Source organism: Prenolepis imparis, unplaced genomic scaffold (genome assembly GCF_030444845.1).
Source record: "Prenolepis imparis isolate NDT839.2.m4 unplaced genomic scaffold, iyPreImpa1.0 SCAF_192, whole genome shotgun sequence".
In the NCBI taxonomy this organism is placed as follows: Eukaryota; Metazoa; Arthropoda; class Insecta; order Hymenoptera; family Formicidae; genus Prenolepis; species Prenolepis imparis.
Window position 1 is genome coordinate 1 of NW_028141350.1, and position 71,906 is coordinate 71,906.

General features: G+C 37.0%; 1 protein-coding gene and 2 pseudogenes across 1 annotated transcript; 2 read left to right on the plus strand and 1 right to left on the minus strand.

Moving 5' to 3' along the window:
- Window positions 1-10,257: 10,257 nt before the first annotated feature.
- LOC145947931 (uncharacterized) lies at window positions 10,258-12,531 on the minus strand (annotated as a pseudogene).
- A 10,636-nt stretch (window positions 12,532-23,167) lies between these two features.
- Window positions 23,168-29,122, plus strand: LOC145947932 (uncharacterized; annotated as a pseudogene).
- Window positions 29,123-38,531: 9,409 nt separating this feature from the next.
- On the plus strand, window positions 38,532-40,863 carry LOC145947934 (uncharacterized). Its single transcript, XM_083057695.1, has 3 exons — window positions 38,532-39,107; window positions 39,406-40,263; window positions 40,735-40,863. Exons 1-3 carry the CDS (start codon window positions 38,532-38,534, stop codon window positions 40,861-40,863), a joined length of 1,563 nt encoding a protein of 520 aa, XP_082913821.1.
- The last annotated feature ends 31,043 nt before the right edge of the window (window positions 40,864-71,906 follow it).

Sequence of the window (71,906 nt, forward strand, 5' to 3'; positions counted from 1 at the left end):
AAGCAGTGGTATCAACGCAGAGTACTGAACCACTTTCGAACCACGTTCGTACCTCGATCAACCACCTTCGAACCACTTTCGAACCTCGATCAACCACCTTCGAACCACTTTCGAACCACGTTCGTACCTCGATCAACCACCTTCGAACCACGTTCGTACCTCGATCAACCACCTTCGAACCACTTTCGAACCACGTTCGTACATCGATCAACCACCTTCGAACCACTTTCGAACCACGTTCGTACCTCGATCAAGGCGATGATGTTTATGTGAAATGGTTGGGACTGGATAAATCACACAACTCATGGATACATAAAAATAATGTATTATAAACATTTATTTAAAATATCTGTACACTGTTTATTTTACAAATAATATATTGTAAAAACATCTAACGCATAATCTTTATAAATAATACAATTTTATATTTTACATGGTATACATACTAATATACATATAATATACATACATACAATATACAGTTTTTACATATTTTACAAAATATACATATTTACAACAAATATATATCTATTATTTACAATAGTATTTTATAATGTCCACGGTAATGTATCAGTGGTTTCAGGTATGATATACCGCTTGTCGTCGTACGGACTTAGAGCAATTTTTGTCTCGCGAATGGTGTATACTTCGTGCAATTTCGATCTTATACAAGACTGACTACGTGTCATTTCAATATCATCATTCAAACACCGTGTATAATCGTCAAACGTTATCGTTCTCGCGACGACGTTACTCTTGACACCTTTTACTTTTTTTTGGTATCTTTCTTGCCATCCACTCGCAAGGCATACATTTTTGCTCTAAGCCCTACAAATTCGGTCATTATCGCGCCGTTGTTTTCATCTTTCATTAGACCGGGTACCTTTTTATTCACGAGCAGTATACCGTACGCATTGTCCACAGCGTAATCGCTCGTATCAAATTTGCTCACGTCGCGCTTCATATTCTCATATACATCTTCGCATTCAATGTGATATATTAGGCTGTCTGTGTCGGTGTACATTACCCGGCATCTGTCACGATACAGCGGTGACATGTACTCGTGATGAAATTCGTATAAACACGTTTTGGAGATGTCGAGTACGCACATGCCGACATAGATTGGTTTATAAAATTTTACCTCGAGTTTGCGTAATTCGACAGCGATTAGATTTTCAGAAAAAATGCTTCTACTGTGAAAATTTGGTTTCGCAATCATTGCCTCTGCACCGTATCGTCCATCCCAATGTATGATGAGTTTTACATCGACATGATTATGCACATTTTCCATCGTCTTGCCAAATACCGCATTATTCATTAATTTGTATAAATTTTTTTTCAAAATCATTTTTCGCGTGTGTTCGAAATTTTGTATTAAGTTCGATATAATTTCGGACCCATGGAGATTGAGTGAATTGTAATACGCGATGTATTTTTGTAACGTGAAGGCCGTGTCGCATACATTGCTGCAGGTTGCGGTAGTGTATGACATAACGCTTCTTATCATATAGCGTTGCGAGAAGCTTATCTTCCCGCTTGCCGGGCGGTTTGTCATGTGTCGGGCAAAACGGTAGGTCAGTGTGCGTGTCGTGAAGATGGTGTGGATACTTTAAATCTACTTCGAGGATATAGCCTGTATGCGAATCGAGCGCTATTGACGAGATGTTGAAATTAGATACGTCGTCGACCCATCGAAAATCTGCATATGACAATGGTTGGCACATTGCCCATCTGTATAAATTATTTACATCAAAATACATGAGATATGATGATGGTTTCGATGGATCGTACGACTGCATGTACTTGTTATTAGCATGAGCGTATCTGTTGGAACATTGACTTAGACCGCCGCGTATACCACGTTCGATAAACATAACCATGTCGATATCGGTTAGCAATTCGAACGTAATATTTGTATGTTTTAACATGGCGTCCCATGTATACCCGGGAAGAGTATGATAATACGCGGGGTCGAGTCCATAGCTTTTGATACAACTATCGCGAAAATTTTCAAAAATATCTGCTAATAACAAGACATCAATTTTTAAATATGTTATAGCCCTAAAAACTATAACTATAATTATTAAAATCACTTAATATTATTATTTTGTATATATTACACAAAAATAAGTAAGACGCATGCTTGCAAAAGCGCTGAGGCAATAAGAATTTCGACAAGCATACGAAATCCGAAAAACGAGACTAACGCTGAGTAAGCACTGCGCTAATTAAGAAATTACCAAAATCGCAAGCAAAGCGTTCCATTAACCTCCTTCGCTTGCGACTAGTAACCCAATTATTAGATATAAAAAGGACCCTAAGACAACTCTCGAGGTCCCAGTCAAGCTGCAGTAAAGCGCAAGTACGTTAATAACAAACCACGACACGATTGTGAACAAGTGATCTACGCAACAACTGTGTAAGCATACTTTATTTTGCGTCATCCCAAGACGCTCATATACTTTGTACAACTGACTATTTATTTTAAATATATTGTGAAACCACAACCGGAAGTGAAATTCCCCCTGACGTTCCCGAGCTTCCTAGTTCTAATTCGGTAACGATCCCTTATCTATCCTGTGCCTCACAAGGGCATAACATAATTTGGTGGCAGCGGTGGGATCTACCGAAGGATCGTCTTGTGACAAGGAGTGACAAATACTTCCGGAAATCAGTTGACAAAATCAATCACGAGAACTGACACCGTTAGTGATAAAACAGTGAACGTACGAAACGCCGAGAGCCATCGCCGTAAAAACGACGACCAACACCGTGGGACCACCATTGACGAGACAGCACCGCCAAGCTGCAGACCGCCACAGCATCCACGGAACCTGGGACCACCACACTAGCCGCTGATACGAAATACATCGAAAATGCGAGCTGCACTACTGCTGTAAGTGCGAAACTAACTATTATAAAAATACTCTTGTAAGGGAGAAACCCCTCTAGCGTCGAGAAATAAGCCCGAAGTTACTCAATGTCGGAACGACCTAAAAAACGCGTCTCATTTAAGCCACGATTCTGGAGCGGACCAGCTCAACTTAATCGTAGATTCGGTTCCGTAACACCCGTACAAGTAGCCGAGGAAGCGGTACGCGACATTCGCGATAACGTACGCACAAATTTAGATCGACGTTACTCGGACGATAGCTCACCAGAAGTAGGTGCCGAACCTATAGAGGAAAACGTACGTCCTTCTAATTTAGACGAAGGAAGACGCCCCTCGGATCGCGCGTCTTCCGAGCGAATTTCGGTTAGGAGAAACTATTCCCCCGTATCAGTCGACGATAGCGTTTTAGGCACGCAAAGCGAGGACGACATGAGACGAAACCCTCCGACGCGGAATGCCCCCCCTGAAGATGTCGACAGGGAAATCGAACGCTTACGATCAATAATCGACGGTAATGCCGCCGCGTGTTATGCCGATGCCGGACGTCCAGTTTTCAGTCCAAAAAACGACCTACTTGTTGAACTCATACAAGGGCAACGCGAAATGCGGAACGAAATAGACCGATTACGCACCCAAATACGGGACCAGCCCACGAATAACCGAGAGACACAACAAACGTCGAACCGACACCAATTAGAAAATGCGCGAAATACAGACCGTGACCTCGACACGACCTATACGTACGGAAGATCAGGAAACGACGTGAGGAACCGACGAAGTCTCCCTTCAAGGTATCTGGCCCTAAAGGAAGCACGCGCCATGATCCCCGAATTCAATGGGACGCCTCATAAACTCAAAAAATTTTTAAATGCATGTACTTACGCCATGAAAAAAATTCACCCCGAGGACGAAGAATCCTTAATTCAAGAGGTCTTATTCACAAAACTAGACGGAAAAGCCATGCAAGACTTTGAAACGCACGATATTCAAACATTCGAAGAATTAAAGGAACAATTAGAGTCATGCTATAAATCCAAACGCAGCACGACGAGCCTACAATTAGAGTTCAATTCACTAAAACAACAACCAAACGAAAGCACACAAGAATTCGGTCAACGCGTCGACCTATTAGCAATGAAACTATACGACTCAATAACTGAGGGAAAGGGCTACACCCCGGAAAATAAATGTGGAATACAGCAAACCATAAAGGAACAAGCACTAATAAATTTCCAAATAGGGTTACGCCATGACCTTAAAATCCTCGCACGGGCGCAACGCTTTAAAACTCTACAAGAGGCAATAACCGGCGCCGGCGAAGACGAAAAACTCCTCGAGACCCCTAGGGCCGCGGATAAGCAAACGCACGAATCAAAGTATTCGCAGCATCCGCATGCAACGCGGATTCAATGTCACAAATGCGGAAAAAACGGACACTACGGACGCGACTGCCGCAGTAGCTTCAAGTTCGCGCTCCCAAAACCGGAGAAACGATCGCAAGTAAACGCGATCATTAAGTACTGTAATTATTGCAAGAAATCCGGGCACAACCGCAACGAATGTTGGAAATTAAACGAACGACCAAAAAATTGCGGATACAAAAAACAAGACGAAGACCTAAAATCACACTCCAAATATACACGCGAGCAACGCGAATCGCTTCGTCAACGAAAACAGAGCACCGACTCTAATAGCGGCAGCGAAGACGAAAGCAAAGACAAGAAAAACCCGCCAAAAAGGGCGCTAGAATACCGCGTCGCACACATAAAAGGCGAACCAGGATTACCTACAGTAACACTACCCATACGCGAAGCAAAACAAGGGAGGGTAAAAATGATGTGCGACTCAGGAGCAACCACTTCATTAATAAAATTAAAGGAATTAAAAGATGATACTTTAATCCATGAAGACGATATTTCACTCACCGGAATAACGGGACACAAGGTACACACCATAGGAAAGATAAACGCTACAATCAAGATAGGTGACCATAAAATAAAACACGCGTTCTACGTGGTAAAAGACGATATGCCCATCGAAAACGACGGAATCTTAGGATTCGACTTCCTACAAAAACATTCCACCGTCTGCGATTTCGAGAAAGCACAGTTAAGGCTAGGGAAAGGTATCTTAAACCTACACTCCACTAGCAAGATTATCTTAAAACCTCGCTGCGAAACCATAATTAGAGCCACGACAAATATAAACAAAATAGGCATAGTTCAAGCAGCAGAAACCGCCCCCGGTATATACATCGGAAATGCGCTAGTAGAACCGATCGACTTCACTTGCCCGATCAGTATGATAAACACGACAGACGAGGAGGTCGAAATAGAAACACCAACAGTGACCATCGAAGAAATCGAACGAGACACTACAACCGGGATAAACGCAATAATTAGCGACAAATTAACCAAGCTAGAGGAACCACGGAAGAACCGCGTTTGCAAATTATTACGAACCGACCATCTAAACAATGAAGAACACAGGGCACTTTTAAATATCTGTGAAGAATACCAAGACATATTTCATGTAGAAGGGGAACCCTTAACGTGCACCACCACAATAGAGCACGAAATAAATACGCGTTGTAATACTTCACCCGTAAATATAAGACCATATCGCTTACCCGAAAAACATAAAACCGAAGTAAGCCAACAAATAACCGAGATGCTAAAAGCAAAAATAATAAGGCCGAGTATGAGTCAGTGGAATGCACCCTTACTAGTTGTGCCTAAGAAGATGGACGCATCCGGACAACCTAAACTTCGAGTAGTAATAGACTTCCGAAGACTGAACGATCTAACCATAGGCGATTCATATCCTCTCCCGAATATTACTGACATATTAGATCAGTTAGGCAACGCCAAATATTTTACCACGCTGGATTTGGCCTCAGGATATCACCAAATTCCAATGGCCGAAAAAGACAAAAATAAAACCGCATTTTCAACACCCCACGGACACTACGAATTTAATCGAATGCCGTTCGGACTAAGAAATGCGCCAGCAACTTTCCAGCGGTTGATGAACTCCATACTCAGCGGAATGCAAGGGCTCAAATGCTTAGTTTATTTAGATGACATCGTCATATACGGAGCCAGCCTAGAAGAACATAATAAACGACTCAAGGAAGTACTGCAACGACTCCGAAAGAATAACTTAAAACTCCAACCCAATAAATGTGAGTTCCTACGAAAGGAAGTTATATATCTAGGCCACATAATAACAGAAAATGGAATATCGCCAGATCCCTCGAAATTAACGGCAATAAAAGAATTCCCAAGGCCCGAAAAAGTAAAGGACATACAGTCATTCATAGGCCTTGCCGGATATTACCGAAAATTTATAGAGGACTTCTCCAAAATCGCCAAGCCATTAACAAAGCTGACAAGAAAGTCAGAAAAATTCGAGTGGACCACAGACCAACAAAACGCCTTTGAAACATTAAAAGAAAAACTGATGACTGCGCCAGTGTTGCAATATCCCGACTTCGCACAAGAATTTATAGTGACTACCGATGCTTCCAATTACGCTATCGGAGCAGTGCTATCGCAAGGTAAAATAGGTAATGATCGCCCCATTGCTTACGCAAGCAGAATTTTGTCACGAGCAGAAAAAAACTATAACACAACTGAAAAAGAGCTACTCGCAATAATATGGGCCGCCAAACATTTTAGACCATACATATACGGCACGAAATTCAAAATCGTGACCGATCATAAACCACTAATATGGCTATTCAATGTCAACGACCCCGGATCGAGACTGATTCGATGGAGGCTCAAGTTAGAAGAATACGATTACGAAATAATACACAAGGCGGGTCGAGCGAACGCAAACGCTGACGCATTAAGCCGTAATGTAATCCGAGATACAAGCGAATCGGAAAAGGAGCAAAAAATACATGCAATAGAAGTAAACAACACAAGCACTGAAAATACTGAAAATTATACGGAAGAAGAAAGGAAACAAATATTACATGAACATCACGACGCCCCCATAGGAGGACATCAAGGTGTCGAGCGAACTTTAAAAAGAATTCGCCTAAAACACGATTGGCACGGAATAACAAAAGACGTCGAGAAATATATAGCTAAATGCGAATCGTGTCAAAAAAACAAATTGTCACGAAAAACTAAAATGCCTTTAATAATAACAGATACACCCACTGCACCATTCGAGAAATGTGCATTAGATATAGTCGGACCACTAACAGTAACCACGAAGGGAAACAAATATTTGCTAACATTCCAAGATAGTTTAACAAAATATAGCGAAGCAGTACCAATCCCAAACCAAGAAGCGAACACGGTCAGCAAGGAATTTATTACAAAAATCGTTCTCAAACACGGGACGCCCGAAAAAATCCTTACAGATCAAGGAACAAATTTCCTCAGTGAAATATTCAAAAATACATGCAAGCTGTTAAAAATAAACAAAATACAGACAACTGCATATCACCCTGAAAGCAACGGCGCACTAGAACGATCACATCGCACGCTGGCAGAATATCTACGACATTACATTAACGAAGACCAAACCGATTGGGATGAATGGATACCGTTCGCAATTTTTTCTTATAACACCACACCACACACAGCAACAGGATACACGCCCTTCGAACTAATATATGGACGACAAGCAGAATTACCGACTGCACTAACGAAACCCCCAAGGCTAACATATAATTACGACGATTACGCACAAGAGATGCGAGAAAGAATACGAGCTACCAATCAACAGGCAAGGGAACATCTAAAGGATAAGAAAATTAAAGCCAAACAACAATACGATAAAGAAACAAAAATAACAAAATTTAGAATAGGCGACAAGGTACTGGTCTACGACGAGACGTTACGACGAGGACGATCAAAGAAACTCGAATCATTATGGACCGGACCATACGTCATACTCGAAAGGAACTCAGACGTAAATTATACAATAAAAAAAGGAAGAAAGACTATACGTATACACGCAAATAAACTCAAACAATTTATAGAAGCATAAACGAACTGTATTATTACAGGATGCTCACTTGCTGGAACAGCAAGGTACTCGCAAGGCCCCACGACGACAAGGATCGCCCATATAAAATACACGAATTTATTCACAACCCAGGCCTACATTTTGAAAAAATCGGAAAATTACATTATACCGAAGGAACATGGAAACTTGTAATTAAATTAAACTTAGAAGAACTAATGCAAAGGTACGAACAAATAGAAGAATACGTACAACAGCACCAACTGAAATGCGACACACTGAAGTTCCACGTTCAGTATCAAAAGGACGCATGTACTAGCTTCGAGACCATCACAAATAAAGAAGCTAAATATCTGAAGAACCTCATGACACAAATCCAAACGGTTTACAGACCGCCGACTAACAAACGTCGAGGATTAATAAACGGAATAGGAACAATAGCGAAAACATTATTTGGAACGATGGACGCAGAAGATGAGGAACATATCAACCAACAACTCGAGAGTACTCTGCGTTGATACCACTGCTTGCAGCATGCAATAAAAACCCAATTAAAGGTAATAAACGCAACAATAGCACACATAGAAACGTTAGAAAATATAGTTCAACGAAACGAAAATCTATTACGCAAACAAGTACAGGCATTTTTCGAACGCGAAGACATTTCTGAACATTTTGCGATAACCACTGCGGTCATTACAGAACTAATACGCGACGCAGAAAATGTACTAGATTACCTGACACACATACAAAAAGAAACAATACAACTAAAATTAATGCCGGTAGATATAATAACCGCGCATTTAAAGGAAGCGGTACACCAAATACCGCAAGGTTCATATTTCCCGTTCTCAATACATGCCGAGAATTGGTTACAAATAGAAAAATACATGACAGTAAGCGCATATTGCGATAAAACAAAAATTTTCACCATCCTTCATTTTCCGCTAATAACAAAACCTACGTACGATATCATAAGAGTAGTAGCGCTCCCTATTCCGGACCATAACGCGATAATGTCAAGCACAGAAATAACAAACGAACTACTCGCGTTAAATAAGGAAACGCTAACATACGTACTAATAACAGAAAACGTGTTAGAAAAGTGTAAAAGGAACAACTACGATTATATATGTCTAAAGACACATCCAATATACCGTATAAACGCGAACGCCCCGTGCGAAATACAAATGTACGAACAGCGACAACAGTATCATAATAATTGTAAAATAAAGCGAACTATTGAAAGAAAAGCAGTCTGGATCGCATTACACCAGCCAGGCACTTGGTTATATTCAACCACCACTGACCTGCAAGTAATTATACAATGCAACGGACAACATGAGTACAGAGAAACAATAAGAAATACGGGACAAATAACACTACAAGGAAAATGCAAATTGACAACCACAGAAATGACGATACAAACAAGAAACACAGTTTTCGAAACAGAAACGGAAACGTACCTACCAGAATTAAACATAACACTATTACGCGATCTCAAAACTAACAACAATATAACGTTAACAGACGTCACAGAACACGAAACTGAATTAACAGAATTAAGAGCCAAATTACACACGATAAATAATAACTTGGAAAACAATGAGCAAAGGTTTTTCACCAAAAAATACTTTCTATACCCAATGGCAACCAACGGAATAATCCTTACCGTAGTAATAGCAATAATAATTTATATAACAAAAAAAACCAGGAAAACCGTATACAAACCTACAACAATACCAAGACCAAAACCAATATTAAAACGTAGTCTAAGCACGCGATATTAGAAGTAAGAACAAAAATTGTAAAGCATTGTAAATATCGCTATAGAACTAAGAAAACTACGTGCCTCGTTTTCTTTTCTAACGGGGGAGGGATGTTATAGCCCTAAAAACTATAACTATAATTATTAAAATCACTTAATATTATTATTTTGTATATATTACACAAAAATAAGTAAGACGCATGCTTGCAAAAGCGCTGAGGCAATAAGAATTTCGACAAGCATACGAAATCCGAAAAACGAGACTAACGCTGAGTAAGCACTGCGCTAATTAAGAAATTACCAAAATCGCAAGCAAAGCGTTCCATTAACCTCCTTCGCTTGCGACTAGTAACCCAATTATTAGATATAAAAAGGACCCTAAGACAACTCTCGAGGTCCCAGTCAAGCTGCAGTAAAGCGCAAGTACGTTAATAACAAACCACGACACGATTGTGAACAAGTGATCTACGCAACAACTGTGTAAGCATACTTTATTTTGCGTCATCCCAAGACGCTCATATACTTTGTACAACTGACTATTTATTTTAAATATATTGTGAAACCACAACCGGAAGTGAAATTCCCCCTGACGTTCCCGAGCTTCCTAGTTCTAATTCGGTAACGATCCCTTATCTATCCTGTGCCTCACAAGGGCATAACAAATATAAGTCGCTATATTCACCTAGCGTTCGAAGGGAGAATCGGTTCCAGACGTTCTCGGCGTGCGCGTAATCGTTCTCGGATACTGTGTCACCGGTCAAGGAACTGTAGAATGATTCGCGCGGCGGTAAACACGTATCTTGCAACTTGTCGACACAGTCTATATATTCGTACGGAAAGACGCCCTTCCGTGTTAATAGATTGAAATTTTCAATCGGTAAATTTTGAAATTCCGAATGTACAATTTTGAGTTTGTCTTTATCAAAAAAAAAGATATCAATTTATCGAGACTTGTCGTGAGAGATTTATATGAATCGATCAATCGTAATTTTATGCAAGGTTTCCAATCTTTGTCATCGTTGGTACTATTGACAGTTTTCGTGAATGATATATATTTTTCTTTAGTTATCGGAAGTAATTCAATGCTCCCTTCAAACGCTGTAGCTATATCCTCGATAATGAAATGTGTGTCATAACTTGATAAATTGTGAAAAACTATCGGAATACAAAAAGATTCTTTATAATTTAGATTACAATTTGAGTGCGCGGGACCTCTGTACCGCCCGGTCAGATGGTAATGATCGCGTACGCGTGTATCGTCATCTTGCATGAATGGTTTCTCACATATATGACAATGCGTCGCGCTATGAAATTTTTTCCACACGTCAGATGTTAAATTTACCATGGGGACGTTAGTTGCTAAAATATTCTTTACGCGTATCGCTAAATTTTTAAGTTGTTCGGAAAACCACGAAATGCAATCTACACTACGGCGAGAATAATACTCGGATAACGAATCGTCATATAAGCAATGTACATAATATGCTATACTAAATACTTGGTGATGTTGGTATAAATTCTTTTCTTCTTCCTTCTTATTCGTCTTTGTCAGCACACATTCGAGGTCTGCGTATACGACAAAAGGAAGTCGTTCTTTGCGATTAAAGTTGTTGAACGCGAGCCACTTGTCCTTATCGCTCGGTAACCGGATAGCGCAGTCATTCATCTCTATGCAGTCTACCATATGTGTCTGCAACTTGTCCTCAGACCCGAAATAATGCAAGCATCTGTAAAAGATAATAGCAATTATAAACACTTTATAATTATTTTATGATTATTTAATATATAATTTGCAATAAATATACATACCGATCACAGATATATGTCTTGTGACCATGTTTGCTTAATTGCGAGCTGACAAGCTGGGATAGATTCTTTATCCAGGCGAAATGTTCAACGCTATTGCTGTCTTGCATGTACAACAAGTTGATGTGTCTTTCTTTTCCTCCGAGAGACGTATCGGGACAATGTTCTTTTCTTCGATACTGTACACATTTATCGAAATGTCATTATGATATTCAAATTTTTTAATTTGGTTCAACGTCATCGGAAACTCAATGTCCTGGAGATTCAGCACTGTTGTGTAATGTGGATACATAGATTTGCGATCCGCGTCTCTTTCAGCGGGATACAGTGCAGCGACCACAGCCCACGCAAAACATGCAGTGTCTTTTGATTTCACGTTAATCACTGCTCTCTTCATCATTATTTCTCGCGGTAATTTAATGTGACATCCCGCACGCATTGGATTATACTTGTTTATATTTACAATTAAATTGATTATTCGCGACACTGCCCAACCACTATCATGTTCTTGAAACTCTTCGAGAGATGCTAGCGTGGTCTCCATAGCGCGTTGATCGTACCATTCGCGCAAATCAGACGTGCGAAAGATTTCACAGTTTTTCGTATTGATAGTTTTATTAGCGCGTTTATCACCCGACACAAACTCGCCATTAAACATAATGTTCACTTTCACACTAGTGTGTTTTTGCAACACTTTTTGCACGTGTCCGATCACAATGTCTTTGGCCTCCTCTAGAAATTGACGAGGTTCGATGTGATTGCTGTTTATCACCGCACCAGTCAAGATGCGGCTCTCGAACGCCGTATCAATCTCTCGCCATATGAGTCCGACGTCTCGCGAACTGCTTCCAGCACCTGCGTGTATAAAACGTCTGCGTACCGAATTCTTCAACCCTTCGAGACGCGCGATTTGGGAGACAAGCGATTGTCGAACTCCGATCGGTAATCGTGGACGTTTTATTCGACTTTGTTCTTTCAGTGATTCGATGTATTCGTCACATTGCTGCTCCCACACAATATATTCTTCCGAATTCACCCTTGCGGATTGCTCCAACAAACTTGCTTCCAATTGTGCCATATTTCTTTACTTGAGATGTACTTCTTGAACCTCTGACAAAGATATTGACATAGTATGCCTCTTTACCATCATTTTTATTTAATCGTAGAGATCATTGGCACTCGAGTATGTTGCACTTTGTGATTTTGTTACGTACGAATGATGTATCGACCTTGAAATTGATACATTTTTGCACATTTCGCGAGATTCATCTCAAGATGAGAGCGGCCGTACATTGGCGCTCGAAAATTTTAATTATGTTGCATTTTCTTGTGATTTTGTTACATATGTTTTGAACACCTGGGGATGATATCATAGCAGCCGTACATTGACGCTTGAAATTTTGAATATGTTGCATTATTTTACATTTAATATTTCATTGAGGATGATGTCATAGCAGTCGTACATTGACGCTTGAAATTTTGGATATGTTGCATTATTTTACATTTAATATTTCATTGAGGATGATGTCATAGCAGCCGTACATTGACGCTTGAAATTTTGAATATGTTGCATTATTTTACATTTAATATTTCATTGAGGATGATGTCATAGCAGTCGTACATTGACGCTTGAAATTTTGGATATGTTGCATTATTTTACATTTAATATTTCATTGAGGATGATGTCATAGCAGCCATGCATCGGCGCTTGAAATTTTGAATATGTTGCATTATTTTACATTTAATATTTCATTGAGGATGATGTCATAGCACTCGTACATTGACGCTTGAAATTTTGGATATGTTGCATTATTTTACATTTAATATTTCATTGAGGATGATGTCATAGCAGTCATGCATCGGCGCTTTGATGATTGGTTAAAAATAATTTTGTGTCAGCAATAATCCCCACCCCATTGCTTTGTATCAATAAAAACTTGTAATAATGATTTAGTATTGTATCAATCACTTATGTGAAAGGTTCTTTTAAAAATGTACTCCGCCAGCATGAATTATTACGTTCCAAAACAAGAAATGTCTAAGAATACAAGTGACAAGTAAGTTTCGATTCTTTTTTTTGTCAAAATAAAGATTTTTAAATAATGATTTTTAAATAATTTTTGAAATATTGTTCTAATTATTTTTATAGCATTCAGCGTGCGACTCGTATACTTGGGCGAAGATATGCTCTAACCGCAACATCCTATAAATATTTGGAAATAGGAATCAGCGTCGGAATAATATCCTATGTGGAATTGGCTCTCGGTGATAATCGAGGCAATCAAATAATATTACCCATTGAAACATGGAAATCTCTAATGCGGAAACGAGCAGACATTGAGCAGCTAACTGAAACTCCGCTATGGATTAGTGATCTAACACTCAAAGCGGTTAACATGTATACTTCAAAAATTATAAAAATTACTTCATCTGATAATTCTTTGTACATGAAACCATCAACGTTACTACATTTATTCGATTTCGACAAATGTATTGATCATATGTATTCCTGGCTGTGTGAGAATACTCATAGTGTTAATGAAAAATTTAAACAATTTGTAAATATTTTACAGTGTGATAATATCCGCGATGTGAGCAATGCCGCAAAGGTGATACGTGATAGTAATATGTTTAATAGCGAATCACTTATAGATTGTGAATTGATAACTTGTGCTATAAATGAAATTATTTATAATGCTTGCAACAAATAAATTATTTTATTGTTAAACTGTGTGTTTAATTATTTCTTTCCCGCCCCTGTTCTATATGTATATGAATAGTATGTATATAAATAGTATGATGTGCACATGCATTATCAGCAAAACTCTTCAAAAAATGATGAGTTAGATGATACTCCAGTTAGAACAGAGAGATGAAGAGAGATGTAGAATTAAAATCAAGAGGGGAGCAACATTATAATATGTGTCCCATCATAAAGTTTCTGATAGTCTTGAATGTAAAATGGTTAGAGAAGTTGTGATGGATAGAGAAGATGTGGTGGATGATGATGATGTGGTGAATGATGGTGAGATGATAGTGATTGATGATATATCAAACGTTGATGATATATCAGACATTGAAATGGAGCGTGAAAAGGCATTAAGATATAAAGTTGAGCCAGTAACTTCGGTAGTGAAGTTGTTAAAAAATCGTGAAATTGGTCAACGAAGTCCTAATGCAAAATCGTTGCATCAGTTTTTACGAGATCATGAAAAGAAAACATTGAATGCCTGTTCTTGCAAGCATTCGTGTTTTATGACATATCCCCTATATTGTTCTCCAAAAAAGCGCAAGCTTCATCATGGCGTTTTTTGGAAGAGGTTCCATTGGGTGGACTAATATTTACGCGTCCAATAAATCTGACGTCAAAAGGCTGAGATTATCATGTAAGTTATAAATTAAATTAAATTAAATTAAATTAAATTAAATTAAATATAAATCAAATTATCTATTAATTATAAATTCTTAATAACATTTTCTGTTATGCAGGAGTCCCCGCCCAGCAGTCCCCGCCGCTTCCCGCAGCCACCATCGCGCTGCAGTAAATTTTATGATTATATTATATTTTATATTATATTTTATATTTTATATTATATTTTATATTATATTTTATATTTTATATATTATTATATTTTAAATTTTAATTCACACACACACATACACACACAAACATTTTGTAAAATATACACACACACACACACATAGTTATATAATAAAAATTATTTTAAATATTAAAAATATATAGTTTATTTTAGATTAGATCTTCTCCCCTTCCTCATCCTAAAAATATTAATTTAAAAAATATAAAAAAATATTTAAAAAATTCTCTCTTACGAACGCCTCTCTCTTTGCGTTCTCCTTCGCTGCATCAGCTCTCGCGCTCTCCATCGCCGCATCGTCTCGCAACATCTCTCTCTCGCTCTTGTGTTATCTCTCTCGCGTGCACCTCGCGCTCTCCTTCGTTGCATCAGCTCTCGCGCTCTCCTTCGCGTCATCTCGCTATCTTCGTCATCTCGCGCTATCTCTCTCGCTCTTGCGTCATCTCTCTCGCGTGCGCCTCGCGCTCTCCTTCGCGTCATCTCGCTACCTAACCATCTCGCACTATCTCTCTCGCTCTTGCATATACGCCTCGCTTGCGTCATCTCTCTCTCATGTTCACCTCGCGCTCTCCTTCGCGTTCCTCTCTCCGCGCGGACCTCTTAACCAAAAAGCTTCATGCGGTCTTTCGCGGATTCCTCTCTCCCCGCGGACCCCTTACCCAAAAAGTTTCATGCGGTCTTTCGCGAATTCCCCTCTCCCCGCAGACCCCTCACCAACAAAGCTTCATGCGGTCTATCGCGGACGCCTCCCCCTCCCCGCGAACCCCTCGCGGACCAGCCCCAAAATCGCGGACGCTTCCTCCTCCCCGCGGACGCCTCCCTCTCCCCGCGTGACGTCATCCCCCCTCCCCGCGTGACGTCATCTCCCCTCCCCGCGTGACGTCATTCCCCCGCGCCCTGGGTTCCCCTCGCCCCTCACCCCCCCCTCATTGCCCCATGGGTTAGAACTCTCATAGTATTACTACTAATTTCATATATAAAAATATATATAATCACATACAGAACATGCTTTCATAATTATATATTTCTCAAATCTCATAATTATCTCTCTCTCTCTCTCTCTCTCTCTCTCTCTCTCTCTCTCTCTCTCTCTCTCTCTCTCTCTCTCTCTCTCTCTCTCTCTCTCTCTCCCCCCTCTCTCTCTCTCCCCTAGTAATTATTATATTCTTTCGGTTATATGGCTTTTATTCTTTTTGTTCTTGTCTATATAAAAAAAAATAATTTATATATTTTCATATTATAATATACATAAAAAATAAGTTACTTTCTCTTTCTATTTTGCTATTTTATTCTCTAAATATATACACCTATATAATATAATCTATATATATTTTTACATTTGCTATAAAAATAATCTTTATGACGATTGAATATTATTTACAACTTTTAATTTATGAATGGAGAAAAGAAAGCTGAAGAAAGATTAGGTTGGTATTAATTCGTCAAATTATTCTTATTAGTAATAATATGCAAATATGTAAACGTTTACAAGAAAAAAATACTTTATTTCTTTGTCCTTTTATATACATGTTTGAATAAAATATGTCAGCTTTCTTTTTTTCCATTTATTTTATAAAGAGCTGTAAATAATATTCAATCGTCATAAAGATTATTTTTATAGCAAATGTAAAAATATATATAGATTATATTATTTAGGTGTACATATTTAGAGAATAAAATGGCAAAATAGAAAGAGAAAGTAACTTATTTTCTATGTATATTATAATATGAAAATAAATAAATTATTTTTTTTTATATAGACAAGAACAAAACGAATAAAAGTCATAAAAACGAAAGAATATAATAATTATGAGAGATATGACAAATACATATATAATTATGAAAGCATGTTCTGTATGTGATTATATATATTTTTATATATAAAATTTATTTCTTTCCGAAAAGAGAATATAATTGACAATATCAATGTTCACACACACACAATAATTTTACAATAATAATATCAGTATAAGTAATCGTTCTTATTATTAATTACATATATACGAGGGCAGTTCGATAAGTCAGTGACTTTTACAAGATATGGCACTCAAATCGCAATCTAATTTTATTTCTGATATTTATCATCTTATTTAAGTATACACACCAAGTTTCAAGTAGATCTGTCAAATAGAAATTTTTTGACAGCGTTCTAAAGCGGATAAGTTTGTGTTTTTTGCTAAAATGGAAAAACGTGAATTTCGTGTGCTAATAAAACATTACTTTTTGCGTGGAAAAACCATTAAGGAAACTGAAGAAAAGCTAAAAAAGTATTATGGGGACTCTGCTCCGTCGCATGAAATGGTTCACAAGTGGTTCACTGAATTTCGTTGTGGTCGTACAAGCACGAATGATGCTGAGCGCCCGGGACGTCCGAATGAGGTCACAACTGAAGAAACAGTCAATAAAATCCATGATATTGTATTGGACGACCGTCGAGTGAAGATACGCGAGATAGCCGAGAAGATGGTAAACATCTCAAACGAACGTGTTTTTAATATCTTGCATAAACATTTGGGCATGAAGAAGCTGTCGGCCAGATGGGTGCCGCGCTTGCTCACAATCGACCAAAAACCACATATACATTACACGCATGTACGGTGATATATACAGATGCGCTGTCGTGCGGTACATATCGCTTGTACAGCTGATACGCGAAAGTAGTGGATAAGTCGACCGTTATTCCAAAACGTGCGAATAAGTGAATAGTGTGATACTGTGATAGTGTGATATAGTGATAGTGTGATAGTACTTTTATAAAGTTATCTACATAAAAGGGGAAGAAAGCATGATGCCAAACATTTGCCGCTCACTCGCCGCAGAGTTTCCTTTAAAAAAGGCTGGATGAAAAGGTATGTTTATTTTTAGGAATTATTATTACATGTCCAAATATGCATACACATCAGATTATATATGATGCATATACAACGCATATAATAAACAAATAGACAGACAAAATGGGCAAAGAAAATGAAAAAGAATGTTTGAGTGAGTGAACGAACAACTGGCTGTGCCATAAAGCGATATATTGATTGATTGCATTGATCACATAAAATACTCAATAATCAATTATATATCGCTTTGTGACACAGCTTGTGTACAGATTTTACGCTGACTTATATTTTCCTGTTTCATTTTCTTTTCCCATTCTTGTCTGTCTTTACATGCTTATTGTTATTGTGCTATATATGTATCATGTATAATTTGCATGTATATGTATGTCTGCGTGTCTAGCAATCATTTACTTCTAAATTTTTGTTACATTTTTTACATTAAATTGTTTATACAGCCATACACATAAATAATATATGAATAAATACTTTCTCAAAATTGATTTGAAATACTAAATAGAGAAATAAATAAATGAAACATTAGTCTAATTATTACATTATTGAGAAAATATTCGCATAAAAAATGTTTTGGCAATTTACATATTTATTTGATTTTAAAGTTGAATTCAAAAAAATTAATTGTAGAAATAATAAATTAGAAAAAGTAAAATTTATAATTTAAAAACATGAAAACGTTTATAATGAGAATACAAAAATAATTGTTAATTTTTAAATTGAAGATTATTTGGATTACAAGCATAATTAAAAAAATAGTTTGATATAGGAGAGGAGTTGTGTGTGTGTGTGTGTGTGTGTGTGTGTGTGTATAAGATTGGAATAAATTAAATGTTATTACTTCATGTTTCTGTATTATAAATGTAGCTTTTTTTAAATTAATTAATTCTAAAATATAATTTTTATGAAAATCAATTTAAAAATAAAACAAAATATTAATTTTCTAAATAATTTATACAAATATTTTCTTAATATAATTAATATTTTATATTATAAATTTAACATAATTAATTAATTCTAAAATACAAAGTCTTTATCAAACTCAAAAAAATCAAACAAAATATATAAATTTCCCAAATATTTTAAACTTATACGTGATTTAGATTAATATTTTATGCATTATTTTCTCTAGATTTATTTTTCAATAACAAAATTAATTTATTGATTTATTGAACAAATAATAAATAATAAATAAAGAAAATATAACGCATAAAATATTAATCTAAATCACGTATAAGTTTAAAATATTTGGGAAATTGATATATATGTTGTTTGATTTTTTTGAGTTTGATAAAGACTATTTTAGAATTAATTAATTACAAAAGCTAAATTTGTAATAAAAAAACATGAAGTAATAAAATCTTTCCAATCTTATCCACACACATACAACTTCTTTCCTCCATCAAAATATTTAAAAAAAATATCAAAACATTTTTTATCAAAAAATTTATGCGAATTTGATCAATAATGTAACAATTAGACTAATATTCTATTTATTTATTCTCTATTTATTAATTAATAAAATCAATATTGAGAAAATATTTATATATTATTTATGTACGTATGTATAAAGAATTTTGTGTAAAAAATGAAACAAAAATATAAATTTAAATTGAATAATTGCTACACAAAATTCAAATCTTATCCACACACACACACACACATACACACACACACACACACACAAAACTTTTATCCTCTATTATTTTTTTAATTATACTTGTATTCTTCAAATAATAATCTTCAAATAAAAAATTAATAATTATTTTTGTATTCTCATTATGAACTACATGTTTTTCAAATTAAAAATTTTACTTTTTCTAATTTATTAATTCTAAAATTATAAATTAAATAAATATATAAATTTCAAGAACATTTTTAATTTATGCAAATTGCTAACATTGTATTTATTTATTTCTCTATTTATTATTTTAATCAAATCAATTTTGAGAAAGTATTTATTTATGCACATTTATGTACATCTGTATAAAGAATATAGTGTTTGAAAAATGTTACATAAATATTTCAAAATTGAAAAATTTTAAATTTGCTATACAAAATTCCAATCTAATCCACACACACACACACACACACACACACACACTTCTCTCATAAAAAATATTTAAAATATATGAATTATATATTTTTTATATATATATTTTCTGTAACATATAAATTTTATATATACAGGGTGTAACAAAAAGGTCGGGACACTGGATTATCTAAAAAAATATAAGTTTTACAAAAATATGTTTCAGATAAAAGTTGTAGGGCTAATAATCTATTGATCATATCAGTTTGACCTTGGATGGCGTCGTCAAGGTCAGAACAAGATCATCTTGCATTTTTTAAATGGAACCCCCTATTTTTTATTACATATTCTTGTAGCTTATTTCGAGAGCTTTCCAAAACACTATAATAAAACATTTTTCTTTCAAGTACTTTTAAAGTTATAAAGTTTTGAAGTTTACACTTTTTTGATATAAAATGTAAAATATCTTGTAAAATATTCAGTTTTCGGTAATCTTACTTTAATACTTTTATGCACGGAATAATCAGACCAATCAATTGGTGTAAAGAAAACACAGATGCTTTAAAAAAAATATGTGGTAAATTACACTTTTTTTTTTAAAGCAACTATGTGCTTTTTTTACACCAATTGATTGGTCTGATTATTCCATGCATAAAAGTAAAAGTAAGATTACCGGAAACTGAATATTTTACAAGATATTTTACATTTTATGTCACAAAATTGTAAACTTCAAAACTTTATAACTCTAAAAGTACTTGAAAGAAAAATGTTTTATTATAGTGTTTTGGAAAGCTCTCGAGATAAGCTACAAGAATATGTAATAAAAAATAGGGAGTTCCATTTAAAAAATGCAAGATGATCTTGTTCTGACCTTGACGACGCCATCCAAGGTCAAACTGATATGATCAATAGATTATTAGCCCTACAACTTTTATCTGAAACATTTTTTTGTAAAACTTATATTTTTTTAGATAATCCAGTGTCCCGACCTTTTTGTTACACCCTGTATATATTATATAAATATATATATGTATATATACCATTTATATGCTACAGAATATATATATATATATGTATATATACATACATATATATGTATATACTTGGCAAAAAAAGCAGTATACTTGAAAAGTAGTAAAAAATTGTGAAAGTTTTTTTTCGGCCAAGTGTATATATACTTATATACAGGGTGACCATTTCAATTCATTTCAATCTATAAGTCAATATATCTTATAAATAATTTTGAATTTAGAAAAGTGAACACCAATGTTGAACGAGATTGAAGGGGTCATTAGAGTATCGTAAAAAAATTCGATAGGTGGAGGAATCTTTAAAATTTCGAGATCATGTTTGTTTTTTTAAATGGAATCACAATAATTTTTTAATATAAATCCATTTCTTGCAATATTTTATATAAAAAGTTATAAGGTACAATGACCAAAGTGAATAGTTTACGAGATATTTTATACAAATATTTTGAAAAATATAAATTTTTCGATGATGTTACTAATACTTTTATGCACAAAATAAGAGGAATAATTGGTATAAAGAAAACACATAGTTGTTTAAAAAAAAATGTAGCTGTTAGTTTGCAAACTACATACTTTTTAAAAAACAAATTTTTTGCGATATTCTAATGACTCCTTCAATCTCGTTCAACATCTCTCTATGTCTACAATCTTTTTAATTCAAAATTATTTAGAAGATATATTGACTTATAGATTAAAATGACACAGGGTCACCCTGTGTGTGTCTATATACATATACAATATAATCTTGAGAAAACAATAATGTCTGAAGGATAACAACGCAGTCTTTTGTTTATATTTATATCTAAAAATTTACTGTATTTTATAGTAGTTAGTGCCAGAGGCGATCTATTCGTGAGCTGGCTGTATCAGATGCATGTGTGCTCTAGTTATTATTTCATATCAGAGGCGATCTATTCGTATGCTGATTATTTAAAAAATCCAGAGGCGATCAATTCGTGTGCTGGTCATAAAATCCAGAAGCGATCCATTCGTGTGCTGGTTATTTAAAAAATCCAGAAGCGATCAATTCGTGTGCTGGTTATTTTAAAAAATCCAGAGGCGATCAATTCGTGTGCTGATTATTTAAAAAATCCAGAGGCGCTCAATTCGTGTGCTGATTATTTTTAAAAAATCCAGAGGCGATCAATTCGTGTGCTGGTTATTTTAAAAAATCCAGAGGCGATCAATTCGTGTGCTGGTTATTTAAAAAATCCAGAGGCGATCAATTCATGTGCTGGTTATTTTAAAAAATCCAGAGGCGATCAATTCGTGTGCTGGTTATTTAAAAAATCCAGAGACGATCAATTCGTGTGCTAATTATTTTTAAAAAATCCAGAGGCGATCAATTCGTGTGCTGGTTATTTTAAAAAATCCAGAGGCGATCAATTCGTGTGCTGGTTATATTTGATATCAGAAGCAGTTTGCATGTGTGCTCTGTTTACTATAAAATATAGTGACATTTATTTTCAAAACATTATTTATTGTAGTATATAATAGTTAATTTTTTTTATTGGATAAAAATTTATAAACAAAAGACTGCAGTTATTTTTCAGATAATTGACTTTTTTCAAGACTATAAAATATATAATTAAATTAAATCTTATTTTCTTGTAGCAATATTTTATAAAATATTAATCCATTTATTTTTCTTTACAGGCGGCAGTTATTGAAGCACAGCAGTACGCAACAGTCAAATGACTCCAGGAGCATTAGCATTACTATGGGTACTAGTAACGAATCCATCGATTATCAGAAATCGGTGGAATTAAATCCCGATTCAATGGATTCGATAACTTGTATCCAAACAATGCAATGCCTGGAGTCAACTCTAAATACAGGTATGTGTTACACAAGTGTTGATAAATGTGAAGATAACAATTCTTTTGTTATCGATAATGGCCCCCTGGATCCAAATCGTATCCAGGAATGCATGCTTGAAGGCCGTTGCATTGTCGACAGTACGCAACAATCAAATGACTCCAGGAGCACTAGCACTACTATGGGTACTAGTAACGAATCCATCGATTATCAGAAATCGGTGGAATTAAATCCCGATTCGATGGATTCGATAACTTGTATCCAAACAATGCAATGCCTGGAGTCAACTCCAAATACAGATATGTGTTATAAAAGTGTTGATAAATGTGAAGATAACAATTCTTTTGTTATCGATAATGGCCCCCTGGATCCAAATCGTATCCAGGAATGCATGCTTGAAGGCCGTCGCATTGTCGACATTTCTTATATGTGGAATGAGATCCACAAAGTATTTGATAATCATATGAAAGGAATAGAGTGCCAATTTAAAGATTGGAAACTCGTAAAGTGTTGTAGCTGTGGATTATTGACACAGTTGTGCTTCAAGTGTCAAATGTGCAACACTAAAGCCAACATATGGTCAGAACCCATAGAAGATCCTACAAAGTTGGATGGCAATAAAGCTGCTGTACTTACAACTGTAACAGTTGGAATTGGTTACGCCCAACTGGAAGAGTTCTGTGCGGGTTTAAATATCCCCTGCATGACTGAAAAGAGGTATATAGAAAATCGAGAAAATATAGTCGATGATTTTCAAAAAACCGCCATGGAAAGTATGAAAATGGCGGGCGAGCTTGAAAAGCAACTCGCTCTCGGGAGGAATGAAATTATAAATGGCATTCCATATATTACCGTTGTAGCGGATGGTAGTTGGATGAAGAGGTCGTACGGTAACGCCTACGATTCACTTTCCGGTGTTGGTGCCATAATTGGTTACCGTACAAAAAAGTCCTCTTTATTGGTATCCGCAACAAATTTTGTACGGTATGTGACAGGGCGGAGCAAAATGGTCTGGAGCCAAATAATCATAAATGTTATAAAAATTTTGATCGCAACGCTAGTTCTACAAAAATGGAAAGCCATAGTAGAAGGTTTTAAAAACAGCCTTGAAATGCATGGACTGATATATAAAACAGTTATTGCTGATGGCGACAGCAATGTATATCAGTCTATAAAAAATAATGCACCGTATCGCGAACAAATGATAACTGTAAAAAAAATAGAATGCACTAATCATTTGCTTCGCAATTTATGCAAAAAGCTGAAAACTGTTGCAGAGACAGTTCAGCCAAAACAGAAAAGAAAACGTGGCTTTGTAGAGCTACGAAATGTTGTAAAAAACAACATTTTAAAAATACGAAAAGAAGTGCTAGAGAAGCTGCTCTACGGCAGAAAGAAAATCTACCTCAGCATAGCAAAGCTATGGAATTACAAAAAGATATTTTGAACATTCCTAGCCATATTTTTGGTGAGCATAAAAGATGCAAAGAACGCGGCCGTATATGCAAAGAAAACTGTGAGAAAAATTATGTGCCATATTTGAAATTGCACGGTTTATATCAAAAAATTGAGAGTGTTATCATGTACTTGAGTGCTTCTTCCGACAGTTTGTTATTAAATTTAACAAATAATCCTGCAGAAGCGTTTAATTCGATAATCTGCAAAGAAATAGGTGGAAAGCGCATAAATTTCGGCCTACGAGGTTCTTACAATGCTAGAATTGCGGGAGCTGTTGCGCAACATAATAGTCAAGAAGTTCTTTCGCAAGTATATAAAAACATGGACAAGGATGTTCCTCAGATTATCGAGAATTTGGAAAACCGATGAAAAAAAAAGGTTTTGAGAACTAAAGAATCTCGAGAAATGCATGGCAGGCCTAAAAAATTCAAAAGAGAGATCGGAACAGATCTTCATTATGGCCCACAATCACAAAAGCCTGATCTTCCATTAGATGCATATAAACAACTTGAAATAAATCACTTAGAAAAGTTGGCGGAAAATGCAATAAACAGGCAAAAAATTGAACACGAGACAAGAGGCCAAAGTGAATGTGAGTTGTGGCATTCACTGAGAAGAGAAATGCTAACGGCATCCCATTTTGGAACCGTATGTCGCATGAGACCAACAACGTCTTGTGCAGCGACTGTGAAAAGCATTTTGTATCCTTCACACATTGACACTGCAGCCACTAAATATGGTTGCGATAAGGAGGAAGTTGCCAGGATAGAATTGGCTGCAAAAATTAATAAAATAATTAAACCATGTGGATTGTTTATTGATAATGACAATTCATGCTTGGGTGCTTCTCCCGATGGGCTTATTGATGAAGATAGTCTAGTGGAGATAAAATGTCCTCTATCAGCTGAGAATTTTACGGCTGATGAGGCAGTACAAAAATTTCCTTTACTAAAAGGTATATTTGACAAAAAAAAATAATGATAAAATGAATCGAAATCATCTATTCTTTTATCAAATTCAAGGACAGTTGAATATAACGCAGCGAAATTATTGCATATTTGCTATATGGACCCCCAAAAGCTTAAAAACTATCAATAGATATAATAATCAATATACATATAATAATCAATAGAGACAAAACCTTTTAGAAGAATCAAATGCTGCCTTTTCTAATACGTTTCTATCATGACTGTATGCTTCCAGAAATCTTGGATAGCCGTCATAATAGGCATATGCCGATTAGAAACCTAGAATATATAATAGATGCTCAAGAAAAAGCGTCTAGAAAGAAAATTAGCATGCTGCAAACTATAGAAAAAAATGGTATAGAAAAAAAAGATATTGAACAAGAAAGCAAACAATTTAAAAATAACGTTTTGCTAACAGATGTGACAAATACTGCTGTTTTGATTGATACAGAGCAAGATAGCGATTGCGTCTTAGTCAGTTATTCAAAGAATAAACGAAGACTGACTAAAGATGAAATAGCGAAACGTCGAAAAGTTTTGGATGATACAATTGCTCCTCTTTATTTGGTGGAAGCGAATGTTTTGCCTGCACAGAACAAACTCAACGATGAATCGTTAGATAGATTCTTACGCATCGTTAGAGAAACTTCTTGTTTCGAAACGCAAAGCGTTCAGTACATAGAATTTCCAGAACTGATTAAAGCCAATTATACTGGCAAAAGCTTACAAATCATTGGAGGGAATTATACTGATCACTGGCGATGCATTTTTTTCGACGGCACAAAACTTCGCGTGTATGACAGCATACCCAACTGTACATACGAAAAATTGGCAGCGAAGGAAAAAAATTATATTCACAAATGTTTTCTTAAAATAAATGTAAATGATATAATTTTTGAAAAAGTGCAAACACAACCGGATAATTTGTGTTGTGGAATTTACGCTGCGGCCTTTGCCGCAGATATAGTTTTGGGAAAAAATCCTTGTGAGAAAACATATTCTCGTGACGTAGAGCGCATGAGACGTCATTTTCTTACCATTATAGAAAATGATAAATTGTCGCTTTTCCCAAGAAAATAAATTATTGTTATCGTATCATAAACAAATCAATTATAAGATTTTTCAACTCATAATTGATATTATGTAATGTGATAAATTTGAGAGATAAAACACAGTGCATTTGTTACTGCATGTATACAAAAAATAGCATTTTTTCTAAAGAAAAAGATGCATTTACATGTGCATAAACTAGAATCTCTACGAAGAGACGAAAACTAAATTTGTTGGTTGCGTCTCACGAGAATGGGCGGCGGACGGGGCTCATTCTATCCTTCTCTCTCTTTATAAAATATTAATAAAACCAGAGTGAGAGAGAGAGAGAGAGAGAGAGAGAGAGAGAGAGAGAGAGAGAGAGAGAGAGAGAGAGAAGAAAAAATAAGTGCGAGTCGTTTCTTTACATGCGACGACGCAGCTATCGACAGACCACGCGTCTGTTAGGCACACAATAGAGAAATAATTAGGAATAAATACTAAATATTATAAATAGGAATTATTTTAAAATAATAAAATCGAAAAAACACTAATATACAAATATAAATTCGAGTGTAAAAAGCTTACTAGCTTATTAGCTTTTAATAATCCTTTATACCCGAATTTGTATTTTTATTAGTCTTTTCGATTTTATTTTAAAATAATTCTTATTCCTAATAATATTTATATTCCTAATATTTTTTTTATTATTTTTGCTATTTATTGTGCACAAGGTACAATGATGTAGTTTTGTAAATGTAAATTTAATAATAAAAATTACTGTCGATAAGAGCGGAATTAGAATTGTCGGTAATTACCGACAATTTTAATTGCGCTAAGATGAGGGCGCTATCCCGTTTGAGTTCGGCTGTGACTTCAGCATCCCCTTAAGGAGAATATTTTATTATAGAATTAAGTCAAACGAGAACAAGAAATTCTCGATATTACGTTATGGAATCATAATTCTATAATTTAGAAATAACTTAATCTTATCCTATTGCATTAAACCCAAGTTTTACTATAAATTATCAATCATTAAGAATCCTAATTAAATAACATAAAATAAATTATATAAGAAATGATTCCATAAACGTACAAATAAATATTTGGCGAACTGTAAGAAACTTTAACATGTATCTATGCGCGGACCCCTCTAAAATCAGCTCACAAATCAGCAAGTAATTAAGAGTCGACCGTAGGTGACAAGCCGCTTTCGTCCGTTATCTTTCTCGCGTTATCGGATGCTAGCGTTCAAACCGCAAAAGAATAATAAATCAGACGCTTCTTGGAATCGTCGCTCCTCATCTCAAGCGCACCGCCGAACTTCGATATCCGGTCCAGATTATCTAAAACTCGTAAATTGATAGTTGACACCTAGAGCGCTCGCTCTTGCGGGTCATCGCATCGTGACCTCTTAGTACAATTTATTGTGACATATTCCAAGAAAACGTCTTTCTTAGAAATCCCCACCAAAAGGAAACTGCATACGACACTCAGATTTTTCTCGATTTGATGGGTATATAAACCCTTAATTCTTAACTTCGTTACGGCATATCATCATCGGCATCTTACCGTAACACTACGGCATCTCGTTATCGAGATTTCACCGTAGCTCTACAGCACATCATTTCTGTAGCCTTACGATACTCTGTATAAAGTCACGCGTTTGCCGTCAACTGCGTTGACATACCCGATTTGTTAGTCGCGCATAGAATTATAAAGTAAAAGTTAAATAAAGAACTCTTGTGCATCAAAACTCGAGTACGTTGATTTTGCCAAACATCCCGCGACCGAGGTCCTAGAGAAGGGAAGAAGGCGAACGAGCGTATAACGATCCACTGCCTGAAGTTCACAGTCTATCACAAGGTAAGTACTTATAATTACCCAGACTATTTAATACGCCGCTTTACGCGAATTCCAATACTAAAATGCGCCAGACTGACAAGTCTCTTTCAATCATTAAAATCTTCAAAAATAAATAAACGAAATCAACTGTTAAGCATTGCATGTAGCTAACAGTTTCCCATTGTCAATCGATATTTATCAAATCAGAATCCAATTACCTTTCCATAATTATTCAAGGTATCAATATCAGAAATTAGTAATATTAACGTAGAAACAATACTCCTGGTATCACTCGGACGTCGTCCAACCCGCATTTTACCTCTAGCCGTTGGACGTACCTTTCGTAGGTCCACACGACTCTCTACCATTTCTTCAACTTCCCGTCGTTGTCGAGACATTCTTCGTACTTGCCCGATGACAAAGCGCCCATCAACACCCTGCGTATCTCCATCGTCGACGAGGCATCCGTCGTACTTGCCCGAAGACAATTCCTCATTACCTTCTCTCACCTAATAAAAATCGATAACAGGAGACTAGATATCGCATAAGAATTCTTAAACAGAATTCCGAAACTAATTTCACTCTGGACGTGGTCCAATCCTCATTTTACCTATAGTTGCAACGCATACTTTTACCGTAAGCACAAGCAACTCTCTGTCATTTCCCCTACTTCCCGTCGTTGCATCCTTCGTACTTGCTCGATGACAAAGTGCCCATCAACGCCCTAAATAATCTCCATCGTCGACGAGGCATCCTTCGTACTTGCCCGATGACATTTTCCGTACCCCTCGACCTTCCTTTTGAATTCGTATTTAAAATCGAATGAATAGACATATCGGACATTGATACCCCACTCTCTCTAGTTCCCCTTCATGTTATCTCACGATAGTTCTTATCTAACTCATTATAAACCCTTCATTATGACCATATGACCCCTTGTAGATGAGCAACCCGAGAAACAGAAAAGCACATCGGATAAAGAGAAATCATCGAGCCGGCTTGAAAACTCGCGAAGCACGCGCTGCATCGACTTTACGCTGGTTTAAGCGTAAGGCACATAAAATTAAGCCGCGTATCAAATCGTGCGAAATAGTATCATTTTTTCCCGATGCATTGCGTCGCTTAAAGACGTTTTCTTCTCAAACTAATACCCCAAGAAGCTTAACTAACGAACACGAAATAACGCCTGTAATAAACTTACCGTCAGGCTTACAATTAGATTCATACTCTCCAGAATTAATATTATTCTCTGAATGGTGTCAGAACATACGCTATTTAAAAGAAGATTACACTGCAGATAACCATCAAGAAGAATCTCAACCTAACGATTTAATGTCTCAACTAAAAGCTCAACTCCCTGAGAATTCTTTAGAAACAGATGAGTATGACAATTATCTAAATTATTGATATATGTACACTTAATATATTATTCTCATCATTGCCTCAACCAATTAATTCAAATGCTACCCAGATCTACTGAATTAGAAGTCCAAGGATTAACAAACGACGATGCAAATTCAATTATAAATATAATTATCAGTTTACTAACTGACGTTTTAGAAGGAACTATTGATATCGATCAACTCATAGTCTGCTTAGATAATCTTCATATCCCTGGTGCACAAATAAGCGTCGAATTCGTAGACGATTAAATAAATATCAAATTCATTTGATTAATTAACCCCTGAATTTTTATTATCCAGATGAATAAACAACTTCAAGGCTTAATTTGCAATACGATTTACCAATTAATAGTCAATTTGATCTATGAATATTTGAATGGTAAATTAACTTTCGATCAAGTTATCACTATTTTAAACGACATCAAAGATATCGCTAAGAGATTCGATACTCCCAACTAGTAACTAATACCCCCACTCCTGTGACCTACAACATTCCCTAGATCCGTAACTTCGGTTCTAGCTCTCGGCGTCCCAGAGGTATAGCTGGTTGCCTCACAAAAATAGAGAGCGCCCGTTTTCTCACTAGCCTAGGCATAGAGAGAGAAGGAAGGTCACCCAGGGGTGCGTTCGGATTCCCCACCTGAGTGCTCCCAGGCACCCAAAAACCGTTCGAATTCCTTCCGAACCTCCCCAGAAGTAACTAGCAGTAGCGTTCGGATTCCCACTAGAGAGCACTTGGAAGAACTTCTAACTCACCCGGCTCTGAGAGCCGGGTGGTTGGGTGAGAGAGACTAAAGACCGCGAAATTATACTATTTTACCTAACGTAAAACAAAGTTTTTAATATGGATTTTAACAATATAAAATTATGTACAAATGAAGCCGGAGAAGTTATTGTGCAAGATGGTAGATTGATGGCGTTTGATCTCAAAGGTAATAAATATTGCTAAATATATTTTGTGTGTAATAATTATATACTAATTAAGGTTATGGCAGAAGCCAGCATCACTATTATTTGTATTTTACAAAATATGTTTATCACATTACCAATATTAAAAATATGTAATTAAATGTCATGTATTTATAATATATTTATTGATATATATTTGTAATTGTATTTATAAATATATTTGTTGAAGCGAGTCAATTACTTTTTGTTAAACAAAGCAGAGAACTAAAAATAAGTTGATTTTTCTCATTAGTTGATTTTTTCTCATTTCAACCCAGACAATAATTTACCTCCCAGATGAAAAAAATGTGTGTAAGCACTTTAATATAACAATGCGAGAAAAAGTGCATGACAATGAATGTCACGTAGAATAAGTCAAAATTACAGGTATTATATACAGAAATTATATAATTATTAAATCTTTTTTTATGATTTCTTCTATTTCTACAATATTTTTTATTAATTAAAGGTTCAAGTAAGCAACAAGCTTCATGGAAAGACGAGAATGCTGTCAAAGCACTTATAAGCCAATGGAAGTTGCACGAGGACAAATTCAAGAGTATTACTATTACAAATGATAAAGTTTGGAATATGATCGCAGCAAAATTAATTGAGGAGAATCCTCTTTGGGAGTACACTGGAAAGCAGTGTGAAAATAAGTTTAAAGATGTCAGAAAAATGTATACTAAAACTAGAGACAATAACGTAAACAAGAGTGGACAAGATTTACAGACATGCAAATTTTATGAAGAAATGGACGCAGTATTTGGTGAAAAACCTATAATCAAACCGGTAGCTATCGCTTCTAATTTGAAGAAGCACACGCGTTCACCTTGTGCATTTCTCTCATCTGAAGATGAAGAAGAGAGGGAAAACATTGAAAATTTTACAGAAAATAAGACTAATAAAAAGACTGAGAAACCTAAGAAGAAAAGTAAAGTTAGCAAAGAGCTAGAAAAGTGGGCACTTCTACAGCAAGAAGCAGCTACTGTACGAGAACAAGCTAAGGAACTAAGGAAAGGCGACATTAAGAAAGAATGCGACACCAAGCTGAAGCGATTAAGGCTTATGAAACTGCCATGAATAAATTATTGGACAAATTTTGGTTATTTTTAAATTCGCAATTACCTTTACTGTGATTTCAACTCTAGAATAGAAATGTAAGTCTTACATTTTATTATTTTTATTTTTTGTAAGTAATGTGTTGAAATTAATATTTTTAGTTAATGTTGGATTAATGCCATTTTGTTTATTAATGTTATGTTACTTATGTGTTACTTAAACGTAAGTTATATTGTGATTCTTAATTTATGCAGTCTGTAACAGATATAATTTATGTTGGAACTGATAAAGATCAATACTTTTTTTCATGCCTTTTCTTTTATTTTTACATTACTTTTAGCGTGCTCCCAAAGAAGATTTTCTTTAATTAATTTAGCTGTTATCACATTCTCCCCTTTATCTTTACATTTTCATGTATATATATATATATATATATATATATATATATAATAGCAGTTCTCTTGAATTCTTGTGTGCAATTTCCACTTTGTCGATTCCAGCATAAGTTACAGCCTGTTCTTTAGCTTTATTCTTTAAATATTTTTGTTATTATTGATGAGTCAGTAATTTAAAAAAAGCATCACAAAGATAAAACTATAATGAAAACATGTATATATATTTTAATATTTTATTTTTATTACAAGTGAAAATTCTGTTCGAATTTCTAACATTTAGCTTTAGAGCTGTTCAATATGTTTGTAAGCATTTTTATTTTACTGGATTTTATTAGATGTAAGTTGTAACAAAAAAACAATAAAATGAATGTTTTTCATAACTGTTTTATTTTTTCATAAATGCAATTATAAAAATAGAATCTATATTTGAATAATAAATTAAAGCTTTCAGCTGACAATAGATATTACTTATAAGTCTATACACCAGCTACAAGATTGCACAGATAGTCACGCTTTATCTCTCCTGCTACTTCATTAGCTATACCTACCTACATCATAAATATCTTCATCGATCACTTCAGCTCCTTCTTCTATTAAATCTTCTACATTATCATCAACACCCTCCAAACAAATGTTATGCAATACTGTACATGCAATGATTACATAAGGTATCATCTCATCAACATTCATATCAAGATATTTCAATCTCCTGAATCTGCCCTTCAATAACGCAAATGCTCTTTTAATAACGGATCTTTTAGCAGAGATCTCGTGATTAAACTTCTTTTGAGCCTATAAAAAACCCAAATCTCTACTTAAATATCTAAAATAACAATAGTTACTGCTTCCATTTTAATATAAAAAATAGCATATAAAATAGAATTGTAAACTTACATTAGTTAATTGACCACGATCTATGTATGGAGGAATACACCAGCTTAATACTGGATAAGCTTTGTCGCCAATGATAAATTCATCTTCAGGGAAGTAATTTTGTTTGTCGATCTGAATTTCTCTCCAAAGGTCTGAATTTCGTAAGATTCTCAAGTTACCAACTGAGCCAGCATAGCCAGCAAAACAATCTGTAAAACGTAAGCAATCATCACAAACAGCTTGAAGTGTGATTGCATACGTCTTTTTATAAGTTTTGTAGAACTGGGCATCTCTCTAAAATATACATAAAGAAAAACATATAAGGAAAAAAACAAGTTATTTTTATATTTGTTCATATATAATTATCATGATTGTAGCTAATTATATTATACCCTGGGTTGTTTTATCAAAATATGAGTGCCATCAATAGCACCAATAATACCACACAATGCAATGTTTTTACTGAAACCTGTTTTTACTTCTTGTAGATATTGACCTCTTGGCCATTTGATAAACTGGCCTGCAATTATAGCTTCATTTATAGCTTCAATAACTCTCAAAAAGCTGTAACTGAGAGAGCTCTTTGCTATATCAAATCTTTCACCGACAGAACTAGACGAAAGAAAAATTATATCATATTTTCAATAAGTATATCCACAAATAGCAGTAAATATATCCGCAAATATCAATTTTACTTGTAATAACATACCGATATGAGTCAGGAGTAGCTAATAGCCACAATGTTGCTAATAGTTGCTTTCTAACTGGAATCACTGCCTTTCCATTTGTAACTGATAATACTGGACCAAGTAATGCTTCAAGATTTTCAAAAACGTTTGGAATCATTCTAAAATGTTTTCTAAATTGATCCTTTGTGAGTAGAGGAATTATACGTTCGACATAACCTTTCAATCTCAAAGATTTATGCGATCTGCCGCGTAGAATCATTTTTCTCCATAATTGTAAATCATCTTCATCAGTATCACTATCGCTACTGTCAGAATCACTATCAAATATTACAATTGATCTAAGTAAATTATCTCCTAGCACTACAGCTGCAACAATTAATCGTTGTCTATTAACTTCCATATTTGTTTATATTTCCATTCGGTTACCGTTCCGATTCCATAGCTTCGTGGAACACTCAGCTCTTGCTCCGCCCATCTCCCAGTCACCCAACGCTCACCCATCGGATGGGGAATCCGAACGCACCCCAGCGTGACACAGTACATTTTGTCACGCACATGCGCATTGAGAAGGTCGACGACGATGACCAAAACTTGAACCAACAATTTTTTAATAAAACAAACTTTGCATTGTAATATCTCCGTTTATATAACACGTAGAGCAAAAATAAAGCCATTTTCTTTATACAGGGTTTGTCAAAAGTGTGGAAACCCCTAAATAATTTTTGTAAAAATGAAAATATCAAAAAACGGTAAAACACGTATTTTGATTTATCAAAAAAGCTACCTTATGACATGGATACCGATCATCCCCCACCACCTGGTACGCGGGGGTAAGAGGGGGGTTGAAAATTTTAAATTGGATTAAGGGTCGAGTGGGGGCTCGTTTGAAAGGTCTTTTCATAACAAACACACCCTTAAAATTTTAAGTCGCTACGACCCCCTCATTCAAAATGGCGGCCGTTCAAATTTCGAAATTTCATGCACTTAGTGTTATCCAGGATCAACTGCGTGGAAGTGGCATGAATTTGATCCCTTGTGTGTATGTGTGTGTGTGTGTGCGCGCGTGTGGCTAAACAAGTGTGAATGTGTACATAGTGGTGATAGGTTGCAGAACAGACGATTGAAAACTGTTATCTCTTTTTAATGATTCAAAACCTTTTACTCCGTGTTTTAAAATAAATTTTACTCAGTGTGTTAAAGTAAATGCTGAAAGTGGCTGCCATTTACTTCCTGACAATATGCCAATCTTTGATAGAATGCAGAAATGGCTCTACGATTCGTCTCAAAAGATATCAAATCTATTTCATCCCTTATTCGCTGTATCAATTCTTGGATGTTTTCAGATTTTGTTTTGTAAACGTTACTCTTCAGGTATCCCCATAGATAATAATCAAGAGGAGTTAGATCTGGTGACCGAGGTGGCCAATCCTCTCCTCCCTCATTTCTGTTCCTTCTTCCTATCCATCGTAATGGAAAAGTCTCATTTAAAATTTGACGTGGCCGTAAACCAAAATGAGCAGGAGCTCCATCATGCTGAAACCATATTTCTTCGAAATTATTTGGAAAAATATTTCGTATGGCTGGAATTATTTGATCTACAAGTAATCTCTCATATCTTTGAGCGTTCAGATTTTCTTAAAAAAAAAACGGCCCTATTAAGTAGCCATCTATTATTCCACACTATACATTAATTTTTTGTGGATATTGTGTGTGAGTTTCCCGCACCCAATTCGGATTCTTTTGATTATTAACTTCTCCCGTTAACGTGAAAGTTGCCTCGTCTGTAAAAACAATTTGATAAGGGAAGATGGGCCGGACATCTATTAGTGCCATCATTCTTTCACAAAAACCTATACGACGCTCCAGATCTCCGTCTTGCAATTCTTGAACATATTGTAATTTGTATGGATAGAACTTGTTTTTCTTTAAAATTCTCCAAACGGACTTGGGAGCAATATCGTGAATTTGAGCGGCTCTGTTAATAGTAGAATTGGGATCTTCAATAAATGTCTGCATAACATCAAGTTGTTTTTCTTCGTTAGTGGCAGACAATGGTCTCCCTGATTTAGGGCGATTTTTTACGCTACCAGTTTCTCTAAAACGTTCTATTGTTTTTAAGACAGTGGACTTATTAATTCGACGATTCGGATACGTCTCATTAAATAATCGAGCGACAGCAGCGTACGATCGCTCGTTGTCACCCCATCCACGCATCATGAGGATAGTGATTCTTTCACGTTCCGACCATTCGCCAGCCATTTTTAAAACGTTTAATTTTTAATCTGCCTAAATCTGCCTAAAATCTGTGAAAACAACTGATTTTGAGTAGCCGTGAGAACAACTGATTTTGAGTAGCCGTGAGAACAACTGATTTTGAGTAGCCGTGAGAACAACTGATTTTGAGTAGCCGTGAGAACAACTGATTTTGAGTAGCCGCGAGAATAACTGATTTTATGTAGCCGTGAGAACAATGTGAAAAACTTACCTCTATCTTGCCTTACATGGTAGGATCCTCCTCATTTATTTAAAAATTCAGCAAACAAATACAAAACCTTACTAATATTAAGAAGGAGGAGGAGGGAGGGACAGAGGATCCGAGATTAAGACCGGGCCCGCGATTACCGAAACCTAAGGTGGTCGAGGTGAAGCAGGTTTCCATCCGCCTGCGAAGAGAGGACGTGGAGGCAAGGCCTAGCACATCGAGAGTCTCGGAGTGTAGTACAGTGGCCAACGAGGAGGATAATAATTATATCCCCAACGTGGAGCAAGAGCCCCTTCCCAAAAAGAGGAAGCAGGGCCGCCCGGTCACGACCAGGGATTATGAGGTGCTTAAGACTAGGAGGGCAGAGGAGCAGCGAAGGAGAGCAAGAGGAGGAACGGGAGATACTCGATCCGAACATACCTCTGACCGACAGCCAAGCATGGGATAGACTTGAGGAGAAGGTGGCCAACCGTATGGATGAGATGAGGCAAGCCCCTCTCATGGATATATCCGCTCAATCCATGGACAGTACAACAGCCCTCAAGAAGATTGCTATCCGCTTCAAAAATATGAAGGGGACAGTAAGGAAAGAGATAGGCGAAGCAGCGTGTCTATTACAGACAGCAATGCACACCCTCGATGTTAAAGCGCCGATAATGGAGGCAAACACAACAGAAAGAAGAGAAGAGGAGAGCGAACTGGAGGCCCTTAAAAACAAGTAAGGGAGCTGAGGGTCAAGAACCTCCGACTTCGCAACGAAATGAAAATCCGCCGCGAAGTCACGAAGAAGAGGACGCCGAAAGATAAAACGGCATCCGAAGACCGGGAGGAGCCAGCAAAAAAAGTGGCGACAGCGGAGAAACAAACCACCGTCATCGTCGTAGAGCCCCCAGGGCAGGCAGAAGAGGAGATGGAAATCGACGTGGAAGAGGAAAGTGCACCCACTCCGACTCCAACGCACAGACCCCCAATTAAAAGGGTGTCGAAGGAGTTGGAGAGGACGTACCCCCCAGGGGTGAACAGCGAGGAGAGCCGCCGCGCGTATGATGCGCTTACGTTCAATATTGAACGCCTCCTCGATAGGAGAGGCAGACTTGAGAAGAGCGCAGGAGCGCCCCAAAGCCAAGCCTCTCACCAACCGGGAAGGATCTTTCCCAAGGAAGGCCCACAATCCGCAGCGACCAAAGCCGCGGTCCCTGCTCGGCCCAACGAGGGAAAGAATGGCAGCAAGAAGGGGAAGGTCTCCCCCAAAGAGGGCCCACAGTCCGCCGCGACCAAGGTCGCAGTCCCTGCTCGGCCCAACAAGGGAAAGAATAAGAAGGGGAAGAAATCGGTTCCGAAAAATGTCAGAACCAGCCAGAGGGTGACGAGCCAAATGGCAAGGGAAGGAAAAGCCGGACCATCGGGAATAAACGTTGCCCGGCAAAAGGAGTTCCCCTCTAATAAAACTCCCCTCACTCTCCAGCCGCCTTCGCAAGAACAGAACACCTGGGCGAAGAAAAGAGAGGAGAAACGAAAGGGCAAACAACACCCAGCCCACCAGGCCTCCCGAAAAAGCCGGCACGGGATCACAAGCCTCCCCCCTCTTACTCAGAGGGCCGACAAGGGGAAGGCTGCCCAGGATGCCGGCTTGGGAAAGACAAGGAGGACTCCGCGTACAGCAGCGGTAACGCTTACGTGCCCTGAGGGGCAATACGGGGATACCATCCGGTTAGCTCGCCAGAAAATAGATCTGGCACAGCTGAAAATCGAGAGGGTTAAGGTGAGGAGGGCCGTCACAGGGGCCCTAGTATACGAAATACCGGGGAAGGGGAAGATGGAAAAAGCGAACCTCTTCGCAAGTAAGCTGCGAGAGGTCCTCAAAGACAAAGAAGGGGTCCGGGTCGCGCGTCCTATGAAGAGAAGAGAGGTGAGGGTGCGAGGCCTGGATGAATCCGCCACCACGAAAGAGGTGGTGGCAGAGATTGTAAGGATCGGTGGATGTGACGCCTCCGAAATAAAAACGGGGGCAATAAGATTCCCCTCAAGGCAATGGGGACCCTATGGGTACAATGCCCGCTGGCGGCGGTAAACAAGGTTGCCGCCGCAGGCAAAATACAAGTGGGATGGATAACGGCCGGGGTAGAGCTGAAGACGAGGCCCCTTCAATGTCATAAATGCTTTGAAAGGGGCCACGTGCAGGAAAACTGCACAAACACGGCCGACAGAAGAGGCAATTGCTACAATTGCGGCGCATCCGGTCACAAAGCCAGCGGATGCACCGCAAAAACTAGGTGTGCCCTGTGCGCGGAGGCCGGCTTGCCGGCAAACCACAGGATCGGCAGCGATAGCTGCCATCCGAAAAAACACAAAGGAAAGGGAAGGGGAAACAAAAGACCGCAGGAGAAGGAAGCGCCAGGAGAAAAGAAAGGAGAGGAACTCCCAACTAAGCCGGTGCAGGAAGAGCAAGAGAAACCCCCAAACCCCAAAGGAAACTAAGGACAAAGGGGACCCCTCAGACAACAGAAGAAAAGGAGGCTCCAGCAGCCAAAGAAACTCCAGCCAAGGAACCGGAGCAAATCATGGAAGTGGTCATGGAGGAGGCCTAAGAACTTCAGTAAAATATGAAGAAAAGAGACCTCCTCCAAACCAATTTGAACCACTGCGCCAGGGCGCAAGATCTCTTTCTACACGCCCTGACTGAAGGCAAATATGGATTGGGAGTGGCAGCCGAGCCGTATAGAGTCCTGCCAAATCACCCGTGCTGGGCGGCGGACGCGAACGGCTCGGTTGCCATAACGTGGAGGCAGGAGACGGGTTCTCCTCCCTGTACTAAGATCGGGGATGGCAGAGCCCATGTAGCCGTCGAGTGGAGCCCACTCTGGGTGGTAGGGTGCTACATTTCCTCAAGAGTGGACCCTGCCCAATTCGGGGACATCCTGGACGAGCTATCAATACTCGTCCAGAGAAGACTCCCCGAACCGATTATAGTAGCCGGGGACTTCAACGCTAAATCCATGCGATGGGGTTCCCGGCGTACTGACCAAAGGGGCAAGGTCCTAGAAGACTGGGCATCGGTGCTCGGTCTTTGCATTCTAAACGAAGGCACAAGCAGCACCCTAGTCCGGCCGCAGGGAGATTCCATCGTAGACTTGACATGGGCTTCCCCCTCTGCGATAGACCGTGTAGACAACTGGCGGGTAATGAGCCAAGAGATCCTCTCTGATCACCTATACATTCAGATGAGGGTCGACATCGCCCGCCGGGGTTGCAAAACCGCAACCACGGGGAGGGGGAGGTACCACTCAAAAGGTGGGTCCTGAAAAAATTGGACTCGGACAAATTGATGGCAGTTGTGCTCTCGGCGACCTGGCCCGGAATAGAAAACCAGGGGATGTTGAGGGCCAGGTGGAATGGCTCGGGGAACTCATGACCAAGGCATGTAACTTCGCCATCCCCCGAGTCAAATCAAGGCCGCAAAGGGCGGCGTACTGGTAGTCCGAGGAAATCGCTGAATTACGAAGATCCTCGGTACAAGCCAGACGCCGCTTCACGAGAGCGAGGAGACGCGGCCTCGCCGAGGCAACGGAAGAGGCCCTGGGGGGTTACCGAGAAGCCAGAAAAGCCTCAGCGCCGCCATCAGACGGGCCAAGGCACGTGCATGGGATGAGCAATTGCTTACCCTGGACAAGGGGGCGCCCATACAAAATCGTGATGAACAAAATTAGACACTGGGCGCCCCCAGTGACGGAGTCGCTGGACCCACAGGTCCTCGAAAATACCCTCTCCACACTCTTCCCAAGAGCAGAAAGGGTTCCCGAACTATTCGAACGGGAACCCGTGGAGTGGGACGAGGACTTGGAAGTAACCAGCGACGAGATGGCCGGGATAATAAAGAGATTACGGGCCCGGGGAAACAAAGCCCCGGGTCCCGACGGAATTCCCGGCCGGGTATGGGTCATTGCCTTGGCTCACTTGTCCGAGCCAGTTCGACAGCTATTTTCGGGATGCCTCCGAGAGGGATATTTCCCCCCGGTCTGGGAGAGGGCTAATGTGGTCCTCATCCCAAAGGGGGGCAGACCGGCGGGAGCTTCCTCGGCATACAGGCCTATCTGTTTGCTGGACGAGATCGGCAAATTTCTTGAAAGGGTGATAGCGAACCGACTCGTTCGGCATCTCAGTGAAGTGGGACCGAACCTCCACGAGGAGCAATTCGGATTCCGCGAGGGAAGATCAACTACGGACGCGATCCTGCGTGTGCGTTCCCTCGTGCGATCCAACACGGGAGAGGGCAGGGCGTTGGTGGCAATATCGTTAGATATTACAAATGCCTTTAACACTCTGCTCTGGGGAAAGGTGAGGGGACGCCTTGAGACACCACGGCGTCCCTCAATACCTCGTGGAGGTGATTAAGTCCTACTTTCAGAGAAGGGGCCTGGGGTACCGCGACAAGAGCGGTACCAATTGCCAGAGGGAGATGTACTGCGGTGTCCCACTGGGGTCAGTCTTAGGACCCATACTCTGGGACATCGCGTACGACCGCGTGATAAGGACTGCCCTCCTCCCTGCTGTAATGTCGTCTGCTATGCAGACGACACGTTACTATTAGCCGGGGGAGAAGACTGGGGGGAAGCGGTAGGGACGGCAAACCTCGCGGTGGCATGCGTCGTGCGATCTACTAGAAGAATGGGCCTAAGGGTGGCTCCCAGGAAAACGGAAGCCATCTTCTTTCATGATGGTTCCCATGGGAGGCCACCAGTGGCCCACATAAAGGTGGACGACATACCCGTCTAGCTGGGAAAGAGCATGAAATACTTTGGACTCCAGCTGGACGGGAGATGGAGTTTTTGCGACCACTTCGATCGTCTGGTCGAGAAGATGGACAGAGTGGCAGCAGCACTTAGCCGGCTGCTGTCAAATCTGGGGGGACCGGACGATCGGGTGCGCCGGCTTTAAGCGAGCACCGTCAACTCGGTAGCCATGTACGGGGCACCGGTTTGGGCGGACGAGGCGGTGGCCACGAAGCGCATTCGGGATGTTCTGCGCCGAATTCAGCGCAGAGTGGCCATCCGCGTCGTACGCGGTTATAGGACGGTCTCGCATGCGGCGGCCTCGGTACTGGCGGGTCTCCCGCCCATGGAGCTCGTGGCTCGTGCACACACCGGAGTGCACGAGCGAATAAGGGAGCTTCGTGGGTTGGAGGTACCCATTACTGATAGGGTCCGGGGTGTCGTAAGGCTCCAAGCCCGACGACAACTTGTGGAGGAATGGAAGGAATATCTCACTTCCATTCCTCCTACAAAATCAGGAGAAAGGGTCGTCGGGGCCGTGAGGCCGGTGCTAGACGAATGGATGGGAAGGCCTCACGGCAGCAAGATGTCGTTCCACCTAACGCAGGTGCTCGACGGGCATGGATGCTTTGGCGAGTACGTGCACAAAATTGGTAAGGAGAGCGCGACGCAGTGCCACCACTGCGAGGAAGTGAGGGACACGGCGCAGCACACGCTGGAACACTGTCCAGCGTGGGATGAGGAGCGCCGTGTCCTCACCGGGGTTATCGGGGAGGACCTGTCACTCCCGGCCGTCGTCAAAGGGATGGTCGGGAGTGATGAAGCATGGAAGGCGGTCGTCTCCTTCTGTAACAGAGTAATGCTACGGAAGGAGACGGCCGAAAGAGAGCGGGAGGGGCTGGGGAGGCGGGGAAGACACGCTACCCCCGAATCTCGAGTGGAGAAAGACGACCCCACCTGGTTGCCGGGGAGAGGAGGGGGCTCTCGCCAAGGCGGTAGCCGGGGGAGAGTCAGGCCCCACCCCCAGAGAGGAGGATGACAGTAATAGGGGGAGATGATGCTCCCCCTAACATTCAACGGGAAGAAGGGGAAAGGCTTAACTCTCCCCTAAAGAACAAAAGCAATACCCCCCTTCTCCCATACACACTACGGGTGAAAGGGAAGGGGACGGGGGTTCGAACGGGAGATTCGAACCCTCGTCCCCCCCCCGGGAGGGTATACCAACTCCCTCCCAAGAGGGCGCGGCGTGGAGGCGTGGCCCCTCTGCGCCGCAACACCAAGAACAGAAGGGCTCCTCTCCCAACAAAAAGAGAGGAGCTGGGTTCGCTGTCCAGCATAAAAACTGGACAGTGAAACCACGGGTAAGATCAGGCAGGGACCCTCCGGAAGTACTGCAATTGCTCGTTCCCGGAGGGTCCCAACCAATGCCCCGTATGGCCACCGCAGGGGTTTTAGTGAGTCGGGGGCGGCCAACGCGCCCCTAAAACCCACATAACCCTGGACTCCGTCCCCGCGGATCCAGGGTATCTCCTTGGAGATTTCCCCTGCGATACAAAAAAAAGGCTCGCTACGCGTGGTCTTGGCGCGAGACACTACCGTGTCTCTTAATACATATAGGTAGATAAGTAGATAGATAGATAGATAGATAGATAGATTAGATAGATAGATAGATAGGTAAATAGGTAGATAGGTATATAGATAGATAGATAGATAGTAGATAGATAGATAGATAAAATAGATAGATAGGTAGATAGATAGATAGATATCTTAGATAAGATCCATTTATTCGGTCGCTACAAAGGTTAAGCAACGGTGGACACGGTCATTGTAGCGGGATGAGTGACCGCGGATAGGTAGATAAAATAGATAGATAGGTCGATAAGTAGATAGATAGATAGGTAAATAGGTAGATAGGTATATAGATAGATAGATAGATAGTAGATAGATAGATAGATAGGTAGATAGATAGATAGATATCTTAGATAAGATCCATTTATTCGGTCGCTACAAAGGTTAAGCAACGGTGGACACGGTCATTATACCGAGATGGGTGACCGCGGATAGGTAGATAGAATAGATAGATAGGTAGGTAGGTAGATAGATAGATAGATAGATAGTTAGATAGATAGATAAGATGGGCATTAAGGTTACCCAAGTTAACTTAAACAGAAGTTGGCCGGCGCTAGACCTGCTTAAACAGCATACTGCGGAGGATGATATAGGTTTAAGTGTAATATCGGAACCTCCGATAAATATTCAAGAAACCAATCGTTGGTTTGCGAGTGCGCGGGTTGGCTGCAATCATGTGGAGGGCGGAGAGCTCTGGGGGAATTATTTGCAAGTTTGTTATGCGCGGAAAGGGGCTCGTGGCCGTTAGATACGGAGATGTGAACTTTCTTTCGTGTTACGTCTCTCCTAATGTCAATATTGGAGTCTTTGTGAGCTTTCTCGAGGACCTGGATGATTGTATAGGCAACCTGTCAGGATCATCTATTGTTTGCGGCGATTTTAACGCGTGGTCGGTCTTCTGGGGCTCCTCCTCCACGAACAGAAGGGGGAGTTATGGGAGAGGTGGGCTGCGGCTCGCGATCTATGTCTGGTTAACCAGGGAAATATACGTACCTGTGTAAGGCCTCAGGGGGACTCGATCGTCGACTTAACATGGTCGACATCGAGTCTCCTTGAGCGTATATTGGATTGGTCGGTACTTAAGAATACGGAATCTCTCTCCGACCATCGGTACATTGAGTTTAATATAGTCAACTTTTCCTTAGCCAAAGGTGAATCCGCGAGAGAGGTGGAACTTTAAAAAGATGGACAAAGAATTGTTTGTTGCTACTTTAGAATTTATCGTAGACGCTCAAATTCCGGAAGAAGTTTCTCCTTCTCCGAATCTCTATGCCAAATGGCTGATTAATGTAATTAATGATTCGTGTAATGTTTCTACACCTTTAATACACACGAATAATAAGAGAAGACAAATGTACTGGTGGTCGGAGGAGATCTCCGAGCTTAGAGTGGCGTCTGTGCGTGCGAGGAGACGCCTCACTAGAGCTAGAAGAAGAGGTAACACGGCTGATATTAGCGCGGCTGCAACGAATTACGGATCTGCGAAGAGAGCTCTGAGAAGAGCCATCAAAAGATCCAAGCACAGTTCATGGGGGGAGTTGATTGCATCGATCAAAGAGGATCCATGGGCACTCCCATATAAGTTGGTACTTAGTAAGCTACGTAGATCCAGTCTTGCCCTATCGGAAACTTTAGATAGCGATGTTTTAACTGGCTTATTGGACTCTTTGTTCTCCGATAATAGGGGAATTAAAAATGCGCCTGCGATTCCTGCGGAAAAATGGGACGAGGAATTAGATGTGAATATCGTAGAGGTTCAGGAGTTCACTAGAAAACGGGTCATTAGGGACGCCGCACCTGGACCGGACAATATCAAGGCGGTAATTTTGAAAAGGGTTCCGCAGATAATTACAAGTCATTTGGCAAATTTGTTTACACTTTGCTTAAGGGAAGGAATTTTTCCGGTGGCTTGGAAAAGAGCCGTTCTGGTCCTCATTCCCAAGAGTCCTGTGAATGCTCTGGAAGAAGTAAAGGCTCGTCCAATTTGTTTGCTCGACGAAGTTGGCAAAACGTTGGAACGAGTAATTTCCATGCGCGTCAACATGTGGCTTGAAAATAATCCAGAGCATTCACTCTCGGATAACCAATTTGGCTTCCGTAGGAATCGCTCCACGATAGATGCGCTTATTCGGGTTAAAGATTACACTGAGAATGTGATCGATGATAGTGGTATTGCGATAGCGGTAGGGCTGGATATCGCGAATGCCTTCAACTCCATCCCGTGGGCTGTGATTTTGTCGGCAATGGAAGAGAAGGGCATACCGGTGTACCTTCGTAGAATTGTGGCAAATTACCTCTCTAGCAGATCCGTGATTTACAGAAATTCAGATGGTCTGACTGAAGAAAGGCTGGTAAGGGCTGGTGTTCCACAGGAGTCGGTCCTTGGACCGCTCCTGTGGAACATAGCCTTTGATTCTACTTTAGGATTGCGTTTGGAGAAGGGCTGTCAGATTATCTGTTATGCGGACGACACCCTCGTGATCTCAACTGCGGATAGATTGTTTGATGCAATAATTAATGCCAATATCCAGGTGGCGAGGGTAATTGATCATATTAACAAGTTAGGGCTTACAGTGTCCGAAAAGAAAACGGAAGCGATCCTTTTTTGCAAAAGGAAACCAGAGGTCATGCCCTCGATTAGGGTCGGCAATTCTAACATAGTTGTTGGTAGCTCTATGAAATACCTTGGAGTAATTATTGACGGTAATTGGAATTTTAGGGCACATTTTAATTACATAGAAGCCAAATTATCAAAAGTTACTAGAGCGCTTTGTCGCTTAATGCCGAACCTGAGGGGGCCCGGCGAAAGGAAGCGCCGGCTCTACTCGGGGGTATTGACCTCTGTGGCAATGTACGCGGCGCCAGTCTGGAGTAAAACGTTATCTTTTGCTCCGGATAAAATATTGCGTCCCTTACGTAGGGTACAGAGAACCATCGCGATTAGAGTGATTGCCGCGTATCGGACAGTTTCTTTCGACGCGGCCACTCTCCTCGCTCGCATGCCGCCGTGAGTGCTGGAAGTTTCACTGAGAAGGACCTACAACAGGATTACCGAACTACGGCATAGTGAAGATTGGAGTACTGACGCTGTCAAAGAAATTAGACAGGATGAGGGTGTTCTGCTAGTAAGGCAATGGAATATGTATCTCAGTAGACCCGGAGCCTGGGGTCAAAAAACTATCCAAGCTGTGAAACCGCACATGGTGCGCTGGATAGCAAGGGATCATGGAGCTATCAATTTCCATGCGGCCCAAATGCTGACTGGTCACGGCAGCTTTGGGCACTTTCTTTGGCGAGTTGGCAAAAGAGAAACTGCTGAATGTTATCATTGCCAATTCGCCGATGATACATTAGAGCACACCCTGGCGGACTGTCCCTGTTGGGCAAGCCTGAGAGACAGACTTTCGGAAGACTTGAACTTAGACCCGATCTATGGACTTTCTTTGGAAAAAGTGGTGGACAACATCCTAAAAAATGATGAAAACTGGACATCGTTCATCGAATTTACTTCTTCAGTTATGAAAATGAAAGAAGAAGAGGAGCGTAGACGCGAAGGGATGTTATTATCGTCACCGTCGACATCCTCCATTTGATTGGGAAACTTGTATAACCTATTTATTTATTTATTTAATCCTATTGCCTACCTTACTTACCTTACCTTTCCATTAATTCCTTTTCCTTTCCTTATCTAGAGTGATAACCCATCATTAGTTGGGCAGGTGACGAGCGGGGTAGCTCGGGTCGCCATTGCACGTCCAAATAATGGTGGGCAGGGCATTCCGGCAATTGCACGTGGCGCTGGAATGCCCTCTTCGAGTTGGTCGACCCGGGTCTTGCATTGGCCCGGGTCTCTTAAATTTCGCGATTTTTTAGTTTGTGCGCAATTGCGCAGGCGCGAGGCAACTCCCCGGAAGTTATGCGCGAGCGGTTCCCGGGGAGTTGCCGTTAAAAGCGTTAGGATGCCACCGGTGAGGTTTAGTGGGTAGTCAGTATGAGGTGGATGCATCTCGACTGGAGTCCCACACTACCCAATGCTTCCCCCGAAGCGGCGGATGTCAGTAAAGACTGTGATTCCTCATCGAAACAAAAAAAGGTAAGATCCATTTTTTATTCGGTCGCTAAAAAGGTTAAGCAACGGTGGACACGATCATTGTAGCGGGATGAGTGGCCGCGGATAGGTAGATAAAATAGATAGATAGGTCGATAAGTAGATAGATAGATAGGTAAATAAGTAGATAGATAGATAGATAGGTAAATAGGTAGATAGGTAGATAGATAGATAGATAGATAGGTAGATAGATAGATAGATATCTTAGATAAGATCCATTTTTTATTCGGTCATTAAAAAGGTTAAGCAACGGTGGACACGGTCATTATACCGGGATGGGTGACCGCGGATAGGTAGATAGAATAGATAGAGAGGTAAATAGATAGATAGGTAGATAGATAAATAGGTAGATAGATAGATAGATAGGTAGGTATAGATAGAGATATCTTAGATAAGATCCATTTTTTATTCGGTCGCTAAAAAGGTTAAGCAACGGTGGACACGGTCATTATACCGGGATGGGTGATCACGGATAGGTAAATAGAATAGATAGATAGGTAGATAGGTAGATAGATAGACAGGTAGATAGATAGATAGATAGATAGATAGGTAGATAGGTAGATAGATAGATAGATAGATAGTTAGATAGATAGATAGGTAAATAGATAGATAGATATCTTAGATAAGATCCATTTTTTATTCGGTCGCTAAAAAGGTTAAGCAACGGTGGACATGGTCATTATACCGGGATGGGTGACCGCGGACAAAATGGACTCGACAAGTCCGACGACGTATAATGACACATTAGGTTTGTTCGTGTTGTATGTACTTTCAGAACTTTTATACTAAGTGTACACTAACTCGTTTTTGTTGACGGACATGATGTAATAACTGCTGTTCGTTTTACCAGTGCAATTGCACTTCTGGCAACACTTTTTGTACTTGGTCTTGAGGAAGAGTAAAATGTGCAAAGATGGCCGATAAGTGGGAGGAGGAGTAGGGAGTAGGTTAGAGAGGTAAAATCAAATAATACATAACCTCTTAAATAATTTTATATCTCAAATTGAGATTTTAATACATATATAAATATGTTTCAGCTTTTGTTATATGGAATAAAACAACTAATACAAAATGCCAAAAATTTTACGTGGGTTTTTTATATTAAATTCAATGGGAAATATTAATTTTGATGTAGATGGATATGCGATATGCATGATTGAAGGTATAAAATATAAATATTTAGTTTTAAAAAATATTTTTCTTTTTAAAATTTTATTTTTGAAATTTTTATATTAAAAATTTGCTTTATAATAATATAAAATAATATAATATTGAAATTATATCTTCTAATATCTTCTCTTTTATTCAGATGGAAGACAGTTCAAAATTAAAAAAAATGAAATTAATTTTGCTTGTGATACCATAAACTTTATTTTTGAAGACACTCAAGTCTGTGTAAAACTTCCTAAATCAAGAACTAAAATATATGAGAACAGATCTCAAAATCTAAACGATTTAAATGATCAAAATGATCAAAGCGATCAAAATTATAATAAAAATGATGAAAGTGATCAAAATTATAATCAAAATGACCAGAGTGATCAAAGATATAATCAAAATGATGAAAATGATCAAAATTATAATCAAATTAATCAGAGTGATCAAAGATATAATCAAAATGATCTAAGTGATCAAATTGATCAAAATGGTCAAAATGATCAAGATAATGATCAAAATATTAACAATGAATCTACACAGTTCTTTTGGAATAATGCAGCAACAAAATTGTTGTTGGATATATATAAATCCAAGAAAAATCTTGTAAGTGTAAGAAAAATAAAAACATTTAAAATTTTATGAATATAAGAAAAATAAAAACATTTAAAATTTTATTAAACAAATTGCGGAAATTATGGGGCAAAATGGTTACTCTGTAACTTCGTTACAAATCGAAAATAAAATAAAATCACTAGAACGTTCATTTAAAAATATGATCAGTAATAATAAAAAAACAGGAAGAGCAAGAAAAACTTGTAAATATGAAGCGTAAGTATTTGTAAATACATATTTTTATATGATACATATACATATATAATATTAGACTTAATATTACAAATAATATAATTCTCTTTAATTACAGCGAGTTAACAGATTTATTAGGAGAAAAACACAACATACAACCATTGGCTTTATCGGGAAGGAATGGCTTGGTACTTAGAGAACAACTAAATTCTAATAAAGAAAATAATGCTATGTAAATATAATATATAGAATATGTACAAATAGTGCATATCAAATTTACTTATGTCATTAATTAATTTTATAGAGTTAATAACATAGTTGACGTCTCCGAAGAATTTAGTGATCCAAGTTCATCAAATAGTAGAGCTCCTCGAAAATGTACAAAACTTGAGAAAAGATGAACTACAAAATACACATAAGATACGACGAAATACAACGACTGCATATCTAAGTAAATGTCAAGCTGCTCTGGATACGTATATTTCTGAAAAAAATAGTGAAAAACAACGCAACGAAAACATGCAAGTACAGATACTGGAAGAATTTAGAAATATTAGGAAAGCTCAAGAAGATTTTATTAACTGCTCAAAGAAACAGTGGGACATGATAAATGTTAAAAGAGATGAAAAAAATGAAATTCTTAAGGAAATTGCAAAAAGTTTGCAAGACATAGCTACATTTTCTCAGTACAAATAATATCCCACTGTTTCTTTGAGTTCATAAAATCTTCTTAAGCTTTCTTATAATAGTGAAGATATATATTTATTTCTGTTGTTTTTGAATAACGAGATCTTTCAAAATTCGTCCTATATAATACTTACCTTTTTTTAATATTAGTTTTAATTCTTAATAATATTTAATAAGTTTTAATAAGTAGAATTATTTAATATTGTTTTGTTTAAAATGTTTGTTTGTTACTTGAGAAAAAGTTGAATTTTTATTTACTAATATAAAAAATAATATTAAAATCTGTGATAATTTCTATAATTTCTAAGTAAAGTGTAAAGTTTCTATGGGTACTTTCCGATTCACGCAAATGATGCGCATAATGCATCATTTATCCTTGTTTAACATTTGGTGAACAATAAGAATAAATGATGCATTATGCGCATCATGCGTGAATCGGAAAGTACCCTATGTAAGTTTAAGTGACAGTACAAAATGCAATACTTGTAAGTTAGAAACATTATAGTAGTGTACGTACAATATTTCTAAGTTTTGAAGTTTTTTTGTTAGTAATTATGGAAGTTATTGATGATACAATATTGTAAATAGATCATAGGAATCATATCTCTTAAGTTATATTTATATAATGAATACAATATTCTACTTAATTTAATTTAATTTTTCCACTAAAATAAAATTTTATCCCATGATTATCATTTTTTATTTGTATGCATAAGTGACAGCAATATAAAATATAATTTTAAAAAATAAGACGTGATCAATAACTTTAAACATAATTGAGACATGTACTATTACAATAAAATAATAAGAATTGTCGCACAATTTTGTTTTTGTGATATAAGGATATACTTGTATTAATTATTGTTTATTATAACTAAAATATTATTTCACAGAGAATATAATTATATCAGAAACATGCTACATTTTTTCCTGTTAAAGTTTCTTAATATTTACCTGCGTTGAATCTTTAAACATTATTGTAGTATTAATGTTTTTGAATTATTTTTAAAATAATACAAAATATTTGAAATAAAAAAACTAAAAAAAATTCTATAAATTCTTTAAAGAAACAGTTGGCACTGAATTACTATAATTATTATTTGTTTCATTAGCATACTATTGAGCAATTAATTGACGACATAACTCATCTCGTAAAATGCGACCACGTTGATTTTCAGGAATAATTTCATCATTATTAATATTTATCATATTGGCTTCTGGATCAGGATAATCATCCTGAAGTGGAGGCTCCAGTAATTCTAAATCGCATATACTTGCCGAATTGTGTAAAACGCAACAAGCATGTATTATTTGTACCATACGTACAATATTTCGAAGTTTGAAGTGATACAATTGTCTAAATCTTTGTTTTAAACAACCAAATGCGTTTTCAATTACTACACGACACGAACTCAATTTACTATTAAAATGCCTCTGAGCTCGTGTCAGATGCCCATTATCTCTATATGGAACCATTAGGCATTCCAAACAAGGATATGCACTATCTCCTAATATATAAGAACCTTCTAAAAATAATTTGTTTTTATATAATTTAATATAAAATAATGAATATATTAATAACGTAAATATATCACTTACTTGGACAGATTTCCTGAAGACATTCGTACAAATCAGATTCCCGAAAAACCCTGGCATTGTGTACAGATCCGGGGTATCCAACAAACACATCTACAAATTTCAGTTTATGATCTACTACACCTTGCATGTGTATAGAAAAATATTGTTTTCTATTAACATAGGAATCATGATCTTGCGTTGGTTTATCAATTCGGATGTGCGTGCCATCCATAGCACCTATAAACAAATTTTAAGTTGCATGTATATGAATAAATTATAAATATAATATTTACACATAATAATCTAACAAAAATGGATTATAAATGTAATACCAATGATTCCAGGAAACTGTTTCTTTTCCAAGAAATATGCTATTGTTTCTTCTTTTTCTTGTAATGTAGGAAATTTTATTATATGTGGCGCAAGCTGCATTACAAAATTTGTTACTCTTGTTAAAATGACATGCAATGTACTAATTGTAATGCCAAACCGATCAGCGACATCGCGATATCCTGCACTTTCATGTCCAAGATACCACAAATATGTTAAAATATGTTTTTCTGCTGAAATTGGTGCATATCCTGCATATTCTGCAATGTTGATTAGCTTTGCTAAATATATTTACCAATAAACAATAAAACTACATCTATTTTATAAATTAGTATGGTTTCCATTTAGCGACACAAGTCGACACAAGCATCATTCTATCTTTGTTCTACATTCTGTAAGAATAAAGATAGCTTGTGTCGACTTGTGTCGCTAAATGAAAAACATACTTAGTCTATTAAATAAATAGACAATTTCTGATATTACAAATTATATGCAGTTTGAAAATAAATAATAGTGAAATACCTTGTAGAGATGTAAAGATTTCAGATGTTGTAAAATGCTCAATAAGATAATATGCAACTGGACGTGACAAGCGAAAATGCATAATAAAATCATTATTAATATAATTTCGAACAACATTTTCTATATAATTATTGACTTTGATGTGATGAATACGTTGAACACCTCTTAATCCTAATTGTATTAAATATAGCATTTCGTCATCTAAAATATAAAAATATACAGAAATTGTTCTTTTATCAGTAAATAATTATTAATATTAATATTAATAATTATTTACTGATAAGTATCTGTATTATTTTATTAGTATTATAAGTATCTGTATTATTTTATTATATAGTATTATAATAAACATTTTATTTATTTTATTAAGTAAAATATATACATATATACTATTTACATACCAGCATAGTAGATAGCCTCTGGATATGCTGGAACTAGAGGTAAAAGTAAATCATCGTCGTCAGACGTATCCATTATTTCTTCTATATTATCTAATATTTCATTAATATTTACTTCGTACGCCATTTTGATAACCTATGTGCACTTTGGCGTTCGAGTTTTTGTACAAATAACTAAATAAAATTATACATTTATTATATTCCTAGAGAACTCACTAGAATTGAAGTGTAAAAGGTGCAAGCAACGCGAACAAACCTATTTTCAGCCGAAAAAAAAATTAGAAAATTCATATTTTTGCAACCAGTGCAGCTATCAATTTCGTTAAGGTCTCATTTTACGCGGAAACATTCAGGCTTTCGATTGATATGGTTAACTTTTAAAAAATATGTTTCGGTTCATGAGATATTTCAATTCATTGTTTTAAATATTCCCGAAATCGTGTTACCTCCGGTAAAGGATACACAGTAGCGTCCTTTCGATTTTTTCGATATTTTTCAATCTTCCGATATTTTTTCGATATCTTTTCGATATCTTTCGATGTTTTTGATATCTTGTAGACAAATACATCTTGTATATTAACGGTATATATTTGGATTTGAAGATGAATGAAAGATATACCACTGACGAGGTACTATTAAAGACCGATGGTCTTACGGGAGTTAGTGTGACTGGAAAAAGAGCGCTGTGTACTAGCGCCCTCTCAGTAATATTGCGGCCGGAGTGAGAAATAGTAACTAAATCTAATTGTAAGAGATGATAAAATAATACATGTATATAGTAACACGAGAAATGCAATTTAAAAAAAAAATCATTTTAGAGTATATATATGTATATACGAGTATATACGAAATATATATATATATATATAATTATTTAAATATATCGTACATGTATATATTTCGAAATGACGATGTTTCTTTTCAAATAATAAAAACATTTATTCACAGTATTTTTTAAAAAGAAAAATTTAGCTCTTAAATTTATAATATATATATACACACATTTTCCACGTTATTTCAGATATTATATATATATTATTATACACATTATTATGGAAATTACATATAGAAAATGTAACAAATTTAATAAAAGTCAAATTTCTCTCTCTCTCTCTTTCTTTTTATTTTCTTCTTTTCTTCTTTCATATCTCGTAAACAAGCATTGAAATCTCTTCCGAGGTTTAATATTACTTATTTTACTTTTCTGGCTTGTTTTATTTATGTGACAAATGGCTTTTGTTTGTATTAAATTTTTTATATTTTCTATTTGATATTTTTGAATGTAATTTTATTAGATTAATAAGATTTTTGCGATTAAAATGACATCAATTATAACATAAATTGGATAATTTTTCACTGAACAAGTAATTCAAATTACATATTTAATTAAAAATTATCCGATTTATGTCGTGTTTGGTGTCATTTTAATCGCTAAATTATCCATTAAAATTATTTTTAAACCGATAAAATGCAAATTAAAAGTTTTAGTTTTTATTTAAAAGATATTTACATTCGTGAATTTATTGTAGATAAGGAAAGGTTCTCGATGTCGTCGAAGGTAGAGCGAGAACGAATAAAGAGCGAGCGAGATGACGTATCATCAAAGAGTTCCGAAGTCTCTCTCACGAGGCTCTTTTTATCTATAATCTTTCATATCATATGACATGTAACTATAGAAAATAAAATTGGACGATTTGCTTACGGCCTTACGATTACGACTAAAATTTTTGTACGTGCAATGGCCTTTAAGCTGAAAACCAATCAGATTATTGCTTTAGCTTTATGCATTCCAGATGTCACATCCGGGTGACTTTTCTTATTATATATTGGACTCTCTATTTGATTTATAGGCAGGGTTGGGTAGGTTGGGTAGGTATAAAGGCCATCGCACACGGATTTCCGTAACCGTAAGCATAAGACGTAATCATAAGCTCGAGAACCAATCAAAAACTAGCTTTGATCTAAATTATTTCGTAAGATCAGAAATAACCATAATCTTAACACGTAACATGAATTTCAGTCGGTTGAAATTTTTCCGTATGAAGAATTGTATACATATATATATGAGTATTGCTACTAAAAGGTTATGGCACAGCTCTATTCTTCTACTCGATTTATGTTCATTGCATGACATATGTATACATATATCTGATTTATGTATGATTTGATATTTAATAATTTTAAAGAATATTAATATGTAATATATATAAATATATACACATATTTTAGACATAAAATAATTCTTACGTTACGTCTTATGCTTACGGTTACGGAAATTCGTGTGCGATGGCCTTAATACGTGAAGTATAATACATTTTTACATGACGTATTATACTATGTATTATACGTGGTAAGTTTTTGACATGTAATTCATGTATAAAACTTACAGATGGCGCTACAGTACCGGTCAAAATTATATCACACTTTGATTTTTTCAGCATAACTTGTTTTAAAGTACACGGATCTCTACACGAATAATAACATATTTTGAAGGACGGTATAACATATATTGAATTATAATTCAATGTTATACCAACCTTCAAAACATGTTATGATTTGATAGAGATCCGTGCACTAAACAAGTTATGCTGAAAAAATCAAAAGGTGATATAATTTTGGACGGTACTGTACATGAGCCAATAATTATTGCAGCCGATGCAGGTGCATTTGATAATTGATTATTTGTTATTTTATGTTATAAGTTATAAATTATAGTTGACTTTGACATTATTAAAGTTGGTCTCTTTTTCAACTTCATATTTTTAAAAATATTAAAAAATAACAATAAATTATTAATCATAGTGGGCGACCGCAACATTGTTATTGGGATGAAGGAAATTTTAAAAAAATTTAAAAAAATGATAAAATTGTTGCTTTATGTTTATATTGCAACAGAATACTCGCGAATACATCAAAAACTAGATTAATAAATCACAGGTAAGATAATTATTTTCTAACTAAAAATAAATTAGATTATTTTTTGCAACGAAAAAATTGTTTTATATAGGAACTACTGTCAGAAGAGCATGAGTGAGGGTGAGGATCGTACAATTGAGGATTCGAATAAAAATGCATTAATTTCTGCAAATTCAATTTCAACGTCTTCTGATTGTGAGTCAAGCACCAGCATTACTTCTCTCCATGGTATAAATACAAGGATATGCTCTTGCGAACGCTACCAATCAGATTGTCAAAGTGTGACGTCACAGATAAGCGGTAAATTTAAAACTGCTGTTTCCAAATAGCTTATGTAAGCAGCATTCTCATCAGATATATTATTTTGATTTCAAGTTTGCAGGGAAAAATTTGTTGTGAAGTAATAGTTTATGAATTAATAAATATCCTGTGATAGTTTATGAATTAATAAATATAAATAAATAACATTAAAAACTCAATAAATATAGAAAAGTATAAAAAACGAATATATAAAAATTTTCTATTTCGTGTTTGGAGAACTCATAATTTTGATTTCTAAATTTTATTGCAAATTACGGAATACCCAGCTATATGTATATACCCAAGTAGCAAACAAATGTATAAAAAATGTTGAAAACTCATTTTCAAATATATTTTAAAAATGCTAAAATAATTGGTTGTCCCTTTTTATTCATTAAAAAAACGTTTATTTTCACGTTAATGTAATATAAATATTTATTTAACATTTATTAAATATTTAATATTTTACTAATAAAATATTAATAAAATATTATTTATTTTATTAATATTGTATTAATATTTTATTAATGAAATATTAAATATTTATTTAACATTTATTAAATATTTAATATTTTACTAATAAAATATTTAATAAAATATTTATTTTATTAATATTTTATTAATGAAATATTAAATATTTAATAAATGTTAAATAAATATTTATATTACATTAACGTAAAAATAAAGGTTTTTTTAATGAATAAAAAGGGACTTAATCAATTATTTTAATATTTTTAAAATATGTTTGAAAATTAGTTTTAAACATTTTTTATACATTTGTTTGCTCTACTTAGGTAATTTAATATACATATAATATAAATAAATATAAATATATATGTATACACACACACACACACACATATATATATTTAAAAAAACAAACTCTTTAAAGAATAAAAATAATAGAATATTGTATTTCAGATATTTTGGATAGCGAATAAACATCACAAAATGACGTCAATGCTCTTATTAATGAAATAAATAAAAATGTTCATAATATCATTAATGATAATAATATTAATGATAATGATGATGTTAATGATGATGATGATGATGTTAATGATGATGCTGTTAATGATGATGATTATGTTAATGATGATAATGATGTTAATGATGATAATGATGTTAATGATGATAATAATTTAAATGATTATAACCCACATAGAAATTGGCATCCAGTGGATGTTCTTTAAAGCTCCATAGCTCCATAGGACATCTATCTCCATGGTGGAAGTCAGATAGACGTCCATTAGAAATCCATTATACTTCTATAGCTCTATGAGATGTTTACTTCCACGATGGAAGTCAGACAGACGTCCATTAAACATCCATCCTACCTCCATAAGAAATATCCACTACAAATCTCTTATAGACGTCCATTAGAAATCCATTACACCTCCATAGCTCTATGGGAAATTTACTTCCACGATGGAAGTCAGACAGACGTCCATTAAACATCCATCCTACCTCCATAAGAAATATCCACTACAAATCTCTTATAGACGTCCATTAGAAATCCATTACACCTCCATAGCAATATGGGAAATTTACTTCCACGATGGAAATCAGACAGACGTCCATTAAACATCCATCCTACCTCCATAAGAAATATCCTCTACAAATCTCTTATAGATGTTCATTAGAAATCCATTACACCTCCATAGCTCTATGGGAAAGGGTATTTCCCATTAAAATAGTCGAAATGCCCTCACTCCGCTTTTCGAAAAAAACCTATTGGAACTTATTTGTAAATTAAAAAGAATAACTTCTATCACCCTGCCCGCCTCCCCCTCCTCCCTCTCCTTCCTGGGGTGGTTAAAAATCACTTTTCTTGTATATTAACTTTTTTCTCGGAAATTTCCTGCTAAAAAAATCTGTAAAAATTTGAGTATATAGGGGTCATATACCAAAATATACCCAAATTTTTTTAGATTTTTCCAAGGTCATGTTCAAGGTAAAAAAAATTCCGAAATGGTTTAAATCGTTATAACATTAAAACAAAAACCATACATCGAATTTTTTCTTTTTAAAATCGTATTCTAATTTGTTATAAATATACCAACCAATTTTTTTAAGTTTCCATAGGTGCGCCGTCCTCAAAAACGCGAAAAACCGTTTGTTTTAGGTTATTTTGCCTTCTATCTCGGGAACGCCGAGGTCGAAATATCTGAAAAAAATTAGGTATATAGGGGCCATACACCAAAATATACTCAAATTTTTTTAGATTTTTCCAAGGTCATCTTCGAGGTAAAAAAATTCAAAATATTTCAAAACCGTTATATTTTCAAAGCTAAAAGGGCAGCAATCCCAGATTTTTTAAAACATGTATTTTAATTAATTTCAAATTCTCCAATAATTTTTATACAGGTTTGAGTGGTGGGCTGTATTCAAAATGACGAAAAACCATATTTTTTACCATTTTCTAATTATTCGAATAAGTTGCGTGGTACCTTCAGAGTCACTCTCAAACACCTTTAGATTTATTCAATAACCTTTTGTCAATTAGAGTTGGCAAACATTCACGCAGTTTTTAAAGTATTATATGCTTTCCCTAACAGCACATCATATCCGAAAGACGTTCAGAGGACATCCAGAGGACATCCTAACATTCTCTGGATGTCCCTTGAACTTTTTTCGAATATGTGTGCTATTAGGGTTTCTATGGAAAAAAGGGGGAAGAACCGCAAAAATCATTCTTTAGGTTACTAAACCTTTCTAGTGGATTTCACGACGTTGAAAATATGAAAATACCTTTATATTCATGGAATCATTTTTTGTGTATATAATAAAATCTTAAATGTAGAGATACTCTTTCAAATATTAACAATTTTCGATGGATAAATCGGAGAAATATGAAAAAAAGTAAAGAAAAATTTTTATAAGTTATAAACCTCCCTGCACGTTATTTTACTAGCAGAAATCGGTATCAAAACGGTTCAATTAAATCTGTTAATAATTTCTTCTTTCAAATGTTTAAATACGTTTAAAGTGTAAACACATAAAAATGTAATTTTTAATTCTTCATACGATTACTAAGTACAAACTGGAGTCCTTCAGATTTTATTTCTGTTTTGAACCAATTCAATACGATGTCTGATTCTTAAGATATGAAGAAAAATGCTACCGTAAGATATATCTTAAAGTAAATCGTTTTGGTACAAATGCGCATGCGCAGCATATCATAAAAATAACGTTGTAGACTTATGCGTATCAACAGTTATGTTTCACAGCAGGTATTTACGGGACAGTTCAAAAATTGAATTCGAAAAAAATGTATGTAATTATACATATGTATATACATACAGAATTTTCTGTTCCGTGTACCGAGTGTCACAAAAATTATATAAAAATTTTTATGTATCTTTAAAATTGTTAATTTTTTTCAAGCTAAAAATAATATTAGACATTAATTATTAACAAAATTCTGTTATTTTTTTTTACATTAAGTTAAAAATATGTTTTAAGTGCAGTGGTTACGTTAAATAAGGTTTCATTAGTGAGGCCATCTAATATATTAAACATTACTTTCAACAGACACTTTTAGTGCACTCTTTGTTAACTGGGTGCATGCGTACCATATGCGTATTCATACACCCAGCTGATGACATTGCCGATTGCCGTTCTTACAATTAGTTCAATATAAAGTGATGGTATTTGTATTAAACACAAAGTGGCAGTGAAAAAGAAATTAAAGTGCGCTCTTACAATTAGTTCAATATAAAGTGATGATATTTGTATTAAACACAAAGTGGCAGTGAAAAAGAAATTAAAGTGGCAATTATTTATAAAACTTTTATGCACAAAGTGGCAGTGAAAAAGAAAAGTGAAGTAACGATTATTTGTCAAACTTTTGAAAAGAAAATGGCAGTTCCCAGTTTTTTGCCTTTCTAGACCTTCTTTTCGAAAAGAAAAGGCCTAGAAAGGAGTTTCAGATTGATTCTATATTGTACTTGCCGGAGGTAATAAAAGTAATATAAAACAATACAAATATAAAGAACAAAATAATAGAGGCACAGGCAGAAAGATACTTCGTAACCTCAAAATACAACGAGCCACTCCATTCTTTTGAGTTTTTGCACGGTTTCCTCAAAAGCAAAGGGCAAATGCCAGTGAGAGGTGATTTCAAGAGCCGTGCATTATAAACTCCTTGAAAATCACAGATAGTGTCAAGAAGCAGTAATAAGTATATGTAAGTCTACAACCTTATAAAAAAGTTAATTAAAAACTATATTGTAACATTTTTTATTATCTGAATGTGATTCTTAAATTCGGCCTAAGAGCCAAGCACGAAAATTAATTCTAATTTTTTCGGAACGGTATCTTTTATTAATTTGATGGAACTTAGTAATCTCAAACCAAGAGATACCGTTCCGAAAAAATTAGAATTAATTTTCGTGCTTGGCTCTTAGGCCGAATTTAAGAATCACATTCAGTTATTAAATACTGAGAGCCGATAAAAATATTTAATTTAGATTTGCGTCTCGACCGAATTCATGGCGCTATTTACTAACATCCACTATAAGGCAAAATGAAAAATATAGGATCGAAAGGGTCTGAATAGCTTAGTGGTAAGAGCAGTCGCCCGGCAAGCGAAAGACGCGGGTTCAATTCCCGCTTCAGCGACTTTTCGGACCAATATTTTTCTCGCCTATTTTCCCGTTGTAAAAATTCGAGGATTATTAATTTGATGGAACTTAGTAATCTCAAACCAAGAGATACCGTTCCGAAAAAATTAGAATTAATTTTCGTGCTTGGCTCTTAGGCCGAATTTAAGAATTACATTCAGTTATTAAATACTGAGCTGATAAAAATATTTAATTTTTATTTTTTATCTGTATTTTTTTTGAAAATATTAATTTACTCTATGAATTTATAAATTGTGAATATCAGCTTTCCCAACTAATATGTAAGGCAATTTTAAAGTAATGCTGTTGTACAAATTCTATTATACTTTTATTTTATCTCACATTTAATAAGCGTTCCTAATGAATTCTTGCATTACATAATATTTGCGATAATATTTAGGAAAGTCTATTAATTATTTTCAAAGGAAGTATTTTGTGAGATCAATTGTTTTAATATTTATTTATATTTATACTTATATTCTGCACTTCTTACAAAAACATTACTATACAGTACCTTACACTTTTACACTTTTATTTTATCTTACATTTAGCAAATGTTCATAGTAAATTCTTGCTATTCAGAAATTAAATGAATAAATTCTTACTTTATTTTGTCTTACATTTAACAAGAGTTCCTAGTAAATTCTTATTTTGCATATTGTTTGCGATAATTGATATTCAATATTTATATATTCAATTCTATTAATTATTTTCAAAATAAAATATTGAGTAAAATTAATTGTTTTAATATTTATTTGTTACTATAATTACATTCTGTATTTAATTTATTTTCTGTATTAAATTGTTTATAAGGAAATTATTTAAACAATTTGGCAAAAAAATAATTTCATGCTACTTTTATGTATATTTTACACTAATATATATGTTTCTTTTGCAACTTTTACCGTAAAATCGAATGGCGCTATTATTTTCTGTGTAAAATTATTTTTTCAGCAAATTGTTAAACAAATTGTTTATAAACCATTTATTTTACTATGTCTTAAATCTTTTGTGCCAATGGGCAATAATATCCCCTAATTAGTTTTTCAATACCTTGGCTGGTTCAACCGTAAACTTTTATGGGTTAAACTAGAAATTTAAAATATAGATGAGTCTTAAAAATACTAACTTGTAATTCTTATTATTTTCAAATAATTAAACAAAAATTTTACTAAAATAACTGAATATAAGAAATTAACAGGTAAAAATGGCAAACACAAATCAGGAACCACCACTCAAGATACCAAAAACAGACAACTCAAGATGTGTTTTATGTAATCATTACGTTCGTAAGATCGCTGGTTGCAGTAAACGAATTAAGACACGTGATGATGCAAAGCGAATGCATGACTTTTATAAAATATTTATTCAGGCGGGAGAAGTATTGTGCCACAAATGCTACTTAAAGTTAAGATTTCAAAAGAGTAGCCGAAGATCACCATCTCCACATGCTTCAGGACGAAGTACTTCATCAGTAGCAGAAACAGAAGAGCAAGAAACAGTTGCAGCAGATCAAGAAATGTCATATTCTCAAGTAGCAGTTCAATCGCCGGAACAAGTAGCTGATGGCAGTCAACAACAGAGTCAAGTTATTACTACTACTACTTCTAGTCAATCCTTGCAACCATCCACAGATGATTCTAGTTTTATTTTGGATCTTGAATTATCAAGTGTCGAATGCGTTGAAATGCCATTTAGTAGAGTTTTCATAAGTCATGCATATTGCTTCATCTGCAAATCAAAAACTGACCTTCATGATGTACCTTATGCAGCTCGAATGCAAGTGTTCGTCAAAAGAAGAATTTTTATTCCTAAAAGAAACAGATGTTGCTCAAAGCACTTAATAAAAAATCGGTTGAAGATGAAATAGATCAAATACAAATATTTTCCAAATGAATCATCGATAGAAATTACAGAGCTAGCAGCATTTATGGAAAAATTATCCGACGAAGTCGATTTTCAGTTCCACGATCACATTGGAAAATATGCGATTTCAGAAGAACGTGTGAAAGCTCTTACAGGATACAGTTGGAACGACATTACTATCATTAAAAATATGCTAATCAGTATGAAAAACTCTAAAAATCGCAATTTGATACAGGCTCTAGTTATTTTCTTATATAAATTAAGATCTGGCAGTTCCAGTAACCTAATTTCTGCAACATTAGGTGTTGACGAAAAGATAATTACGGCTTCTATAAACTCAGTTATAAAAAGTTTCGAAAAGGATGTGCTGCCTAAGAACTTTGGAATTAATGCACATTCTAGAGAGGAACTCATAAGCCAAACCAGTCCCGTTGCAAACAAATTGCACAATATTGGCAATCGTCTAGCTTTGATTTGTGATGCAACATATGTAAGGCACGAGAAAAGTGCAAATAATGCATATCAACGCAAATCTTATTCAGGGCAGAAGAAAACAGCATTGTGCAAACCTTTCACCATTTGTACGACGAACGGATTTGTGGTTGATGTATGTGGGCCATTTAATGCCACAAAAAATGATGCCCAGATTCTAGAACATCTACAACTACCAGATGGGCTAAATAACATATTAAAAGAAGGCGACATCATTATTTTAGACTGAGGATTCCGCGACGTAAAGCCTTTGTTGGAACAGAAAGGTTTTGAAGTTTTAATGCCAGCCCTGAAAGGTCATCGAAATCAGTTGACAACAGAGGAATCCAATCAGTCTCGTTTAGTGACCAAACTTCGATGGGTGGTGGAAGCTGTCCACAGCATCATTGGACAGAAGTGCAAATTATTACATCACAATAATCTTCTTTTGCCAAATGCTGGTCTCTTTTGTCGAATTGCTTGCTTTTTACACAACACTTTTGGCAAGCGTTTAAACTCAGACGAAGGCAAAGTCGATAAAATTATAGAAAGAATAAACTTATCTCGAAACAATGTTAATTCTCTATCAATTGAAGTAGAAGAAAATAATTGGAGTAAAAAAACTAGACCATTTGCCCCATTATCATAAAACGACATATTGGGTTTTCCAGAAATGACATTGACGGACTTGGAAATATTTTTTATGGGATCCTATCAATTAAAACAGTCCATTTCATATTTAGCGGAAATGATGGACAAAAACGATTCTCTTGTCATTAATTATTTAAAAGAAATGCCAAATATTATAAAATTTGAAGTAAGGTCAAGGCATATTAATAGTAAAACGTATAAATGCTACATACATTACGAGCCTAATACTATCGGCATGAGAGGTATCAAACGCTACTGCTGCAGCTGTGCTAATGAAAATAGAACAGTCGGATGCTGTTCACACATAGCTGCTCTTATTTACTATTTATCAAATGCAAGATATTCATCCAGAATTGTGTGACCAGCAGAGAAATTAAAACATCTTTTCGACTTCGACAAAGTGAGACCAGTTATCGAAGAAGACAGTGACGAAGATTAATAGTGTACATTCCTGATTTGAGTAGACTATTATTTTAATAATAATGTTCTCTTGTTGTTTCTAATCAAAATAATCGGGTGCTTTTTTTCTCCTTACTTGATTGAACACGTATATATTTGTCTATATTTACTTAGCTATATTTATATTTTGAAAACAATGTATAATTTAGTTATTTCGGAAAAAATGCTTTAATACACATATGAAATTGCACATTAAAAATTCTGTGATTCGAAAAGAAATACGACGCAAAAAATGCAAATTCATTAATTCTTTTAGAAGTTTTGATGCACAAGTTTTGATCTTTTAGAAGTTTTTCTTATTTTTTTTATTGGAAAGTGTTTAAAAATTCATGGATATTTGCCAATTCTAATTGACAAAAGGTTATTGAATGAATTTAAAGATGTCTCAGAGTGAATCTGAAGGTGTCAAACCTGTATAAAAATTATTGGAGAATTTGAAATTAATTAAAATACATGTTTAAAAAAATCTGGGATTGCCACCCTTTTAGCTTTGAAAATATAACGGTTTTGAAATATTTTGAATTTTTTTACCTTGAAGATGACCTTGGAAAAATCTAAAAAAATTTGGGTATATTTTGGTGTATGGCCCCTATATACCTAAATTTTTTCAGATATTTCGACCTCGGCGTTCCCGAGATAGAAGGCAAAATAACCTAAAACAAACGGTTTTTCGCGTTTTTGAAGACAGCGCACCTATGGAAACTTAAAAAAATTGATTGGTATATTTATAACAAATTAGAATACGTATTTTAAAAAGAAAAAATTCGATGTATGGTTTTTTGTTTTAATGTTATAACGAATTAAACCATTTCGGAATTTTTTTTACCTTGAACATGACCTTGGAAAAATCTAAAAAAATTTGGGTATATTTTGGTATATGACCCCTATATACTCAAATTTTTACAGATTTTTTTAGCAGGAAATTTCCGAGAAAAAAGTTAATATACAAGAAAAGTGATTTTTAACCACCCCAGGAAGGAGAGGGAGGAGGGGGAGGCGGGCAGGGTGATAGAAGTTATTCTTTTTAATTTACAAATAAGTTCCAATAGGTTTTTTTCGAAAAGCGGAGTGAGGGCATTTCGACTATTTTAATGGGAAATACCCTTTACTTCCACGATGGAAGTCAGACAGACGTCCATTAAACATCCATCCTACCTCCATAAGAAATATCCTCTACAAATCTCTTATAGACGTCCATTAGAAATCCATTATACTTCTATAGCTTGTTGTGTGCCTCGAACAAGGCACTGGGGTTGCGCCGAATTAAGGATGAGGATCCTCGGGTCGTGCAGGACTTCGTAGGAAGTTAGGAGTGTTATACTCTTTTCTTTCTCTTAAAATACACTTTTATTTCGGATTGAATATGGTTTCGCTTTATTTCTCGTCCTTTCTTTAAATATATATTCGCGTAACATTCGATGAGCGTATATTCGTATTCCTCTCAATAATTCAGGTCGTTGTTAGTGAGTCTCGTTCTGATGTTCTGGTTTCTTATTAGCGACCACGTCTTGATGTTTAGGAATTGTATTCGAGACTGCCTTCGCGGGCGGGCTCTCCGTCCTATATCCTCTTTGTTTCTTGGATTTCTTTCGGGAGAGGCCCTTGGAAACAGGTCTCTGATTGGTTAACAATACTCACGCGTTTTTGATCTAATTGCAAGCGAAGCAGGTCGAAGTCCCTGGTCTTCGCTTGCATCTCGCGGTTTCCGGTGCTTCGCGCGTGTCTCGCTGCGTTAGCGTTTTCACGCGACGAGCGTTTGTCGAGAGCGCTCTTTTATAAGCAAAAATGTTTTACAGTATTCTATAAAGATATTCAGTAAATTCTAATTTCTAATAACTACTGGTTATAGTTCGGGCTATAACATTCCTCCCCCGTAAAAAAAAGAAAAACGGAGGTACGAAGTTTTTCGCTTTCTTATCTTATTTTTGTTAAGATTATTTCTAATGCTACGTACAGTTATAATTCCCGTTTACAATGTAGTTTTATAATCGTTTCTTATTATTTTATTTTCGAGCTGACCGTCACATTGTATGGTTATCGTTTGTTCGGCGTCCGTCGAGTATAACCAGGTGTGCTCTTGGTGTAATGCTATTCATAACATGTGGGTTGAGACGTAGTGTCTTACATTACATTTGCTCTGATAATGTTATCGCTGCGTATACATTTGAATTTCGCATGGTGCGTCTAAATCTACGCGGTGTATAGGTGAATTGCGTTTACATACATATTGTGTATTAATTTTATTACAATTTCGCAATTCGCTTTCCGTCATTGTCGCATATGTTAATTTTTTTTTTTTATCTATAACAATTATTTGATTATCTATTTTGATATAATTGTATACATTATTATAGGATGGTGTGGGGAATTTTATTACTTTTACAATATCATAGGTCGGTTGCGCAATTAAAGGGAAACGCAAAATAATATATATTGTTGTCGGATCACAGTAAGTATATAACAGTAAGTATTAGTTTTCTATAAATAGCTTTAGTCTATTCGTATGCATGCGCACTGCTTTTCTTCCTTTTTTAATTGTGTAATTTACGTCGGAATTCTTTTCGGTTATTACGTAAGGTCCTGCCCATAGTGCATCTAATTTTTTCGATCGTCCCCGTCGGAGCGTCTCGTCGTATACTAGTACTTTGTCGCCTATCTTAAATTTTGTTTCTTTCGCGGATTTATCGTAGTACCCTTTGGCTTTTATTTTGTCTTCTTTAATATTCTCTTTCGCGAGTTGATTTGACGCCCGTATTCTTTCTTTTAATTCTTGCGAGTAGTCGTCGTAACTATACGTTAGTTTGGGCGGTCTCGCTAGAGCTGTCGGTAGGTCCGCTTGATGCCCGTATACTAATTCGAAAGGTGTATGTCCCGTAACCGTGTGTGGGGTCGTGTTATACGTAAACATTGCGTAGGGAATCCACTCGTCCCAGTCTGTTTGGTCGGCATTTATATAGTGTCTTAAATATTCGGCTAACGTACGGTGTGAACGCTCTAATGCTCCGTTGCTTTCGGGGTGATAAGCTGTTGTCTGAATTTTATCGATTTTAAGTAATTTGCACGTATTCTTAAATATTTCACTTACAAAATTTGTTCCTTGGTCGGTTAGAATTTTTTCGGGAATTCCGTATTCGAAAATTATTTTCGTGGCGAATTCTTTCGCGACCGTGTTAGCTTCTTGGTTTGCGATCGGTATCGCTTTGCTAAATTTTGTTAAATTATCTTGGAAAGTTAGTAAATATTTATTTCCGTTATTAGTAATTGTTAACGGTCCGACTATATCTAACGCGCATTTTTCGAATGGTTTACTCGGCGTGTCCGTAATAATGAGGGGTGCTTTTACTCGTCGCGATAATTTATTTTTCTGGCAGGATTCGCATTTCGAGATATATTTTTCGACGTCTCTTGTTAATCCTGGCCAGTTATGTTTTAATCGAATTCTTTTTATTGTGCGTTCGATTCCCTGATGTCCTCCTGTGGGTGCATCATGATATTCGTAGAGTATTTGTTGTTTCTCCTCTTCGGTATATACTCTTGCGTTATCGGCGAGTTTTTCTTCTCTCTCTTCTTCCTCTTCTTCTACTTTGAAGATTTCTCTCTTTCTTCTCTCGCTTGTATCTCGAGTTACGTGTCGACTTAGCGCGTCGGCGTTCGCGTTTGCTCGTCCGGCCTTGTGAATTATCTCGTAATCGTATTCTTCTAATTTTAATCTCCAGCGGATGAGTCTTGATCCGGGGTCCGTGACGTTAAATAGCCAAATTAGAGGTTTATGGTCGGTTATTATTTTAAATTTTGTTCCATAGACATATGGTCGAAAATGTTTAACTGCCCATACGATTGCTAACAATTCTTTTTCGGTCGTATTATAATTTTGCTCTGCCCGAGATAACACTCGGCTGGCGTAAGCGATAGGTCGGTCATTTCCTACCGGTCCCTGTGACAGCACGGCTCCGATTGCGTAGTCGGAGGCATCGGTGGTCACGTTGAATTCTTCGATGAAGTCCGGATATTTTAACACTGGCGCGGTCATTAATTTTTCTTTTAGGGTGTCGAACGCGATTTGTTGTTCGTTTCCCCATACAAAAACTTCCGTCTTTTTTGTTAGTTTTGTTAACGGTTTCGCGATTCGCGAGAAATCTTCAATGAATTTGCGATAGTAGCCCGCTAGTCCGATAAACGATTGTATGTCTTTTATTTTTTGTGGCGTCGGAAAATTTTTTACCGCGTCTAGTTTCGACGGATCGGGTAATATGCCGTTCTCGGAAATAATATGCCCTAAGTATATTACTTCTTTACGTAAAAATTCGCACTTTTCCGGTTGCAATTTTAAATTATGTTTTCGTAATCTCTGTAGTACTTCCACGAGTCTTTTGTTATGATCCTCTAAACTGGATCCGTATATTACGATGTCGTCGAGATAAACGAGACATCTGAGCCCTTGTATCCCTGTTAGTACCGAATTCATTAATCGTTGGAAGGTTGCAGGTGCGTTTTTTAATCCAAACGGCATTCGGTTGAACTCGTAGTGTCCATAGGGGGTTGAAAAGGCGGTTTTATTTTTATCGCGCTCGGCCATCGGTATCTGGTGATATCCTGATGCTAGATCAAGCGTCGTAAAATATTTGGCGTTCCCTAACTGGTCCAATATATCGGTAATATTAGGCAGAGGAAATGAGTCGCCTATAGTTAAATCGTTAACTTTCCGGAAGTCTACTACTACCCTGAGTCTTTGTTTTCCTGACGCATCGGCTTTTTTCGGCACTACTAATAATGGAGCATTCCATTGACTCATGCTTGTTCTAATAATTTGGTCTTTTAGCATTCCTTGCACTTGCTTATTTACTTCTGCTTTATGCTTCTCGGGAAGGCGGTATGGTCTTACGTTGACGGGCGAGGTGTCGGCGCGCGTGTTTATCTCGTGCTTTATCGTCGCGGTGCATGTCAGTGGTTCTTCATTTAAATGAAATATATCGCTATATTCTTCGCATATCCGTTGTACTGAGCGTTTTTCTTCGACGTTTAGATGATCCGTGCGTAATAATTGTCAGATTCGTTCGTCGCGCGTTGACGAGTTATGAGTGTCGCCCGTGTGTATCGTGTATACTTTGTGTGCGTTATCTTCACATATGTCTTCTACGGTTACGAGCGGCGTACTAATCTCTACGGTCTCGTCGGTCGTATTAATTATACTGACGGGGCACACAAAATTTTTTGGTTCTACCAGGCATCGTCCGATATATATTCCCGGTGCTGTTTCTTCGGCCTTTATCACGCCTATCTTATTACGATTCGTTGCCGCTTGTATTATCGTTTCGCTACGCGGTTTTAATTGAATTTTATTGTACGGTCGTAATTTTAATACGGCGTTTCCTATTTGAATCTCCTGTTTTTTGTAATCGCACGTGACTTGTTGCTTTTGTAGAAAATCGATTCCTATGATCCCTTCGTATTCCATTGGGAAGTCGTCCTTTACGACATAAATCGCGTGTTTGATTTTTCGGCTGCCTAGATCGATAGTCGCGTAGAATTTTCCTATTGTTCGCGCTTTATGCCCGGTTATGCCGATCAAAGTAATTTTGTCGTTGTATATCTCGGTTTCACCTTTCAGGTGTTTAACTTTTATTAAAGAGACAGTAGCTCCAGAATCGTAGAGCATGTTAATCTTGCCGTTCTTTACTTCGCGTATAGGTAGAGTTATTAAATTCAGGCTCGCTGCTCCACGAGGCGTCTGTCGCACGTGAGTCACCTGATATTCTATCGCGCGTGTCTTTTTATTATTTTCTTCTTGCCGTTCTTCCTCGTCACTGCTATACTCGGAGTCGGTATCTCTTTTTCGCGATTTCGGTTTCTTACTGTTCTCAATTTTATTTATGCTTCGCGATTTTTTATTATCGGTTCCCTTATCGCGGTCCGGTGTATTTGTTTTCGGCCTTCCATTTAAAGTCCAACACTCGTCGCGATTATGTCCGCGTTTTTTGCAATAATTGCAGAATTTCTCTACGGTATTTGCGCGAGGGGGCTTGTCCGGTTTTGGGAGCGCGTATTTACTGCTGCGGCAATCGCGTCCGTAATGTCCCGATTTTCCGCATTTATAACATTGCGTGGTTTTATGTTGACCTTGTCGCGGTTGTTGCCCAGTTTTGCTTTGTGATGCATTTGTCATTCGCGATGCGTTAGATCCTATTAACTTTTCTTCTGCGGTTGCGCCCGTTATCGCTTCTTGGAGTGTTGTGTATCGTTGTGATCGCACGAGTATTTTCAATTCGTTACGTAACCCGAATTGGAAATTTAGTAATGCTTGGCTTTGTATGGTTTCTAAAATAGCACGCTTATAGGTGCTCGAACGCTTTTCTCCCTCAATCATTGAGCTATATAATTTCCTGGCAAGTTTGTCGACGCGTTGTCCGAAACTCTGTGCCGGTTCGTTAAAGTTTTGCTTGAGCGAATTGAACTCGATTTGTAAATGCGCTGTACTCCGCTTACTTTGATAAGAATTTTCTAGTTGGTCTTTCAATTCTTCGAACGTTTGAATGTCTCGTGTCTCGAAATCTTGCATGGCTTTTCCCCGTAATTTAGTAAATAATATTCCTTGAATTAACGCTTCCTCGTCATCAGGGTGAATATTTTTAATTGCGTACGTACAGGAGTTTAGAAATTCTTGTAATCGGGTTCGCGTTGTGCCGTCGAACTCCGGTATCATTATTCGCGCCTCCTTTAGTGACATGTACCGTTGTGAGGCATTCCGCCGATTTCGGATGTCACGCTCGGTTCGTCCGTAAGCCATACGAGGCTCGTGCTCTTCGTCCGAATCTCGATCATAAGCGCGTTCGCGGGATCTAATCTGCCTATTGTCTAAGCGCCTATCCGCTCCCTGTTCGCGTGTGTGTTCGCGTAGATTCCGTCGATCTTCTGCGTCTCGATTTCGAGGGTAGTCGCGGTGATCACGTTGATTATTTCTGTCTCGCTCGGGAGTGAGTTCGCGTAAATCTTGCCGACTGTCGCATCTCTCTTCCGCATCTTGATTACGGGTGTGTTCACGGAGATGTCGATTATCGCGGTGCCTATTTGCATCCCGTTTGCGTGCGCGTTCGCGGGAGCTTTGACGACTGTCGTCTGATCTCTCTCCCCGTGACCTCCAATCGTACATTTTATTTATTTCTGTCCGCATTTCGATTCGTAAGTCTCGTAGGCCTTGTAATACGTCGCGCATCAAAGGATTTTCCTCGTTCGCGTTGTTTTCGACGGGTGTCCTATGTTCGGCGGGTGTCCTGTGTACGTCGACTTCTACGCGATGTACTTTTCCGCGCTCTATAGTTTCGCGTAGGCGACCAATTTCGCGGTCCACAGCACCCACGGATACGTCCGCTGCACCATTTGGTGGGGTGTGCATTACCGACATGTTATCTTCGTTAGAGTCAAAATCGCTACTATCGTACGTAGTTGACCATCCGCTTTTCTGTGACGCGTTGCTAGGGGTTTTGCTTGCGCGTATTTTAATTTCTTTTATATTTTCGTTATTACCGTCTGTTCGCGTCTTTAGTATACTTTCGTCAAAACTATCGAAGGGGAACTCGCGTTTAACAATGACGTTCGCGGGTAATTCGTTTTCGCTTTCGCTTGAATATTCGTTCTCTAATTTTCTCCGAACTCGCTCGAGTCTTTCTACAGTTAAGGGTAACGCTTGAATCGCTCGTTTGGCTGAGTCGCTATGTAGCCAAGATTTGTTCGCTATCGGTTTCGGGGGTGTCTTGTTCCCTTCCGACATTCACGCAGAAATATTATAAGGATCGGACTTACAGTATTACGATTCGCATCGTTACGCTCTTTATCGCTCGGTACGGCTTGGCTGCTGCTGCTGCAACTCGATCGCTCGTCGGCTGATAACGGCTGGCGGCTCGGTGCTCGTGATTGATACGGCAGGTCGTCGCTCGGTGATGATGCGTTGTCCGTGAGATTGTCGCAGGTCGGCGTTGTCCTTGGGACGTTGGCGATCCTACTCGGTTCTCAGCTGCTTGCTTATCGCTCCTCGTACTGCTTGCGTTGTCCGTCCTTCACTTTCACTGCACGGTGACTTCTGCTTATTTCCGTCAGCTGTTTTTCTAACTGACGTGCCTGCTTCCACACGTTGTGTATGTGTGTATTGCGGGTCTTATTTTTTAGTATGCTGCTTTCTGTGTTGTCCGTCGATTATTTCGACGTGCCTGATTTTTCTAATACTTTTGTATTGTTTTCAGGTCTTCAGGTTCCTGCTGGTCCTGGCGGTCCGTCGGCGCAATCCCACCGCTGCCACCAATTTTGTTGTGTGCCTCGAACAAGGCACTGGGGTTGCGCCGAATTAAGGATGAGGATCCTCGGGTCGTGCAGGACTTCGTAGGAAGTTAGGAGTGTTGTACTCTTTTCTTTCTCTTAAAATACACTTTTATTTCGGATTGAATATGGTTTCGCTTTATTTCTCGTCCTTTCTTTAAATATATATTCGCGTAACATTCGATGAGCGTATATTCGTATTAGTACTCTGCGTTGATACCACTGTTCTGATGTTCTGGTTTCTTATTAGCGACCACGTCTTGATGTTTAGGAATTGTATTCGAGACTGCCTTCGCGGGCGGGCTCTCCGTCCTATATCCTCTTTGTTTCTTGGATTTCTTTCGGGAGAGGCCCTTGGAAACAGGTCTCTGATTAGTACTCTGCGTTGATACCACTGCTT

Coding starts and splice junctions, on each gene's coding strand:
- LOC145947934 (XM_083057695.1), top strand. CDS start 38,532: ATGAAGAAAAGAGACCTCCTCCAAACCAATTTGAACCACTGCGCCAGG. Junction 39,108..39,405: donor ACCGTGTAGACAACTGGCGG/GTAATGAGCCAA, acceptor GCGTACTGGTAG/TCCGAGGAAATCGCTGAATT. Junction 40,264..40,734: donor ACACTCTGCTCTGGGGAAAG/GTGAGGGGACGC, acceptor TTTGGACTCCAG/CTGGACGGGAGATGGAGTTT.